Source organism: Sapajus apella, unplaced genomic scaffold (assembly GCF_009761245.1).
Source record: "Sapajus apella isolate SASKATOON/1434 unplaced genomic scaffold, GSC_monkey_1.0 scaffold14, whole genome shotgun sequence".
Taxonomy (NCBI): domain Eukaryota; kingdom Metazoa; phylum Chordata; class Mammalia; order Primates; family Cebidae; genus Sapajus; species Sapajus apella.
Genome location: NW_022436954.1, coordinates 10,313,802 through 10,382,210, shown reverse-complemented (window position 1 = coordinate 10,382,210; position 68,409 = coordinate 10,313,802). Strand labels below are relative to the sequence as shown.

General features: G+C 51.1%; 4 protein-coding genes across 7 annotated transcripts in view; 2 read left to right on the top strand and 2 right to left on the bottom strand.

The window, feature by feature from the left end:
* The window catches only part of PRPF19 (pre-mRNA processing factor 19), a 17,392-nt gene extending 2,034 nt beyond the window's left edge, over nt 1-15,358 (bottom strand). The window contains exons 1-16 of one of the 3 annotated variants that reach the window (XM_032283268.1): nt 15,348-15,358; nt 13,570-13,658; nt 10,985-11,134; nt 10,732-10,808; nt 10,048-10,189; nt 9,891-9,964; nt 9,711-9,773; nt 8,807-8,848; nt 8,602-8,676; nt 8,186-8,261; nt 7,915-8,024; nt 6,475-6,630; nt 6,140-6,209; nt 5,821-5,906; nt 5,376-5,546; nt 5,134-5,239 (exon numbers count right to left, since the gene is read on the bottom strand). In XM_032283268.1, coding sequence (XP_032139159.1) covers nt 5,134-5,239; nt 5,376-5,546; nt 5,821-5,906; nt 6,140-6,209; nt 6,475-6,630; nt 7,915-8,024; nt 8,186-8,261; nt 8,602-8,676; nt 8,807-8,848; nt 9,711-9,773; nt 9,891-9,964; nt 10,048-10,189; nt 10,732-10,808; nt 10,985-11,134; nt 13,570-13,588 — 1,417 coding nt within the window. In that variant the 5' untranslated portion in view covers nt 13,589-13,658; nt 15,348-15,358. Of the gene's footprint in view, nt 1-5,133; nt 5,240-5,375; nt 5,547-5,820; nt 5,907-6,139; nt 6,210-6,474; nt 6,631-7,914; nt 8,025-8,185; nt 8,262-8,601; nt 8,677-8,806; nt 8,849-9,710; nt 9,774-9,890; nt 9,965-10,047; nt 10,190-10,731; nt 10,809-10,984; nt 11,135-12,574; nt 12,663-13,569; nt 13,810-15,347 lie in introns of those variants that run through there. The other 2 variants (XM_032283269.1, XM_032283267.1) reach the window with 2 other exon arrangements.
* Nucleotides 15,359-21,064: 5,706 nt separating this feature from the next.
* On the top strand, nt 21,065-37,070 carry TMEM109 (transmembrane protein 109). Its single transcript, XM_032283266.1, has 4 exons — nt 21,065-21,453; nt 33,352-33,602; nt 34,532-34,634; nt 35,418-37,070. Exons 2-4 carry the CDS (start codon nt 33,360-33,362, stop codon nt 35,807-35,809), a joined length of 738 nt encoding a protein of 245 aa, XP_032139157.1. The 5' UTR covers nt 21,065-21,453; nt 33,352-33,359; the 3' UTR covers nt 35,810-37,070.
* Nucleotides 37,071-37,850: 780 nt separating this feature from the next.
* On the top strand, nt 37,851-51,433 carry TMEM132A (transmembrane protein 132A). Of its 2 annotated transcripts, none has more exons than XM_032283260.1 (11): nt 37,851-38,329; nt 40,845-41,059; nt 41,278-41,496; nt 42,256-42,587; nt 44,138-44,287; nt 45,293-45,488; nt 45,588-45,731; nt 47,822-48,024; nt 48,762-49,038; nt 49,521-49,712; nt 50,132-51,433. In XM_032283260.1, exons 1-11 carry the CDS (start codon nt 38,230-38,232, stop codon nt 51,173-51,175), a joined length of 3,072 nt encoding a protein of 1,023 aa, XP_032139151.1. In that variant the 5' UTR covers nt 37,851-38,229; the 3' UTR covers nt 51,176-51,433. The 2 variants fall into 2 exon arrangements, with proteins under 2 accessions (XP_032139151.1, XP_032139150.1); XM_032283259.1 differs by having other exon boundaries at nt 45,290-45,488.
* Nucleotides 51,350-67,717, bottom strand: SLC15A3 (solute carrier family 15 member 3). Its single transcript, XM_032283265.1, has 8 exons — nt 66,133-67,717; nt 62,193-62,482; nt 59,093-59,240; nt 57,105-57,215; nt 56,210-56,378; nt 54,350-54,508; nt 52,096-52,251; nt 51,350-51,643 (listed from the first exon to the last, which is right to left on the bottom strand). The coding sequence occupies exons 1-8, from the start codon at nt 66,670-66,672 to the stop codon at nt 51,489-51,491; spliced, it is 1,728 nt and encodes a 575-aa protein (XP_032139156.1). The 5' UTR covers nt 66,673-67,717; the 3' UTR covers nt 51,350-51,488.
* Nucleotides 67,718-68,409: the final 692 nt, after the last annotated feature.

Here is a 68,409-nt window from a genome sequence, read left to right as displayed (position 1 = left end):
ATCACAAGAGAGAACATGCCAGACACTGTGCCAGCCAGTCTTTGTCACAGGCTATCGTGTATTATTTATCTAAGGTCTGCTCTGAGACAACTTTTATTACCTGAAAGACTTGGAGTGCATTACCCCTCACACCCGCACAGAAACTGTGTCGACAGCACCCCCAGGAACCCAGGCCCCTACTCCCTTCTGCAGCTCACGATGCTACAGGGTCGTGTCACATGACATGTCAGCAACGGACCGCACAAACGATTGTCCCATAAGATTACAGTGGAGGTGAAAGATTCACTCCACTGGCCAAATTCCTTCTAGATTTAGGATCACACCTGGAGTCAACCAACTCCCCCTCCACCGAGTGATGTTATAACCACCATCATGTCACAGTGCAATGCATTACTCACGTTTGTGGGGATACAGGTATAAACAAATCTACACTGCCAGTTGTACAGAAGTATAACACAGCCGGGGGCGGTGGCTCACACCTGTAATCCCAGCACTTTGGGAGGCTGAGGTGGGTGGATCACGAGGTCAGGAGTTCGAGACCAGCCTGGCCAACATAGTGAAACCCCATCTCTACTAAAAATACAAAAAAAAAAAAAAAAAAAAATTAGCCAAGTGTGGTGGTATGTGCCTGTTGTCCCAGCTACTTGGGAGGCTAAGGCAGGAGAATCGCTTGAACCTGGGAGAGGGAGGCTGCAGTGAGCCGAGACCGTGCCATTGCACTCCAGCCTGGGTGAGAGCGAGACTCCGTCTCAAAAAAAAAAAAAAAAAGTGTTACACAATTAGGTACAGTACAGAATACTTAATAATCACAAATAACTACATTACTGGTTATTGTACAGGCATACCTCAGAGATATTGCTGGTTCAGCTCCAGACCACCAATAAAGCAAATATTGCAATAAGGCAAGGCACACAAATTTTTTTGGTTTGTCAGTACATGTAAGCTATGTTAGCCAGGCACACTGCCTCATGCCTCTAATCCCAGCACTTTGGGAGGCGAAGGTGGGTGGATCGCTTGAGTCAGGAGTTCAAAACCAGACTGGCCAACATGGTGAAACCCCGTCTCTACTAAAAAGACAAACATTAGCCAAGTGTGATGGTGCGCGCCTGTAATCCCAGCTATTTGGGAGGCTGAGGCAGGAGAACAGCTTTAACCCAGGAGGCAGAGGTTGCTGTGAGCCAAGATCGTGTCACTGTACTCTAATCTAAGTGATACAGCAAGACTCCACCTCAAAAAAAAAAAAAAAAAGTTATGTTTATACTATAGTCTATTGAACGTGTAATAACATTATGTCTGGTAAAACAATGTACATACCTAATCAAAAATACTTTATTACTAAAACATGCTAAAAGCCATCAAAGACTTCAGTGAGTTGTAATCTTTTTCCAAGACCCACCGGGGGGGTCTTGCCTTGATGCTGATGGCTACTAACTGACAGGGGTAGTGCTTGCTGAAGGCTGCAGTGGCTGTGGCAATTTCTTAAGACCACAATGAAGTTCGCCACATCATTTGACTCTTCCTTTGACAAAAGAGTTCTCTGATGGCCGTTGTTTGAGAGCATTTTACCCACAGCTGAACTTTCAAAACTGGAATCAATCCTCTCAAACTCTGCACCTGCTTCATCAACTCAGTTTACGTAATATTCTAAACCCTTCTTTATCATTTCAACAATGTCACGGCATCTTCACCAGGAGCAGATTCCGTCAAGAAACCACCTTCTTTCCTCATCCCTAACAGCTCCTCATCCGTTACAGCTTGAACACGAGATTGGAGCAATTCAGTCACATTTTTAGACTCCACCTCTTACTCTAGTTCTCTCACCATTTCCTCCACGTCTGCAGTTACTCCCTCCCCTGAGGTCTTCAATCCCTCAAAGTCATCCATGAGGGCTGAAGGCTTGGAATCAATTTCTTCCAAACTCCTCTTAAGGCTGGTAGTTTAACCTCCTTCCATGAGTCACAAACGCTTTTAAGGGCATGTAGAATGGTGAATCCTTAACAGGTTTTCAATGTACTTTGTCAGATCCATCAAAAGAATCACTACCCATGGCAGCTATAGCTTTACGAAATGTATTTCTTAAATAATAAGATTGGAAAGTCAAAATTACTCCTTGATCCGTAAGCTGACGACTGGATGTGATGTTAACAGGCATGAAACATCTCCATCTGAGCTTTAGGGTAATGAGGTGCACTGTCATATTTTGAAAGGAATCTATTTTTCTCAACAGTACCTCTTAATGGTGGGCTTAAAAAACAGTCAGTAAACCATGCTGTGAACAGATGTGTTGTCATCCAGACTCTGCTGTCCCATTCACAGGCAGAGGCAGAGTAGATTTGGCCCTACATTCTTAAGGGTCCTACAATTTTCTGAACACTAAATGAGCTTTGGCTTCAATGGAAAATCACCAGCTGCATTAGTCCTAACAAGGGAGGCACTCTGTCCCTTGCAGCTTTGAAACCAGGCACTGACTTCTACCTGTGAAAGTTTTAGACGTCACCTTCTTCCAACAGAAGGCTATTTTGTCTACAGTGAAAATCTGTCGTTGAGTGTAGCCGTCATTGATTATCTTAGCTAGGTCTTCCAGATAACTCACTGCAGCTTCCACATCACCATCTGCTGCTTCACCTCGCACTTTTCTGCTATGGAGACGGCTTCTTTCCTTAAACCTCATGAACCAACCTCTGCTGGCTTCAAATTTTTCCTCTGTAGCTTCCTCACCTGTCTCAGCCTTCACAGAATTTAAGAGTTAGGATCTTGCTCTGAATTAGGCTTTGGCTTAAGGGAATGTTGCGGCTGGTCTGGTCTTCTATCCAGACCACTGAAATTATCTCCAGATCAGCAATAAGGATGTTCCACTTTCTTATCATTCGTGTGTTCACTGGAGTAGCACTTTCAATTTCCTTCAATAATTTTCCTTTGCATTCATAATTTGACTAACATTTGGTGTAAGAGGCCTAGTTTTTGGCCTATTTGGCTTTTCACATGCTTCCTCCCTAAGCTTAATCATGTCGTTTAATTTCAAGTAAGAGACATGGGACTCTTTCTTTCACTTGTGCACTTAGAGGCCATAATATGGTTATTAACTGGCCTAGTTTCAATACTGTTGTGTCTAAGGGAACAGGGAGGTCTGAGAGGGAGAGAGATGGGGGAACAGCTGGTGGGTGGAATGGTCAGAACACATACACCATTTCATTTACCAATGAAATTCAACATCTTATATGGGCACAGTTCATGGTGCCCCCCAAACAATTACAATAGCGACATCAAAGATCATTAATAAATCAGAGATCACCATAATGGATACATATCACGAAAAAGTTTGAAATGCTGTTGTGAATTACCAAAATGTGACACACAGACACAAAGGGAACATACACTGTTGTAAAAATGGAACTGACAGACCCACTTGGGGCAGGGCTGCCAAAAACCTTCCATTCACAAAAAACAAAGGATCCACGAAGCAGAATAAAGCTGAGTGCAAAAAGACAAGGTATACCTATACTGCACTTTTTGGTATTATTTTAAGTATACTCTTTCTACTTATAAAAAGTTAACTGTAAAACAGCACCAGGCAGGCCCTTTCAAGAGGTATCTAGGAAGAAGGCATTATCATCAAAGGAGATGACAGATCTATGCGTGTTAGTGGCCCCTGGGACCTTCCAGTGGGACAAGACGTGGAGGTGAAGACAGTGATGTTGGTGATATGGCTGTGCCTCCACTCAAAGCTCATCTTGAATTGTAGTGCCCATAATCTTCACATGTGGGAGGAACCCGGTGAGAAGTAATGGAATCATGGAGGTGGTTACTCCCATGCTGTTCTCATGATAGTGAGTTCTCACGAGATCTGGTTTTATCAAGGGACTTTACCCCCTTTGCTCAGCATTTGCCTCTCCTGCTGCTGCTTTCCCTTCTACCATGATTGTGAGCTTCCTGAGGCCTCCCCAGTCACTGTGAGTCATTAAACCTCTTTCCCTTATAAATTACCCAGTCTCAGGCAGTTCTTCATAACAGTGTGAGAACGGACTAACACAGCTGGTGATCCTGACCCTCCGTAGGCCTAGGCTAATGTGTGTTTGTGTCTTAGTTTTTAACAGGAAAAGATTAAAAAGTAAAATATAAAAATATTAGAAAACAGAAAAAAGGTTATAGAACAAGGATATAAAGAGAGTCAACATTTTTGTACAGCTGTACAATGTTTGCTTTAAGCTAAATGTTGTTACAAAAGAGTCAATTTTTTAAGTTTATAAAGTATAAAAGTTAGCTAAGGCTAATTTATTACTGAAAAAAAGCATTTTATAAATTTAGTAGAACCTAAGTGTACTGTGTTTATAAAGTCTACAGCAGTCAGTGTACGGTAAAGTCCTAGGCCTTCACATTCACTCACCACTCACTCACTGAAAGCCACTTCCAGTCCTGCAAGCTCCATTCATGGCAAGCACCATATACCAGTGTACCACTTTTTAACAATCTCTCATACCATATTTTTACTGAACCTTTTCTACGTTTAGATCTGTTTCGATACACAAATACTTACCATTGTGTTATAACTGTATTCAGTACATTTAATACACTGTACAGGTTTGTAGCCTAGGAGCAATAATAGACTATACTAAGGTTATGGCACTAGCCTTGGTGTGTAGTGGGCTACACCATCTAGATATGTGTAAATACACTCTATAATGGTCGCACATGGCGAAATCGCCTAACAAGATATTTCTCAGAACATATCCCCATTATTAAGCAACGTGACTGTATGATCTTCAATCATCTGACCCTCTGCAAGTCTAATGTTTTGTGGGACTCTTGTGCATATACACAGAATTAAAATGGCTTTCTTCCTGTCACTCTAATGTTCATTTATTTCAGATTCAGTTAGCAAACCTTCAGAGGGAGGAGTTTTCTCTTCCTCCAGCAACCTGCCCAATGCCACAAGGCAAGAAAGTGGCAGAGCTAATACTAGCATTTACTGCCATGCAGTCTCAGTCTGCTTCCTTAGCCATAAAGCTCTGCCTTAGGAGGTAACCAAAAGCTGCTTAGGTAAATTCATGCAAGCCTTAGAGATTCCTAACCCAGTGCGGCTTCCCTCCAGGCCTGGGCACCTAGAGACCCCAGGAGCCCAAGACCAGCCTCTACCTGTAAAGTGAAGAATCTCCGTCCATTGTTTGCAGATGTAGATCTGGACATCCGTGCCCCCAAGGGCCAGGTAGGTCCCACTCTGGTCAAAGATCAGTGACTTTACCTGTCAGAAAAAGAAAGGTCACACGAGGGGAACAGAAACTATGGGGCAATTGCAGATAAGCAGAAGCAATGAGATTAATTCAATAATCAACAAATAAAGAGACATAGTGGGAAGCTGGGGAGGGAGAGGGGCACACCTCGAAGTTGCTATCCAGCTGCAACGTCTTAAAGTTCTTAAGCTTGCGCAGATCCCAGAGCTTAACAGAGGAGTCATCAGCCGCTGTCGCCAGGTAGTAACCATTCTCAGAGAAGGCGATGCTGGTGATGGGGCCCGAGTGGCCAGGAAAGTTGGCCACATTGGTACGTTCCTACAGTGGCGGTGGGTAGTAAAATATGTTACCCATACATCATGAGAGGAAAAAAAATGGGGCTCAGCAAGCTCCTACCTGAGATGTCCGCCACTGTCCTTCCAGGAAGGACAGCCAGCAGGACCCCCCAGACCACACCATCATATCACACATGCATAGCCAGTGTCATTCCACCCTCAGGGCCAGGTGCCATAAGCAACCAATCAGCCCTGCACTGTCACAGATGCTCCCTCTGGCCCAGGGCCTCAGATGGAGGCCTACCATGTTCTCCTACCTTCAAGTCCCAGATCTTGATCTGAGAGTCCATAGTTCCCGTTCCAAAGATGAGTCCGTCAGGGTGGAACTGTGCACAGGTGAGAGCTGTGGAGGAGGGAAGACGGACCTGTGGTTAGAGCCCACCGGGGAGAGACTAAGAGCAGCAAAGGTAGGTTCCTTGTTCTTCACATTCGTCAATGCACCCAGGACAAAGCCTGGCACTAGACAGGTGCTGGCGGTAAATGTATCTTTAGAACAAATAAGCAAATGACTAAATAAAACGTAAAAATAAATGATAAACAGCAAACAAAAAGCTGAGTGCCTACGAGGCAACTTACAGCAGCCAGAGGTCTCATCTGTCACCTTGGTAAGCACACGCCCTGTCTGGATGTCAGAGAAAGCCCAGTACTGGAAAAAAAGAAAAAAAAAAAAAAAGAAAGAAAGAGACAATGGAGTCAGTGAGAAAGTGAGTGGGTCCCAGGCTTTGGTGGCCCTTCAGGAAGGCAGAGCCCCTGGTTTGGCAAACCCTGGCAAGCCTAGCACCTCCCAGCAAAGGAAACATTCTCCTTTCAGGTTCTGGAGAACCAGCTGGGGTGGGAAGATGTTCCTGCAACCCTGGATGTTCAAGCTTGGGGATCAGCAGGCCTCTTCAGGGCACTGGCTGGGACCGCACCTGATCATCGGAGGAGCTCAGGAGATAGTCACCAGTGGCATGAAGGCTGAGGCCGGTCACAGCACTCTCGTGGGCCCGAACCACCTGTACACAAGACGCATTGGGGACCGACCAAATCCTAATAGTGGCATCAGGGGAAGCAGAAAACACCAGGTCCTAAAAGGAAAACAAATATCAGAGAATATCAGAGTCGGAAAAAGGATATAGATCATAACAATCTTATAAAAGGGGGCTGGGGATGCCCACAACTACCAACAACTGCTTCTCCTTTCAGCCCTACGCTCCCTGGAACCACCTACCCACCCAATGGTGCCCAACACAGCCAATGGTAAACGCTATTAAACTGGTAACTCATACAGCATCAGGCCTTGTGTAGGAGACCTCGCCATCTAGTGGTAAAAAGGCTAACTAACTGCAATATAGGGCAATTTTCCCACCCCATTCTCAGGACCAAAGGAAACATGTAGCTAGTACCACTGAGGGACTGAATTTTTTATTCTATTTCATTGAAATTTAAATAGCCACATGTACCTAACCGGTACTGTACTGCATGGCACAGGTCTGAGCAGTACGGGCACTGTAAGGGGCTGCATGGTCGTATTTCAGCACATCCCACATTTACGGATTTCCACGGTAAGTTAATTTTCCAAAAAACTTGGGGCAGGGAGAGAATTTCGTTTCACTTACCAATTTTTTTGTTTAGTTAAGACATTAAAAGCCATAAGGTAAAAATAACGGCCATCTTTTTTAGCAATACAATTTCAGGAGACATAACTATTAACATCCCATAAGCAAGGAAATACTGCTTTGGATTTGAATAAATTCAGTCATGAAAAATTCACCATGTTATTCTTATATTTCTCATTGCCCTAACGTCCAAGGGAGAGCTTGACTGGGAAGCACTAACCAACCACTGTCCTGCAGCCCTAAACCCAAACTGTCTTAGGCTTAAAATTCGAATCCCATAATGTCATTCTTCTGGTCCCATGAGTTACCTTTACTCTGTAAACCAGACGTTCTGTTTACAACCCACACCATTTTCAATAGCCAACATGGTTTTTACCCCTCTTGGAGGATCATGGGAAAGCAGATGTATCTGTCTTCCTCATACCTGTGAGTCAAGACTGTGCTGAGCGTTGTTTTCTGTAGTTTGTATTATGAACACTACAGGATTTTTTCTTTCCCTAATATAAAATATTTAAGTGAATAATATGCTTGTCAAACTACACAGTTCCTTTCTCTCCCTGGTTGAGACACCACTGCTTTAGAAGGTCTCACGCAGAGCAAAGGGCAATCTCCAGAACTCCAAAGTGAAGCCCCTCCAAGTGTCCAGTCTCAGGAGTTGGAGCTCTTTCTCAGCGTCAGTTCACACAGAGACAGCAGGGGCTGGGGGACAAACAACAGCCAAGGAAAGAACCAAGGGTGGCTAGAAGTCCTTACCTGGGAAGGGTGAAACACCACACTGGTGACCTTCTTGGTATGGCCTTTGAGGGTAGCCAGGATTTGTTCAGAACTTTTGTCAAACACAACGACATTTTTATCTGCCCCACCTAGAGGCAACACAAAGAGACCAAATAATGAGTCAGACCCACCCAGGCCCTTTTGCTGAAGGAAATGCTTTTATCCCGTGCCCACCAAGAGGACAACGAGCATGCATCTTCCCCGCCACTCCTCTCCATTTTGGCCTGCTGGGCTAGGCCCAGATTCTCACCCGTGAGGATCTTGTTGGTGTCGGACGGACAGAGGTCCAGGGCCAGGATCCCAGGAATGCTGGCACTGTGCAACCCCTTTGAGAGAGATACACCAAACCCTGTCACAGCCAAATCACAGCAGGCCACAAAGCCATAGACCTCCCCTACTGCCATCCCAGTCACCCACGTTCTCAGGGGAGTTCTATTCCTTACCCATACCTCTTGGCTATCTGCCTGGTGTGGTAATTCCCTTACTGCATCGCTGGGAAACCCACAGCTGGGCAGGAAGAGGAGCCCTGACAACTCAGCAGCCCAGGTGAGAAACAGTGCCAGAAGCCTGGGACGGCTCTCCACTCAGCACTCCCCATGCTGACCCGCTCCTCCAGAAACAAAGCAGGAGGGCTGTCTCCAAGACAGTGGAGACCCAGACACTCACCACGTGGGACGCCACCTGCCGGTATTTGCTGAGCTCTTCTGGCTTCACCAGCTCCTCAGGCACAGTCTTCCCCCTCTGAGAAAATGAAAAAGCCCCCAAAGAAGGGCAGCAATGAATCCAAGATTCAGCCATGCCCCTTTCACCTAAGGGGTCAACTGCCTCCCCCCAGGCCAGCTCCTTCTCTTGGCTTCAGAAGAGAACTCACCTTCTTGCGCTCTGTAGTTAGCACAGTGGCCTTGTCTTGAAGCTGGGGAAGAACAGGCTCAATGTAAGACAAATTATCTTAAAAGGAGAAAAGCACATTGAATGCTGGTCACACCTGTGCTTTCACAAGCATCACCAAGAACTTGTTATCTGCCAACTTCTACATTACAGGTTTACAAGCATTCTCTCTTTTTACTTCCATCTCAGCTTTATGAGGCGGGTGTTGATGACTATTTTACAGCTGAGGAAACTGAGCCTCAGAGAAGCGAAGTCAATTACCCAAGGTCACAGAAGTGATAAATGGCAGAGCAAGAATATAAGCCAGGACTGCAGAGCTCCCATAGGTCTATATGCCTGTAAGACAAGGGCTCAGACACATGCTGATAATTTGAACTGCTGAGAAAAATACCATCAAGCCCTGCAAATGAGAATTCCACCAGACTTGCAATCGGGAGCCCAGCTCTGCCTCTTAAATGTGCCTTTCACCTGTCCCTTAAAATAGAGATTATAATTCCTGTCCTATCGCCCTCATAGAAAAAAAGCAAGAAAACATACAACAAAGTAGTTTACTATCTGCAAAGAATCCCAATAACAATAAGAGCTAAAAGGTGCACTTATCAGTAATTAAATCTTTTAAATTCTCACAAGCCGATACAGTGGATATTATTATATTCTCATATAGAAGCTAGGGAAATGAGACACAGAAGGGTTGACTAAGTAAGCCAAGGTCATAAAGCTTATAAGTGGTGGCATCAAAATACAAACCCAGGCAATCTGGTCCCAGTGTCCATGCTCTGTACCACTCAACCCCCAAAAGGATAGCGATTTTAGTCACGATGGACTCCAGACAGACGGTGAAAAGTAAGTGCCCATCTGCACTCCCACCAGGTGAGAGCAGGACTTACCTTCTGAATAATCTCTGGGGTCATTCCCACCAGCTCACCCAAATCCATTGGCTCACCCGCACCCTAAGGAGAAGAAAGGTGAAGGTGAGGGGCGCAGAGCACCAAAGACACTTGCATAAGGACAGCTCTATGGGCCACTGCACACAAATGGGCTGCTGGTACGGAAAGGGGGACACTCACCACAACACTTGGTTGGGAACTTGGCACAGCCTGGGGCACAATGAGACCAGCCTGTGGTTTCAGGGTAGCCAGAGCTGAGAGAAAAAACGACGTTAGAAATGGGATACCACAAAGCAGAACCAGCCCAGGGTGGGGGATGGCTGGGGAGAGGCTGCACCTTCTCGGGCAGCAGTGACTTCCTTGGTGAGACGGGCAATGACACGGCAGGCGGCATCGTGCTGGTACAGAGCGTGTGACAACTCCTGCCGGGTTGTCTGCAGCTGCTGGCGCAGAGTGAAGCTGTGCAGCATGACTGCATCCTGGAGGAGGCAAGTATCACTGTGAGGGGAAGTGGGGGCAGCAGGGAGCACCTGAGGGGATGCTGCCTTCTATCCCACAGCCTAGCCCAGTACCGGTGACCCAAACAACATCCCAGCAACCATGAATGTGCCGGCAAACGCTCTTGAGCTCCTGCCCCAAGCCAAACACGGGCACAGAGACAGGACTGGGAGTCAGCTCTTTCCCACACCACCTTCCCTAGTTTACTGGAAATCCCAGCTGCCACGCCGTCAGCTTTGTAAAGGGAATAACAACATGGCTGCTGCTGCTTATTGATCACCCTGGCTGTGTCAGGCACTGTGCGCAGGATGTACTCAATCATTCAATTCATATTTCTACAGCACCTACATCGTATTCCTGGTGCTGCTCCCAGTGCCAGGGATACGATGAAGAATAAAACAAGTTCCCGATGTCACACAGTTTACCCTCTGAATAATGCTCCATCCTTCCCACCCCCAAGTCCTAGCCCAGCGATGCACTCTCTTCAAGTGGGGAAGACACCGATTCTCTTGCAGGAACTCACCCACTCATCCTGCAAGGCTTTCAGAATGGCCGGGATGCTGGTGGCTGAGGGAGGCTTGGGCCGGATTGGGTGAGCAACTGCCGAAAGGAAAAGCAGGTATGAAGAGCAGAACCCAGGGGACGCCCCAGCCATCCCGTCTTTTACTTTTAGCCATTAACGGCCCACCGTATCTTCCTCCAGTGCACTCACACCACCTCCCATCCGCTCAGGCTCTGAGCTAAGATGGCCCTAGACTAAAGCAGCCAATAGGCACCTTTGATGTCAATGAGCTGCTCCTCGGAGAGAGGCTGGTTGTTGATGGGGTCGGTGCCATTCTCTGCAATGTACTTCTCAATGAGCCGCCGCTCATAAACATGATTAGAGACAGGGGACACACATGGGTGCTCCGGCACTTCATTAGAGACTGTAGAGAAAAGGCCGGCAGTGAGCTTGGAGTGAGGGCAATCTTGCTGTTAGCCCCAACAAGACTAAGCATCCTCACAATCAACTAGCAGGAAGCAAGACATCTAACCCTCAGTCAGTTCTGTACTGGCCCCAGAATGCTTTCCAGCTATGGAACTAGCTTCTCCATTAGTCTCCTGACAATCAGACAGTCAACAAATAATCATTAACAACTACTATGTGCCAAGCACCTAGAGAACAGCAGTCCATATCCTCACCCATCTCATTTTTGAACAATGATCTACGAGTACAGTTTACTCCATGATCTGGAGATACACATGAAGCTATTCTAATGCCTGCCATCCATTTTAGTCTACAGCTCCAGAGGGATTATCAAAGAAATTATAAAGTCTGAGAGCATAGGAATAACAAACTCAGTTTCTCCTATTCTGTCACAAAACAAAATATTTCTGTGACCTCAGATGTGACCATCTGGGTGTCCTCCAATTCAATTCTGACACTAGGTACCTGGAGATAGCGTCAGCTCAGAAAGGTTGAGGACTTAGTCCCACGAGACTCCCCTGCCCCTTCAGATGCCAACTGCAAGCCCCACGTTGTTTGACCTGTTCTTCTGATCGACCAGCAGTAAATCAGGGTCCCGTGACCCCCTTTTTGGGTTCAATTAATTGGCAACAGTGACTCAACGGCATTGTGGGAAACACTTGTGTTTACCAGTTTATTATAAAGGATATTACAAAGGATACAGATGAAGAGGTGCATAAGATGAGGTATGGGAGAAGGGGCACAGAGCTTCCAACGCCCTCCCTGGGCACCCCACCCTCCAGGAACCTCCACATGTTCTGCTATATAGAAGCTCTTTGAATCCTGTCCTTTCGGATTTTTATGAAAGCTTCATTACAAAGGCATGATTCATTAAATCATTGGTCCTGCTGACCAACTTAACCTCCAGCTCCTCTCCTTACCCAGGTTAAGTGAGGGGTAGGACTGAAAATCCCAACCTTCTAATATCTCCTTGGTCTTTCTAGATGACTAGTCCTCATCCTGAAGCCACTGAGGGTCTGCGAGCTACCAGTCAACTGATTAGCATACAGACAGACATTTATCACCTGGAAGATTCCACGGAGCAAAGTGGCAATCACTAGAATAAAAACATTTACATGGCACAGTACTCTGCCAAGCACAACTCTAAGCATACAGTACAGTAATTCGTTCTCACAACAACCCGAAATAGAGGTATCATTTACACGCTTGCCTGCGTAGTCTGTGCACCCCTTGAGGATAAGGATTACAGCTGGTCTCTCCCTTCCAATACAATGCAGATGCCCCACGGGCACTCGGTAAACATCTAACAAATGAGTGAACCATGCCAGGAAGGACCGTCCTGGGGAACGTAAAAGAGAGCTTCCCCAAGATTGGAAGGAAACAATGAATGTGAAAGTACTTTGCGAGCTGTAATTTCTTCACTGTGAGGGATTCCTTTTCCATCATTTCCCTTCCTTCTTCCCCCTCTTTGGATCAATGTACAGGTTCTGAGAAGAGAAGGAAATGAATAGCAAAAGGGAAGGGAAACGAGTAATCTGATGAAACAACGAAAAGCTAAAGGGACACGTCTGAACGTCATGATAAAATATCAAAGGGAAAGGCAGTGGAAGGTATGGAAAAGGCATGGATTCAGGCAGGGTCCAAGCTCCATGTCAGCTAACTACGTCACCCAGCTCTGCCACTGACTAGCTACGCATCCTTAGATAAGCCCCCGGCCTTCCTGAGCCTTGCGTCCTCATCTGCAAAACCAGGATCTTTATTTCTCCTTCAGGGAATTCTTGTGAGGATAAAATGAGATCACAGACTTGGAAGCGCGTTGTAAACTAATAAGGGCTTTACAAATGTGCGACTGTTTTTATTAGTCATACAGTGTAAGGCCGGGAGCCAGATACCTGGCTGGTAGCCTTGCCTCTGCCTCTAACTCATCATGTGACCTTTGCAAATTGCAAAAGCTCCGATTATCCGAGCCAGACCTCGCAAAACATCCAGTGCAATGCTCCTCAATTTTGCAGATGGGGAAACCGAGGCCCAGAGCCTTAAGCCAATTCACAAAGCCAACGGGAGGCGGACCGTGGAGTTTCCAGACTCCTACATCAAGGCTGTTTCCCCTGCACCAGATCTCTCTGTCCAGGACTGTTTCCACTCTGTAGAACGAGGCGGTTGGCCTCAGCAATGCCTGCGGCAATAAACCTCAGGCATTATATAAACTGCGGAGCACTGCGCAAATGCACCCCGCTCCGAGGGGAGGGCTGCGGCGTTGACAGGCCACCGCTACGCCTCCCGGGCGCCCCATTCCCGCCTCCACCCCGGCCCAGGCGCCGCAGCGGCCCGCACACGCTCCCGCGCCGCTCTCCGGCCTCCGGCGACCTGCGCTCGGCCGCAGCCAGAACTCACTGGAGCAGATCAGGGACATGGCGCCGTCGCCGCGCTCCGAGACGCCACACGCCGGGCTCCGGGACTAGCTTCTGAGCCTCCGCGAGCCACTTCCGGTCCCCCGCTGCTGCCGGGACTGCTCCGCGGCGAGCTGGGAGCCGCCCGCGGAGCGATGCTAGCGTAGCGCTTCACGTGGGAATGTGGACACCCGCGCGCCACAGCCTTTAGCACGTAACGGAAATTGCCCTTTCCCAGAATGCAGCCGGGCAGGAAAAGGCCTGCCGGGAGCACTCGGTTATTTCCGGATTAACTCGGCTCGTTCCGTAAAGCGCCGGCGGAGTGACGGAGACGTCGGGAGAGAGGAGACTCGAAACTACATTTCCCATGATGCAGTGAGAATTTAAAACCAAAGCAATTGGCCAGTACTTGTTTTGACAAGGGTGATTTGGGGCAATTCACATTGAATTCCCTGCCCTTTCTTCTTTGTCAAAAGACAAAATCACAACAAATTTAAAGTTTAGTTTAATTTTTTTTAAGAGACTCTGGCAATGTTGCCCAGGCTGGAACGCAGTAGCTATTCACAGGTGCAATCATAGCGTACTACATCCTGGAACTCCTGGGTTCAAGTGATCCTTTTCCTCAGCCTCCAGAGTAGCTGGGACTACAGGTGCAATTCTGTAGAACTGGGCAGGGCCCCTCACTCTACAATATAATGATTGGTCCAATGAGCTGAACAGGGGAGCTTGGTTTTATAGACAGAAAAGAACTGAGGAAAACAGAACCAGAGACAAAAAAGCGGATTGGTCGTTTGGTCATTTCAAAATTACTTTTCTTGCAAAGGTTAAAGTGGAGGGGACTTCCTTATCATGCCATCTAAAACTAGCCTGTTTGGGAATTTGGCTATTCTCTCTCTCTCCCCCGCCACCTCCCCTTTTTCTCTCTCCTCTCTCTCTCTCTTCCTCCATTTCTCTCTCCTACTCAGAAGATCATAAAGATCCCAGTTTCAGCTTATTGGCGCGGAACTTCAGCAGGACTAACTCTTTTTGGCTTGGTCTGTTGGGCTAGTGCAAGAGCTGAGTCCAAACCAATGGCCTCCTATAAATTTATTTTATATTTCCTACTTCTCTTCCAGCTCAGATAGTGTATGATTCTTTGCAGATGTCTGTAAGATAAGATACTCTCAGGAATCATGCAAACACGTGGTATGGACTATCCATACCAGACAAAAGGGCAGGATGAACAGGATGTGTGAGCAAGAGGGACTTTGACAGATGGGCAGTATTCAGATAGAAGAGACGGAGAATGAAAGACATTCCAGAAGGAGAAACAACATGAGCAAAAGCTTGGAGAGAAAAATAAAAGTTACAGTTACAAAAGGCAGCATGGCACAGGGGCCAAGGGCATGGACTCTGAAACCAGACTGCATTCTCGAATCCTAGCACCACCCAGGTGATTGGCTGTAGGAACTTCTCTATGCCTTAGTTTCCTCATCTGTAAAACAAAGGGAGTGATGACAAGGGTAGAATTAACTCACTGAACTCTTATGAAGAGCTAACATGCAAAAGGGCATCTCATCTCTCTCTCGCACCAACAAAGTAGCTGCTCACTTGTTCCTTGCTTCCAGCCTGGCCTCCTTCTAATCTACTTTCCACAGAGCAGCCAGTGATCCACTTTCAATGAAATATCGATTCATGTTATTCCCCAGGCATTTCATTCATCCAACAAATATTGATTGGGTGTTTCCTATGTGCTAAGCCCTGTTCTGAAAACTGGAGATCGAAAAGGTCAGCAAGAAAGACATAGTTTCTGCTCTCTTGGAGCTTACATTCTACTGGGAGTGGTGGGAACACAGACAATCAACACGTAAAAAGAAAATTCCAGAGTAGTAAGTGCTAGGAATAAAACAAATCAGAGCAAGGTAGACAGAGGTGCTGGGGATTGGAGGGACAGCTGCTTTAGGCAGGGGATTTAGAGAGTGAATCTCTGAGGAGCTGATATTTTTGCTGAGAACTGAATAAGAGCATGAAGCAAAAACGTTTCCCCTCTGCCCTCTAAAGATTTGCTGAAATTAACTGACAATTGACAGAATAACAAGAGAAAAGGCATCAAATGTATTAGTGTGCAAGTGTGCACAGGAGCCATACAAAATATGAGGCTCAAAGAAGGGTCAGGTGGCTGATGCTTACTTAAATGGCACTGGGGAAAGAGGGAGATGGGGAAGTGTAGGCAATTTTGAGGGGTAGTAAATAATTTTGGGGGGAAATCAATGAGCCCCAAGAACAGACAATTTCTTGGGACAAAATTCCTATAAGCTCTGGAGGAGGTGGCAACAAATTGTGGGAAGGTGAGGGGCAGAGTTCCCTTGTGAACAAAGGTTGTCTTAATATGCACATAAAGTCTCCCAGGTAATCTGCTAGAGCTGCCTTCAGAAGAATAGATTAAAAGTCTGTCTAGGTGTAGTGGTGACTTGTTTTTTAGTTTTTATTCTTCTCCAGTTGTTAATCTTTCTGGTTATTTGATGAGATTCCTGTGGAGGGGGATTTGAGACAATTGCATTTCTTTTGAAAGAAATTTTCTCAGTCAGATAAGGGAACTTCTAGAGAGAGCTTCTCCCTGTACTTAGGGTGGGAGTCAGGGAGCAACAGAAGGTTAGAAAGTCCTTGGTTCTGAGGCAGCTTCTAAGACTTTGCAATATCTTTTCATTCAAAAGTGTTTAGCATGCTGTAACCTCAGGACCAGTCCAAAGTGGGCCTACTCTTTTGATAACAGAATGTCATGTTACTTTGTAGGTATGACAGAGCCAAAACTCCAAGTCATGTCAGCAGAGCAGGCACAATAGAAAATGCTTTGACCTCTAACAACACCCAGAACTGATGATTCCTCCCCATGGTACCAAGAAAACCTGGACATGACCAGAACCTAAATGCTAGAACACCCTCAGGAGCAAAGGGTCTGTTGACCAGAAAGACCCAGGGCTAAAATCCACCTCAACATACCCAAGTAGTCAAATTTGAAGTCCTCCAATCAGACCCTGCCAAGCCAAAATTCCTAACACTTTTCCTTGCCCTCTCTATTAGTCTGTTTTCATGCTGCTGATAAAGACATATCCAAGACTGGGCAATTTACAAAGGAAAGAGGTTTAATTGGACTTGCAGTTCCACATGGCTGGAGAAGCCTCAAGATCATCTCAGAAGGTAAGGAAGAGCAAGTCACATCTTACATGGATGGCAGGAGGCAAAAACAAAGAGCTTGTGCAGGGAAACTCCTCTTTCTCAAAACCATCATATCTCACAAGACTTATTCACTATTACAAGAAAGACATGCCCCCATGATTCAATTACCTCCCACCAGGTCCCTCCTACAACATGTGGAAATTCAAGATGAGATTTGGGTGGGGACACAGCCAAACCATATCACCCTCTGCCCCTTAAAACTTGCCCCAGACTCCAAATTAGGGACACAGTTTTCAGCTATCCCTCCAGTCTGTTTGCTGGGCCGCCCTGCAATAAAGCCTTTCTGTTCTCAAAAACTGGTACCATAGTATTGGCTTCTATGTGCATTGGGCAGTCAGCCTATTTGCTCAAAAACAATACTAAAGCACCATACTTTGGGGTATCATTCTCTGAGCCCCAACCAGGGATCATCCCTGAGGCCATCAATGAGGGAGAGAGTTTCCGGCTGAGAAAACTTGTCCCCAAGTCTTGTACCATCTGGCCCATGCTGACCATCAGTCTCAATCTCCAGACACACTGGCCTTTCAGTTCCTCAAATATACCTGCGCTGGCTGGTTTCAGAACTTCTTCCTGGACCACTTTCCTCCGCCCCCTCCCTCTTCTCCCTCCTGTCCCAAACCCTCTAATGTAAACTTCAGTCTCACCTTAAATGTCACTTCCTCTGGAGCCCTTTTCATGGCCCCTGGTTCCTATTTAGTCCACACAGCAAACTGTAATTGTCCTCCAAACCACTTCAAATAACTGTAATCATGTAATGATGTATTTATAAGTATCTGATGTCTGGGTTCTCCACTAGACTGTAAACTTCATGACGGCAGGAACCATAATGTTCTGGTTATTCTTGCTCTCAGAGTGCAAGAGTGCCACGTTGTGCCTGGCACGTAGCAGGAGCTTTAGAATGATTGTTGGTTGGAAGACAGGTTGCCTGACAGGCCCGGTATCTCAAGTACTGTACTTGGATATGTGGTAGGAAATCAAATGGATCCCTTTAGAAGAGGCCTTGAACCCAGGGTGGTTAAACTGGGCTGGCAGCAGAACAGCATGTGTCTTCACATTTGATCTGTGGAGTGATGACCATACTTTCAAGTTTTTTTTTTTTGTTTTTTTTTTGAGACGGAGTTTCGCTCTTGTTACCCAGGCTGGAGTGCAATGGCGCGATCTCGGCTCACCGCAACCTCCGCCTCCTGGGTTCAGGCAATTCTCCTGCCTCAGCCTCCTGAGTAGCTGGGATTACAGGCACACGCCACCATGCCCAGCTAATTTTTTGTATTTTTAGTAGAGACAGGGTTTCACCATGTTGACTAGGATGGTCTCGATCTCTTGACCTCGTGATCCACCCGCCTCTGCCTCCCAAAGTGCTGGGATTACAGGCTTGAGCCACCGCGCCCGGCCGATGACCATACTTTCAGAAGTTTCCTCTGGAAGACACTTACTGGATGGGTTGGAGTGGGACAGACTAGAAGGAGGGAGACTCAGTAGTTAATTGTTGGACCAATCTTTATTGAGGACCCACAGCATGTCAGCCAAGCACAACGCTAGGTACTGGTAATATCACAATGAGCCAAACCAGAGGTGCCCCTCTACCGGGGAGCTTATGGCTGTGACAGCAGAATGCAGGAACAAGGAAGTCCCTTCAAGCCTTTTCAGTTTCATAAGCCAGCCTACAGGGAATAGAAAAAATGCAGGGCGCTTGATTTTGGAGCCACAGGGAGACTGAAGGGAAAAGAGATATATGCACTGGCGTTGGTGAGTCCCTGAGGAGAGAACTCTATGCCTTGTTCCCCCGGACCAAGGCTACTGTTGCTGCCTGGGAAGCATGGGGACACCTTGGCCAAACACCCAGAAGCAGCTCAATTTCCCAGGTGGCTTCAGTGGCAATCTGTGTGGATAAGGCAGGGAGATTAGGCAGGAAGAAGTCGCCAGCTTAAACAACTAACAACTAAAATTAGATGAATTTTTTTTCTTTCTTTTTTTTTTTTGTTTGTTTTTTTGAGACAGTCTCACTCCCTCCGCCATCCATGCTGAAGTGCAGTGCCGTGATCTTGGCTCACTGTAACCTCTGCCTTCTGGGTTCAAGCAATTCCCCTGCCTCAGCCTCCTGAGTAGCTGGGATTACAGAGTGCACCACCACACCCAGCTAGTTTTGTTTTGTATTTTTAGCAGAATTGGGGTTTCATCATTTTGGCCAGGCTGGACTTGAACTCCTTGACCTCAAGTAATCCACCTGCCTCGGCCTTGCAAAGTGCTGGGATTACAGGCGTGAGCCACTGCCTCCGGCCAGGATTAAATGAATTTTCTCCTCCCAACTTTGGCCCTGTGTTCATTTTCCAAAAGGCATGTATAACCTGAAATCCAAGGAGAGGAAGAACCCTAAACTATCTGAGATTGTTTCTACCACTCATATGGAAAAGAGGGTTGAAAACAAATTAATTTGTCATTAAAAACAAAAAAATTACATTTCTTTCCCAGGAAAGTCTGTGCCCTAAGGTTAGTAATCCTACAAATCAGAAAGGATCTCGCAAGCAAATGTAAAATTGCAACTGTGAGAAAAGCTGGGAGGTGAGGTTCAGGATGCTACCAGAGCCTGTTCTAGAAGCAGGGCTCTTCGCTGAGGGGCAGAAAGTGACAAGAGCTCAGATGAAGACAGATGAGTCTGAGGAACATCTGATGGAAAGAAACAGCTGGGTGCGGTGACAGACTGGGAGCCTACAGAGTGTGTAGTCTAGGAGGCAGGCAGAATTGGAAGGCTGAGTGATTGGGGGTGGGAGGGAAGAGTTACGTTTTAGAGGGTTGAGTTTGAGAAACAAGTTTCAGCATCAAAAGGACGCTCTCCTATGATAACTCTTGATGGTGATAAAAACGTTCAGTCAGCAACTTGGATTTTTTTTTTTAATGTTCATGGTAGCTACTTCCTTGAAACTTCACGCCTGTGAAGCGGTATTTTTAGGTCCTTTTTAGTTATTGAACGTCAAACAATGAATGCCCAGAGAAATGAAGCAGTGTGCTCAGGATCACACGACAGGCAAGAGATCGCCTCATTCTGAAGCCCTGCTCTTTCTCTTTCACGGTGCTGCTGAAGCAGGATATTTTCCTGACTCCTTCACAGGACTCACAACAGGGGTGCCCCGTTTACTCAGCCCGCTGCTTTCAACAGGCCGTGGGAGGAAGTATGCAAGCAAACAAAGAGGAAACTGGAGTGCCCAAGTGCTGGAATCAGCCAGGCGTTTTTCGGCACGGGTGGGATCAAACTCCACTCACTCAGATTCACTGCGTTCCACCCTTCATGGAGGGAGCAGGCAGGTAAATGGATGGAGGAGCTGAAGCGCGCCAGAGCAACCTCCGTGCAGGCCCTGTGGCAGCGTCCAAGCGGGGTGCCTGAGACTCCTGAAGCCCAAGAGGGCTTGTTACAGTGCTCTTTGGGCTCTGCCATCCGTGGACACCTTAAGTGTTAACAGCTTAGTGGGCCCACAGTTGACCTTCACCAGCGACGGCAAAGGGCCAGCATGACAACCTTTGTACCCACACTCGTGACTCCCAAGCTCTTGTCCAGCGTCCAGGAAAAATAAAGTTGCACGAACAAATTAAAAGATGGTAAATCCCAGGGATTTCATTGCTGATGAAAGTGGCTTTCAGCCGGAAGGGGAACTGAAAAGGGGGGCGGGGCAGGCGGGTATGCAGTCTTCCCCTGAAGTCCAGCGGTCTGTGGCCAGATTCTTCTCCAAAGTTATGCCTCAAACTGTCCCTCTGAAGACAAGTTGCTTCTCTCTGATGTCCAGCCATGGTCATCCCCTCGTCCAGCTGCTTCTCCTCTCTGCCAGATGAGTCTGGGGTCTTTATAGGCACAGGATGGGGCAAGGCAAAGCCGTGGGTGGTTTAGGAAAAGGCAACATTCAAGTAGAAAAACAGGGATAGAAGTTACTACTTTGGACCGCAGTTTCAGGCTTTTGGGCTTGACGGTGGGGTTTCACCAGGGACCCGCCCTTTTCTACTTAGCATTTATCTGACCCCCTGTCCCTATCACCGCCTTTGTGGCAGAAAAGGAGAGTGGGAGTTGGTTCCTCTCCTCTAAAATTCTAACATTTGGGAGTCTGCTGTGTTCAGGTATGAATTTGCTCTCTGGGGGAGCGCATGCGTTTTCCAAACGCAGTGTGCCTTTAATTGCTCCTTTAATACCTTTCTCTTTTGTGCCTTTTCAGCGCGAAAAGTTTCTAGGAAAACCAGGTACTGGTTAGCAGCCCGGTTAGAACTACATTTCCCACAACGCCCCAAGGAACATTTGTAGCCCGAGAACTACATTACCCCAAATGCCAAGCGGTGGCAAGAACGGGATTAGCTTCCACCCGGAGTTCAAACATCCAGTTTACCCACTCTACAGCCCAGATATAGTCACTTATTTCCCCTTTTAAGCCAGAGACTTCCGTTCCCAGCTGGAACTTCCGATCCCATTCTTCTCTCGGTGGAATGCTTGCGTGGGGAAAAAGAAACGCAATAGATCAGGCGAGGCGCATGCGCTTCCGGCAGCGGCTTCGGCTGGGAGGGAGGCCGGCTAGTCTCCGAGCTCCTCCCGCCTTGTGCATGCGCAGACCGTAAACCAACGCCCCGCGTCGAGGCGCGGGTTTGGTGGCGCGTTTTAGCGAAGTCGCACGTGAAGGATAGCAGTGGCCTGAGAAAGGTGAGTGCGGGCCGAGGCCGGAATGCGGGATAGCACGCAGGAAGGGTGGGCGGCAGCCGCTGTAGGCGGGACCAGGCAGAGCCGCGAGGCCTGGAGGGTCCGAGTGGGGAGGGGTCCGCGCGCCCGGCAGGCGAAACAAACCGGGGACCAGGAACCTCGTTGCTATGCAACCGGGGGCGTCGTTTCTAGGCAACCCGGAAAGCGCACGTTTCCGGGGAGAGGAGGGTTGTAGCAAGGTTCCTAGGTCCGGCGGAGGTGGAGCGGCTCAGTGGCGTGGGTACCAGGCCAGCGCCAAGCCCGAGCCCCCAAGCCCCAACCCACCGCCCAGCCTCCTGCAGCCTCGGCTCGAGCCCCTCGGGGGGGTCCCAAACTCTTGGGTCGCGCCTCATCTCTTGCCAGCGACGCCACCCCGCAGCGCTTGGCAGGGGACGCGACGTTCGAAATAGCACATGCCACTGACACCCTGTCTCCGGGAGGTTGGGCGCTGGGAAGGGCGCGGGGCGGCCAGGAAGCTGCCCCTTTGCTGTCGCCCTGCCCCCAAACAGTTGCTGGGCAGCAGCTGTCAGGGGTTTAGTGGGAGCTGCCCCCAACCTGCCAGGACGCTGACTTCATTCTCTGCAGTGGCGGCTTCGCCCTGTTTAGTACTTTCCTGTAGACTCAGCTGTGCTTCTCGTGTGGCTGCTGTATATTTGGATCTACTATTAAAATAACCTCCCTCCTCACCTCTCCATGACTTTCTCTTTCTACCCTCACGGTTTCTTGGCGGGTCGCTAATATTGATTTAACAAGCATTTATTAGTCATCTTTCCTACTAGGTGCTGGGGGTTCCAAGATGTCAAATTTAACCGGGAGGCGCTCAGTCTAATTGGAAAGATAGGTTGATAAGCTGCGAAATTATGCTAGGATATACAGTCAGTGGTAATAGTTCACAAAGCTCTTGCTGCAGAAATATCTTCACTCATTGCAGCTACTCTTAACCCGGCTTCACTCCCTTTTACGTTTGAGGAGACTGCAACTCAGGAGGTGAAATAACAGGCGTAAAAGTAGTGGCTTCTAGTCTGGCACGCTTGAGCCTGGAATGGAAGTCTGGAGTCCTTTACAGCTGCTGCACTTTTGAAGCTTTGCTTAGAGTAGACTTTTCCCTGAGGTGCTGGCTATGCATCAGAAATTCCTAGGGAGCTTTGCAAAACAAAGGGCTGAGCCCCTCTGGAAGAGTCTGAGTGAGTAGCCCTGGGTGGGGCAGACATCCTCGTTGAACGGACTGCACAGCCGGCTCGGATGGGCAGCCAGAATTGAGAACTGCCGCTCCTTAGGGGCAGCTATCAGCTGCGGCTGGACAGTCAGAGCCGGCAGAGGGCACTTTTTGCCGCCTCTCTTGCTACCTGGTGATTCATAGCATGAAATGAAACTAACAGAAGGAAAGAGAAGAGGAGGAAGGCGCCTTGATGGGGGGGAGGGGGGCGCAAAATGCCCCACCCTACCCTTGCAGCAAACCACAGTAAACATTCGCAGTGGTGCCTTCTCACTAACACAGTAAGTAAAGCTGTTTCCCCAGCGAGGCTGGGCTCTGCAGACCCACCTGAGCCATATTGCAGCTGCCGAGCAGAAGTGACAGGTTTTATCCCCCACCTTCTGCTGTCCTCTCATACCTCTTGGTACAAAACTATGGCCTGTAAGCCCAGAAGGCAGATGATCTCCTGGTATGTGTTCCCTCCGAGGAGCCTGGATGTCCTTCCACTTTGAGCTTGTTGATAAACTTCAGCTCCTTGAGGGCAGGGACTGTGTCTTATCAAAGCAGCACACGGCTATGGGACAAGCAAAAAGGCAAGATTGAGATCCTGGGTACTGGAGTCAAGTCCCAGCTCTGCTGTGTGAGCTTGGATAAGTCACTCAGCCTCTCTAAGCCATACTTTTCTGAGTAAAATGAAGGAGGGTAATAATACCTTAAAAGATAGTTGCTAGAATTAAACGAAGTGATGAAATAACAAGCACTTTGTAAATTGTAAAGCACCACACAAAAATTATTATAACATATATGTATACAATTTTATAACATACATGTATACAATTATTATTATTAGTTGTTATTGAGTGCCTATTATTTGTCTGAGGCCAGGCATTGCAGAAGGTGAAGAAGCTTAAGACATGCTTCCTCCTCTGAGAGGCTGAGACTGTTTCCACGCCTTTAGTCAAATTATTTGATTAGGCCAAAATGAGGAGGCATAATGGCAGTGAGTCCATACTGCCTGAGATTCATCTGGACAAAAATGAGAAGGAAACGTGTTAAATATAATTTGAGGCTGTGCGCGGTGGCTCACGCCTGTAATCCCAGCACTTTGGGAGGCCGAGGGGGGCGGATCATGAGGTCAGGAGTTTGAGACCAGCCTGGCCAATATGGTGACACCCTGTCTCTACTAATACAAAACTTAGCCGGGCATGGTGGCAGGCACCTGTAGTCCCAGCTACTCTGGAGGCTGAGGCAGCAGAATTGCTTGAACCGAGGAGGCGGAGGTTGCAGTGAGCCGAGATCATGCCATTGCACTCCAGCCTGGGCAACAGAGCGAGACTCCGTCTCGGAAAAAAAAAAAAAAAAGAATTTGAAAAAGCAGACCAGCCAGCCACTCTCCGCACTCATTATCTCCACAGGGTATACTACACAGTCCTGTTTGATTTGGTTTCTGGTGCACTTCAGAACATCAGCTGGCATGACGATGCCACCCTCACTGGTAGAGGGCTTATTTCAAGGTCTCCTAGCTCCCTTAACTGGGGCAGGTGGCCACTGGAAGGCTGAGGCTGGCACAGAACAAGGCAGGCTGCTGTGGGAGGAACAGCTCATGGCACCCTAACCTCCTGGGGCGGAGGAGAGGACATTTGATCCCTCCTTGTGGAGGTCCTTGGATAAAGGATCCAACCCAAGATAGCAACCCTGCTCTTTAAGTCCCCAGCATGGTCATGGCCCAGATGGCTCAGGAATGACCAGTGCTTTCCTCATCTCTGACCATGGGCAGGCAGGAACCATCTGGTTCTTGATTTGTGCCAAAGAGAGTAGAAGCCTTTCCCAGCCTGAGGGCCTTCTCATGAATTGCATATTTTTCTGCCTTGCTTGACCCTCCAGACCTCAGGAGGGACTTAGAGCTGCTGTTTCTGGGCCAGAACGTACCCTAAATGTAGTATTTTTAGGACCCTTTCCTAGACTCCTCCTTCCCACTAAACAAGAATGGGGACAGCCTTCTCTTCCGTGTCTTCCATCCTCATGGCTCTGGATTTATGGTCAACTCCCTGAGTGCCTGGGTAATTGCAAAAACTTCCAGAACCTAACTGCTCCTACCTCTAGGGCATGGCTTAGCCTCTGATCATCAGATCTGAATCATGAAAACATCTGGAGCTCCAGGTTCCTTTCTGAGCCTGGAGGAGAACAGGGAATTTGCCGGTGCTGACATTTCTCAAGCACAGTGACAAATAAAAGGTGAACTTGCGTCCTTTTTTCTTGGCCGATCCTTACCGGCTTCGATGAGCTGGTACTTGTGGGGTCTTAACTTGTCTATGGCATTGTGTTACAGTCAAGACCGGAGCAGAGAGCACAAAGTTGTTAGGTAATTTTCACCAGTAATTCACTGAGATGATTGGTAGATGCCAAGTTTATTTTAACTCATGAATAATCTGTTGTGTGACTTTTTTTTAGAGTCTTGCTCTGTCGCCCAGGATAGGGTACAGTGGCATGATCACAGCTCACTGCAGCTGTGACCTCCTGGGCTCAAGTGATCCTTCTGCCTTAGACTCCCAAGTAGCTGGGAGTACAGGCACACACCACCATACCTGGCTAATTTATTTTTTTAAACAATTTTATTTTTTTATTTTTTATTGTACTTTAGGTTCTGGGGTACATGTGCAGATCATGCAGGATTGTTGCATAGGTATGCACATGGCAGTGTGGTTTGCTGCCTCCATCCCCGTCACCTACATCTGGCATTTTGCCCCATGTTATCCCTCCCCAACATATCCCCCTGCTGTCCGTCCCTTGGCCCCCCATAATAGACCCCATGTGTGATGCTCCCCTTCCTGTGTTCATGTGTTCTCATTGTTCAACACCCGCCTATCAGTGAGAACATGCGGTGTTTGATTTTCTGTTCTTGTGTCAGTTTGCTGAGAATTATGCTTTCCACATTCATCCATGTCCCTACAAAGGACACAAAATCACATTTTTTATGGCTGCATAGTATTCCATGGTGTATATGTGGCACATTTTCCTTGTCCAATCTATCGTTGATGGGCATTTGGGTTGGTGCCAGGTCTTTGCTATTGTAAACAGTGCCACTATGAACATACATGTGCATGTGTCTTTATAATAGAATGATTTATAATCCTTTGGGTATATACCCAGTAATGGGATTGCTGGGTCAAATGGAATTTCTATTTCTAGGTCCTTGAGGAATCGCCACTCTGACTTCCACAATGGTTGAACTAGTTTACACTCCCACCAACAGTGTAAAAGTGTTCCTATTTCTCCACATCCTTTCCAGCATCTGTTGTCTCCAGATTTTTTAATGATCGCCATTCTAACTGGTGTGAGGTAGTATCTCGATGTGGTTTTGATTTGCATTTCTCTAATGACCAGTGATGATGAGCATTTTTTTCATATGTTTGTTGGCCTCATATACATCTTCTTTTGAAAAGTGTCTTTTCATATCCTTCTCCCACTTTTGAATGGGCTTGTTTGTTTTTTTTCTTGTAAATCTGTTTTAGTACTTTGTAGATTCTGGATATTAACCCTTTGTCAGATGGGTAGATTGCAAACATTTTTTCCCATTCTGTTGGTTGCCGGTTCACTCTAATGATTGTTTCTTTCGCTGTACAGAAGCTCTGGAGTTTAATTACGTCCCATTTGTCTATTTTGACTTTTGTTGCCAATGCTTTTGGTGTTTTAGTCATGAAGTCCTTGCCTATGCCTATATCCTGAATGGTTTTTCCTAGGTTTTCTTCTAGGGTTTTTATGGTGTTAGGTCTTATGTTTAAGTCTTTAATCCATCTGGAGTTAATTTTAGTGTAAGATGTCAGGAAGGGGTTTCTGCTTTCTGTACACTGCTAGCCAGTTTTCCCAACACCATTTATTAAACAAGGAATCCTTTCCCCATTGCTTGTTTTCGTCAGGTTTGCCAAAAATCAGATGGTTGTAGATGTATGGCGTTGCCTCCAGGGCCTCTGTTCTGTTCCATTGGTCTATATCTCTGTTTTGGTACCAGTACCATGCTGTTTTGATTACTGTAGCCTTGTAGTTTAGCTTGAAATCAGGTAGCGTGATGCCTCCAGCTTTGTTCTTTTTGCTTAGGATTGACTTGGCTATGCAGGCGTTCTTTTGGTTCCATATGAAGTTTCAGGTGGTTTTTTCTAGTTATGTGAAGCAGGTCATTGGTAGCTTGATGGGGATAGCATTGAATCTGTAAATTACTTTGGGCAGTATGGCCATTTTCATGATATTGATTCTTCCTAACCATGAACATGGAATGTTTCTCCATCTGTTTATGTCCTCTCTTATTTCGTTGAGCAGTGGTTTGTAGTTCTCCTTGAAGAGGTCCTTTACATCCTTTGTTAGGTGTATTCCTAGGTGTTTTATTCTTTTTTAGCAATTGTGAATGGCAGTTCATTCTTGATTTGGCTCTCTGTCAGTCTGTTATTGGTGTATAGGAATGCCTGTGATTTCTGCACATTGATTTTGTATCCTGAGACTGCTGAAGTTGCTTATCGGTTTAAGGAGATTTTGGGCTGAGATGATGGGGTCTTCTAAATATACAATCATGTCATCTGCAAATAGAGACAATTTGACTTCCTCTTTTCCTAATTGAATACCCTTTATTTCTTTTTCTTACCTGATTGCTCTGGCTAGAACTTCCAATACTATATTGAATAGGAGTGGTGAGAGAGGGCATCCTTGTCTAGTACCAGATTTCAAAGGGAATGCTTCCAGGTTTTGCCCATTCATTATGATATTGGCTGTGGGTTTGTCGTAAATAGCTTTTATTGTTTTGAGATATTTTCCTTCAATACTTAGTTTATTGAGAGTTTTTAGCATAAAGGGCTGTTGAATTTTGTGAAAGGCCTTCTCTGCATCTATTGAGATAATCATGCGGTTTTTGTCTTTGGTTCTGTTTATGTGGCGAATTACGTTTATATACTTGCGTATGTTGAACCAGCCTTGCATCCCTGGAATGAAGCCTACTTGATTGTGATGGATAAGGTTTTTGATGTGCTATTGCAATCAGTTTGCCAGTATTCTGTTGAAGATTTTTGCATCTATGTTCATCATGGATATTGGCCTGAAGTTTTCTTTTTTTGTTGAATCTCTGCCAGGTTTTGGTATCGGGATGATGTTGGTCTCATAAAATGATTTGGGAAGGATTCTCTCTTTTTGTATTGTTTGGAATAGTTTCAGAAGGAATGGTGCCAGCTCCTCTTTGTACATCTGGTAGAATTCAGTTGTGAACCCGTCTGGACCTGGACTTTTTTTGGGTGGTAGGCTATTAATTGCTGCCTCAACTTCAGCCCTTGTCATTGGTCTATTCAGGGTTTCAGCTTTTTCCTGGTTTAGGCTTGGGAGAGTGCAAGTGTCCAGGAATTTATCCATTTCTTCCAGGTTTACTGGTTTATGTGCATAGAGTTGTTTGTGGTAATCTCTGATTGTAGTTTGTATTTCTGTGGAATCAGTGGTGAAATTCCCTTTATCATTTTTTGTTGCATCTATTTGATTCTTCTCCCTTTTCTTTTTTATTAATCTGGTTAACGGTCTATTTTGATCTTTTCAAAAAACCAGCTCCTGGATTTATTGATTCTTTGAAGGGTTTTTTGTGAGTCTATCTCCCTCAGTTCTGCTCTGGTCTTAGTTATTTCTTGTCTTCTGCTAGCTTTTGAGGTTTTTTGATCTTGCTCTTCTAGCTCTTTCAATTTTAACGGTAGGGTGTTGATTTTAGATCTTTCCTTGCTTCTCATGTGGGCATTTATTGCTATAAATTTTCCTCTAGACACTGCTTTAAATGTATCCCAGAGATTCTGGTATGTTGTGTCTTCATTTTTGTTGGTTTCAAAGAACATTTTTATTTCCACCTTCATTTTATTGTTTATCCAGTCAACGTTCAGGAGCCAGTTGTTCAGTTTCCGTGAAGCTGTGCGGTTCTGAGTTAGTTTCTTAATTCTGAGTTCTAATCTGATTGTACTGTGGTCTGAGAGACTTGCATTTGCTGAGGAGTGATTTACTTACAATTATGTGGTCAATTTTAGAGTGGGTGTAATGTGGTGCTCAGAATAATGTATATTCTGTGGATTTGGGGTGGAGGTTTCTGTAGATGTCTATTGGGTCTGCTTGGTCCAGATCTGATTTCAAGTCCTGGATGTCCTTGTCAATTTTCTGTCTCGTTGATCTGTCTAATATATTGACAGTGGAGTGTTAAAGTCTCCCACTATTATTGTGTGGGAGTCTAAGTCTCTTTGTAGGTCGTTAAGAACTTGCTTTATGTATCTGGGTGCTCCTGTATTGGGTGTGTATATATTTAGGATCATTAGCTCTTCTTGATGCATCGATCCTTTTACCATTATGTAATGCCCTTCTTTGTCTCTTTTGATCTTCGTTGGTTTAAAGTCCATTTTATCAGAGACTAGTATTGCAACTCCTGCTTTTTTTCACTCTCCATTTGCTTGATAAATCTTCCTCTATCCCTTTATTTTGAGCCTATGTGTGTCCTTGCATGTGAGATGTGTTTCCTGAATACAGGACACTGATGGGTCTTGACTTTTTATTCAATTTGCCAGTCTGTGTTGATTGGGGCATTTAGCCCATTTACATTTAAGGTTTATATTGTTATGTGTGAATTTGATCCTGCCATTTTGATGCTAGCTGGATGTTTTGCCCATTAGTTGACACATTTTTTCCATTGTGTCGATGGTCTTTACCATTTGTTATGTTTTTGGAGTGGCTGGTACTGGTTGTTCCTTTCTATGTTTAGTGCTTCTTTCAGGAGCTCTTGTAAGGCAGGCCTGGTGGTGACAAAATCTCTGAGCAATTGCTTGTCCATAAAGGATTTTCTTTCTCCTTCGCTTATGAAGCTTAGTTTGGCTGGATATGAAATTCTAAGTTGAAAGTTCTTTTCTTTAAGTATGTTGAATATGGTCCCCCACTCTCCTCTGGCTTGTAGGGTTTCTACCGTGAGATCCACTGTGAGTCTGATGGGCTTCCCTTTGTGGGTAACCCAACTTTTTCTCTCTGGCTGCCCTTAGCATTTTTTCCTTCATTTCAACCCTGGTGAATCTGACGATTATGTGCCTTGTCGTTGCTCTTCTTGAGGAATATCTTTGTGGTGTTCTCTGTATTTCCTGGACTTGAGTGGTGTCCTGGCTTGCTAGGTTGGGGAAGTTCCCCTGGATAATATCCTGAAGAGTATTTTCCACCTTGGATTCATTCTCGCCATCACATTCAGGTACACATATCAAATGTCGATTAGGTCTTTTCACATAATCCCATATTTCTTGGAGGCTTTGTTCATTTCTTTTCACTCTTTTTTCTCTATTGTTGCCTTCTTGTTTAATTTCATTGAGTTGATCTTCAGTCTCTGATATCCTTTCTCCTGCTTGGTCTATTCGGCTATTGAAACTTGTATATGCTTTGTGAAGTTCTCATGCTGTGTTTTTCAGCTCCATCAAGTCGTTTATATTCTTCTCTAAACTGTTTATTCTAGTTAGCATCGCATCTAACCTTTTTTCTAGGTTCTTAGTTTCTTTGCATTGGGTTGGCACATGTTCTTTTAGCTCTGAGAAGTTTGTTATTACCCACCTTCTGAAGCCTATTTCTGTCAATTCATCAGATTCATTCTCCATCCATCTTTGATCCCTAGCTTGTGAGGAGTTCTGATTCTTTGGAAGAGGAGAGGTATTCTGGTTTTTGGTGTTTTCATCCTTTTTGTGCTGGTTTCTTCCCATCTTAGTGGCTTTATCTACCTGTGGTCTTTGTAGTTGGTGACTTTTGGATGGGGTCTCTGAGTGGATTTCCTTTTTGTTGATGATGAAGTTATTTCTTTCTGTTTCTTAGTTTTCCTTCTAACAGTCAGGCCCCTCTGCTGCAGGACTGCTGGAGGTCCACTCCAAACCCTACTTGCCTTGGGATCACCTGTGGGGTCTGCAGAACAGTAAGGGTTGCTGCCAGTTTCTTCCTCCGTTGTCTTCGTCCCAGAAGGGTACCTGACAGATGTTGGCCTGAGCTCTCCTTTATGAGATGTCTCTTTGGGTATACGGGGGTCAGGGAGCTGCTTTAGGAGACAGTCTGTCCCTTATAGGAGCTCCAGTGTGGTGCTGGGAGCTCCGTTATTCCATGCAGAGCTGCTGAGCAGGTACCTTTAAGTCTGCTGCAGTGGAACTCATAACCGCCTCTTTTCCCAGGTGCTCTGTCCTAGGAAGGTCAGCCTTATTTATAAGTTCCTGTCATGCTGCTACCTTTTTTCTCAGATGCCCTGCCCCACACGGAGTAGCCTAGTCACAGTCTGCCAGCAGAGGTGTTGCTGAGCTGCTGCAGGCTCTGCCCAGCTGCTGGGTGGACTGGTTCAGTGGTCGTCACCCTTCCCTTCACTGAGCAGAACCATCCTGGGTCCTATTGCACTTGCTGCGAAACTCTCAATCCAGAGCATTTCAGAGGGTGGCACCCTCCGAGCCAGATTGCCTGGCTCCCTGTCTCTGCCCCCTCCCTTTCAGTTGAATGAGCAGCTCTGTCTCCTAGGTGTTCCAGGCGCCAGTTGAAATGGCCACCCAGATTTGTGTGAGTTTCTGTGCACCAACCCAGCACCAGCTTTCTGAAACGGCCGTGGTGAAAACTCGTGGCGTTTTTCGGCCTGGGAATATGCTGGTCTGTGGGCAGTGAAAATTTGTTTAGAAATGTGGTGGGCACTCATCCTCTGCATTGCTCTTGCTGGAAACTGCACTCTGGAGCTATTCCTATTCGGCCATCTTGGATCATCTCCCTGGCTAATTTATTTATTCTTTTTTTTTTTTTTCTTTTGGTAGAGACAGGATCTCTCTAGGTTGCCCAGGCTGCTCTCAAACTCCTGGGCTCAAGCAGTCCTCCCACCTCAGCCTCCCAAAGTGTTGGGATTACAGGAGTGAGCCGCCGTGCCTGGCCTTTAGCCTGTATGACTTTCTAAATCACTTCTGAGACTTAGCTGGAGACAATACAGCAGAGTTGCTGTATGTGAGGGGTCCAATGTCAGATGTACCTGGATTCAAATGCTGGTTCCCCCACTCATTACTTAACCTGCCTCAGTTACTTCATCCATAAAATGGGGGATAATAGCAACACCTATGTGATGGCCTGTTGTGGCCATTGAATGAGCTAGGTGGTGCATGGCAGGACCTGGCTGAATGTTAGCTTTTTATTAATCATATTTTTCTTTAAAGGTTGTTCATTATACCTGTGCCTACTGTCATAGTCCATTTTCTGCTTGCTGTAACAGAATACCACTGACTGGGTAGTTTATAATGAACAGAAAGTCATTAGGGTCACAGTTCCGGAGGCTGAGAAGTCTAAGGGCATGGCGCTGGCTTCCGGCAAAGGTCATCATATGGCAGAAGGCACAAGGCAGAAGGCAGAACCCAGCACTTGAGACAGAGAGGAAATCAGGCCAAAGTCATCCTTTTCCTCAGGAGCTCCACTCCTATAATAACTAAGCCACTCCCAAGATAACGGCATTAATCCATTCATGAGGGCTGAGCCCTCGTGACCTAATCAGCTATTGAAGGTCCCACCTTTTAATACCATCATTGTGGCAATTAAATTTCTTTCTTTTTTTTTTTTTGGTGGGGAAGTGGTCAAACTATTTTATTGAGGGGGATGGAGTGGCAAAGAAGTGCTGAGGACCACAAGATCCAACATCCTTGGCTGGGCTGGGAGCTCCCAGGCTCTGCAGGGAGTCCAAGGACAGTTAAACTTGAGCATGAGTTTTGTTCTTCAAACCATAGCACCTACATTGGGGTTGGGGGCGTGCGGTCACTCTGTATCAGTGGTTCTCAACTTTGCACGTGGAGCCACCTAGGGAGCTTTTGCAGGTGTAAGGCTAGGCCACACCCAGACAATGACATCAGAAGCTCCAGGCTTGGACACAGACATCAGTCACTTGTGAAGCTTCCAGGTGATTCTAGTGAGCCGCCATGGTTGAGACCCATGTTATAGCTTGACACCTAATGAAGACGGGATTTGGAAGCAGACGCTTGGGTTCAAATGCTGGCCTTCCTGTGTAGCCCAGTGACCATGGGAAAATGCTGAACTTCTGAGTCTGAGTTTCTTCTCACCTGTACCAGTAGGTGCCAGGAGCATAAAAGCCGCTTCACATGAAGGTCCTGCAGAGAAGATGGCGTATGTGCAGTTATTCTTGTTGGCGCACATAACTGAGCACTTTTCTTTATACCATTATATGGCAGTAATCTTACTTGTGTGCTATTTTTAAGTTGTTTTTTATATCAGCTTTATCTTAAGTAGATTATAAGCTTCTTGGGACAGAACATTTATCGAGTGTCATAATTCTTTTATGCCCATAGCACCTACGATACAGGGACAGGCCCTCAGATTTTTAGAACTGGCACAAACCTTAGAGAGATCTTCTCACCCACTCTAAAGTGTTGAATAATACTTGCCAGTTAATTAACATGCAAGTGGTAAAGAATGTGAAAGAGGAACCTGTGAGTCAGATGGTTGTGCCCAGCTTAAATTGGAAGTCCCAGTCCTTCCTCTGTCAGCTAACAGCGCTTTCTTTCCAGGGTTAGCTTGATGCTTGCTGGGGGCAGGGGTGGAGGAAGATGTTGGGATAATCAGAGCTGGGAGGGTGAGAGTGTGTACCATGGCACTCAGCTCACCATGTGCTCCTCTCCTGGCAGACCCAGTCATGGCAGCCTCAGGCATCCGTTCATCATGGGGAAAGCATCTGTTCAAAGCCATCCTGATTGTCCTCGTGGCCCTCATCCTCCTCCACTCAGCACTGGCCCAGTCCCATCGAGACTTTGCACCACCAGGCCAGCAGAAGAAGAAGAAAGAGGCCCCAGTTGATTTCCTGACCCAGATAGGTCAGTCTGTGCGGGGGACCGCGGATGCCTGGATTGGGCCGGAGACCATGCACGTAGTAGCAGAGGTAAGGAAGGTAGTCCCTGGGTGACTACACACATTGAGGAAAAATCAAAGAGAGGTTGGTATCGGCCACCTTATCTTGGTTCCACATCTTCCCTGGTCCAGAGAGTCCCAAATTCCACAAAAAGTAGCCACACAGTCTTTGCCTTTGAATTCCTCGTTATTTTATTTCTATCCTTGGGCCTTTTAGCCCCATCCCTATCTTTTCCTGACTCCTGCCCTTTCTTTGCCAGAAAGGCTGGGAAATGAGCCATCTTTATAAACCATGTTACTGGGTGACTGTAGAGTCTCACTTTGGTCTAAATCTGACCTCGAATCTTGAAATGGCAAAATACCAAGTCCTCAATCCATTCCTTTACCTCTAGAGGTGGGGTGGGCTTATTGGGAGCCTAAGGCAGGGTTGTCTTTTTTACCTAGTGGCCTCCCAAGCATGGTATCACATACTTTTGATAGGCTGGACTGAAGGGCTGAGACAGTCATTTATTAAATCTGTAATCTAGTCTAGCTGATAGGCTCTTTTTTCACTGAAACATCCTGTCCCTTTACAGATGTTCTCCACGCACCTTCATGACTCCCTGGACAGCTAACAGGGCTCCAGTTTTATAGGGTGACTACTAAAAGTATTTGATTGTCTCTGTCATTCACACAAAGTACACCACATACTACTCCCTCCAGAGTATCCCAGCAGAGCAGTTAAATTAAGTCCCAGATGCCCCGGTTTCCCATTCAGGAAGGGGAGAGATGGCCTGTTGGCCATCCCTGTACACTAGAAGGTGGATGTGGAAGGGACCCCTCAGCCAGGCCCAAGGCCCGTCACCACTGGGTGAGAAACAGGTCGGAGACATTCCCGCAGTCCTTGCCTGGACAACGGTGATCAGGCCTGATGGCGAGGAGCGTTGTTAATTATAATCTCACTCCATGTTGTTTCCACAGTCATCGTCCCAAGTCATGTGGGCCATGTCATCAGCCATTTCTGTGGCCTTCTTTGCTCTGTCTGGGATCGTGGCACAGCTGCTGAATGCCTTGGGGCTTGCTGGTAAGTATTGGAGCACTGGGTAGTCAGCCGGAGCTTTGCCTGTACTTTCCTACTTGTGGGAGTTCATCTTTGTCGGGGTCTAGCCTTTTCCCCAAGCTGCTTTACCCTTCCCAGGTTTCCACAGAGACGTGGCCTAAAAGCAAGCCGAGAACTACTATGGCCAGGCGTGGTGGCCCACACCTATTATCCTAGCACTTTGGGAGGCCAAAGCAGGAGGGCCACTTGAGGCCAGAAGTTTGAGACCAGCCTGGGCAATATAGTGAGACTTTATCTCTATTAAAAAAAAATTAGCCAAGCATGGTAGCGGTGTCTGTGGTCCTGGCTACTTGGCAGCTGAGGTGGGAGGATCGCTTGAACCCAGTGGAGGTTGCAGTGAGCCCAGATTACGCCACTGCACTCCAGCCTGGGTGACAAAGCAAGACCCTGTCCCACCCAGACCCCCCCAAAAAAGAACTACTGCCACCACCACCATGTGCCAGTTGTTCACTTCCTATCAGGCATCGTGCTGAGCTGTAGTATCTCATTTAATTGCCAGCCACAGCCTAGGGAGGCAGTAGAATTGTTCCCATTTAGTAAATGCAGCTCAACAAAAGCAAGTTATCTATTCAAGGTCTCAGCCAGCAAGAATCAGAGCTGAGATTCCAACCCCTATTACTCTAAGTCTGCGGGGACAGCCTGCTCCTTTGCAGTGCGGCCAGTACTTCCCACCCTTTCGGCGCTGGCCCCGCTCTCCCCTCACCACTCCTCCAGGTTGGCTGACTCTGTGACTCTCTTGGCTTCCAGGTGATTACCTCGCCCAGGGCCTGAAGCTCAGCCCTGACCAGGTCCAGACCTTCCTGCTGTGGGGAGCAGGGGCCCTGGTCATCTACTGGCTGGTGTCCCTGCTCCTCGGTTTGGTCTTGGCTTTGCTGGGGCGGATCCTATGGGGCCTGAAGCTTGTCATCTTCCTGGCCGGCTTTGTGGCCCTGGTGAGGTCGGTGCCCGACCCTTCCACCCGGGCTGTGCTGCTCCTGGCCTTGCTGATCCTCTACGCCCTGCTGAGCCGGCTCACTGGCTCCCGGGCCTCTGGGGCCCAACTGGAGGCCAAGGTGCGAGGGTTGGAGCGCCAGGTGGAGGAGCTGCGCTGGCGCCAGAGGCGAGCAGCCAAGGGGGCCCGCAGCGTAGAGGAGGAGTGAGCAGGATGCCCCGCGCACCTCCCGTGTCATACCAAAGAGCTGAGCTGCTTCAGGGCCACACAGCCCTCCTGCCAGCCCCCTGCCCTTTTCTTGCCCTGTCTCCGAACCTTCAGAACCTTGATCCCTGCCCCAGCCCGCCTAGCCAAGAGAAAAAGAGAAAGGCCATTCCCCTTGCCAGTCGTTTTCAGCCCTGTCTTCTGAGGTCCTCTGTCTGGGATTGGCTCTCTTAACCCTTTCTCTGCTCCCAGCCTGCCTCACCAGGGAAGGTTGGAGGGGCCTCCCTTCTGGCTTCTGCATCTGCGCCAGCAAACATCACTGCCATTGGTCTCTCGTGACTGAACTGGCTTCCCTCTGCTGCTGCCTTGGCTCTTGCTCTCCTGTCCTTCTGAAGTTGCTCCCTGGCCCAGTCTCCAGCTCCCTTCTTGTGTTCCTCTTCCTCCTACCCTGTACTCCCACCAAACCATGGTCCTTTAAGGCATGCTCCTGTCCTCTTCAGGGCCCAGCACTGGGGAAGGGCAGGGGTGATGGGACCTGAGGATAAAGTGGGAGGAGAGAAACCGGGTCCCCTGAGACCTGCGGGGGCTGGGGGGAAAGGAGGATGTACCTTGTGTCTGTTATAAGTGCCTTAATCCGAGCCAGCCGGGCCCTCTGCCGTACTGTCTGTAGGAAAGTGCTCTGTGTCTGCTTTGTGTCAAGAAAAGAGCAGTCACTCTTAGAATCTTGATTCCCCGTCAGCCAAAGCCAAAGGTGGCTGCTGCTTTGCAGGCATGTGCCTGCAAGTGGGACCTTGCCAGGCATCATATGCGCTGTGGGGGTTTCAGAGACCCGGAAGGAGGAAGGAGGACCCACCCGCCTTCTTGTCTGCACAACTGCATGTAATTCTCTCCCGTCGCTCCACTCCCTGCAACCAAGAAGGAGCTACTGACCCGTGCCCGCTCTAGCAGCCCAGGAGGAACGCAGGCAGCTCCTCTTCCTTCCAGTGGTCTGCGGAGAGCAGGGTGAGCTGCCAGCTGCCCCTTTCCACCATGGTGCCCCATCTTGGTGGTCAGGAGCCACTTCTTCCTTTGAGGCTCTGGTGGAGGTGGGTGTCCTCCTCTGCCAGGCCTGTCACATGATGTGAAGAGTAAATGCCCAATTCTTACTGTTCAGGTTTGATGTGGAATCACAGCTGCAGTGATATATATTTTTATCAGCGCTTGGTTGGTTTTAAATAAAGTGCACGCTATTTTATTATCTTGTTCTGAATAAAATGTATTTACTCGAAGTCTGGATCGCTTCAGTGTGTCCTCTACTGCTAGACCCATTTCTGTCGTTCATCTCCGCCTCCCGACTTCTCCCTGTGGGGGCAGTGTGAAGCTCGCAGAGGGGAAAGCTGTAAAGGCAGGCTGGAACCAGGTGCCCTTCCCTCTGGCAGGGGGAGGAATGAGGAAGGCATGCTTCCGTTTCAAAACGTAGGAAGGGCTAGCACTGCTGGAAATGTGTGTGCTTGCTGGGGGGAGGGGCACCCCTTCCCTGCGATGTCTTGGGGTGGGTGGGCACCCTGAGAAGACTCGCCTGCCCTCCCCTTCACCATCCAGCTGAGGAGTTTCCTGTGCCAAGGTTCCTAGTAGGCCCACAGGCTGGATCAGTTTTGCAGAGGGCAAAAGGTTTTTCTTGGTAAGCTGCCCAGGCCATGAGAGTATGCAGCTGGGGCCCCTGCTCTGGGCCTCTCCCTAAACTGCCTGGTGGGCAACGCTGGGCCAGGACCCCTGAGGCCCGCCTTCCCTCCTGAGTTTTGAGCAACCTCCGAAGTCCGCTCCCCAGGTGGGGCTGGGCAGGAGACTAGAGCTGCCCGCACCTGGAGCCCTTCCTCCACGGCGGTGGCCCAGGGCTCTGTCAGGGCAGGTTCAGGTGGTTGGCGTCTGGCCCCGTTTGGCCCCCGCCCTTCCCTCCTGTCCCTGCAGCTCCCATCCCATATGTCCCTGAATTCCGGTTCTGATTCAGGTGTCAGATGCCTTCACAGGTGAGCTGCTTGTGGGGGTGAGGCAGAGGAAGTGGCTTTTTCTTCCCTGGTCAGGAGCTTCCGAGAGGGAGCCGCAGAACTCACCGAGTCCCTCCTGGCAGAGGCAGCCACCCTCTGTTGCCTCCAGGCATGTGGCCCTCTTCCCGACCTGGGTCGCCAGAGCGCGCTGGGGTTGGGGATCCGTAGGGCACTAGGACCCGGCGGGGTGGAGGGGGCAGCCCATGTGCGGCGATTCGCTCCCTCCCACCCCGCTGCTCCCGCTCCATTGTCTGGGAACTGCAGCCGCCGGGCGGGTGGCGGCGGCGGCGGCGGGGACCCAGCGAGCCAGGTGGGGCCGGCGCGGAGCGGGCGCGGGAGATGCCGGGCGGGACCGGGCCCACCTGAGCCGCCCGCCTCGTCCCCGCCTTCCGTGGGAAGGATGTGCGCCTGGATGGCCGGGCGCGCGGCGGCGGCCCCTCGGGGGCCCTACGGCCCCTGGCTCTGCCTCCTTGTGGCCCTCGCCCTGGAAGTCGTAAGAGGTCAGCGGTAGGGGAGGGCCGGGCAGGGGGCGTGGGGCGGGGGGCGGCCGGGCCTGGCCCGGCCGAGAGGGCGCGAGTGATGCCCGGGAGCCACGAACCTTCGGATTCTCGGAGTGAACCCTGAGCGGGGTCGCCCCGCAGCGCCCTGAGGGTCGGAGAGCTCTTGCCCTCGGGAACCTGTCCTAGCTGCTTGCCCCTAAGGCTTCCTGCCTGGCACGACTCGGCAACTCCTTTCTGACCCGGGGGCAGCCTGGCGCAGGGGCTTCCCGGTCCTGCACCGTCTGCGAGGGGCCCCTCAGCCCGGCCATCCAACCTGGCGGCCTGGGTCCCGGGCGCACCAGCGTCACCCCTACTCCTTCATCTGTGGTCTGTAGCGCTGCACCCTCCTAGCCTCCTTCCCCCACCACCAACCCACCCCACCTCGGGAGTGGAAAGCAGTCCCTTTGCCTGGGACCTGCGAGATACGCAAGCCCCTCCTTCCCCTTCCCCCAGGGGCTCCCTGACCTTGGCGCCTCCAGGGATGCCTCATCCTTGCCTTCCAGAGCCCTTGGGAAGATTCCTGTCACTGGAGAAAGGGCAGCAACTTCCTGTGCTTCGGGGTGGGGGTCAGACTCCCTTGGCCTGGGCTAGGGAGCCGGCTGTGGCTGCAAGGCAAAGGATGCCACAGAAGACAGAAGGACAGTGAAACATTCTCTGCCCTCCTCCCTATCGACGGAGCCCAGCGCTGGGTGATGGGAGTCCGTGGGAGTTGGGCTAAGAGCATCTTATAATTATGGAGGCAAAGGAGTAGGAGGCGAACCTGAAGCCAGTGGCTGCCCCCAGGAAGCAGTAGTCACCTGTTATGCTTCGGGCAGGGGGTGGGGGGTGGGAGGCAGGGGGCAGGGAGAGCTCTCAGGCATATGCTCCTTGGTGGGGAGGGCCAGGAAGGAGGTTGAAACCAATTCCCCCACCCTTGACCCACAGTCCGGCTGTGGGGCTGAGAGGGAGCTAGCTGTGGTGTTGCTTTCAGCCACCTGCTCCCCACCCCGAGGGACCCGGTGGAAGTCTTAGCAGAGAGAGGAGGAAAACCTTGTCAAATCCATTACACAGCAGGAATAATGCCTCCTCGCTCCAGACAGTGCTCCACAGTTACACAGCCCTCCCCTGTCCAGTGTCATCTAATGCTCCATCCAGTGTCACCTAATGCTCCTGCCCCTTTTACAGATGAGGAAACCAAGGTTTCAAAATGTCAATGACTGACCCAAGTTTCATCCGTTTAAATTCAGGTCTCCAGGCTCCCAGGAAGTCCTCTCTGGGGAGAGCTTCCCAGTTTGGAGGAATTCCAGGATGAGCAAGACAAGGTCCCTGGTTGATAGGAAGATGACTAATTCCAGAGGAGGCACCCAGGGTTGCAAAAGACAGGAGACTAGTGGGAAAGCGCCAAGGAGGGCTTCCTTCAGGAGGCAGTATTCACTCCTGGCCCTGAATGAGGAGGGAAGAGCCCCCGGGCAGAGGAGAGGAAAGGAGAGGCGGTCCAGGCAGTGAAGCCTGCAGGGTGCACCGTTGCAGTGGAGAGTGGGGAGAGAGGCGCAGGTGGAGACGCGGGGTGTCTAGTGGCTGATGCCTGGGATGGACCCCTAGCTCCTCCACCCTCCAGCTGTGGAACCACAGGCAAGCACCGTAACCTCTCCACCTCATTTTCTATGTCCACAAAATGGGATTCATCATAATAGAACCTGGTTCACAGAATTATTACAAAGACTCAAAGAGTTAATACACATACAATATTTAAATCCTCACCCCTGCAGATAGCATTCAAAAAATGCTGACTATTATTAGAGTTCATAGTGCAAACCAATATGGCCTTAGAGGTCTTTTGTCCTGGCGATTGACCATTTTGACCGTCTCCCCAGGCGCATGGTCCCCACCCCACCCCCAGGGCAAGCAAGTGGCTTCACAGACCTCTTCCCCCACCTCCTTCTGCACCCACCCATCCCACACTTGCATTCGGTACCAGTCGGTACAGGGAAGAAGGGAGCAAGCTTGGAAAGATGGTGCAGGTTGCCATAGCAATGATGGGGGAGGCGGGGTAGATGCCCAGCAAGCCTGGCCAAGGATTCAGGGCAGAGAAAACTCACTTCATTGCCATCTTTTACCACATTAGTCCAGTCTGGGAAGAGCTGTCCCCCAGAAATGCCTTGGTATCAGAGGCGAGTAGATGGAGGGGAGGAGTGGGGAAAAGGAGACATCGAGAAGGCTGCATTGGAGAGGAGGCCGAGGTCCGTGGGAAGGAGAAGGAATGGCTGGGAAGCATCCAGTCCTGGACTCAGATCTGAATCCTGGCTTTGCTGCATACTACCTGTGTGAGGTTCTTTAAGCCTCAGTGACCTCATCTGTGAGCTGGTGGTGAGAGGAAAAGGGACATTACAGCCTTTTCCTCCCTCCCCTGCCCACAACCACTGCCCCAGCGTGGCACTCAGGTCAGCCCCTGCCAGCTCTGTAGCCGTCATCATGTCTCCCTCTTATCCCTCCTCAGTGGACTGTGGCCAGGCTCCCCTGGACCCTGTCTACCTGCCGGCAGCCCTGGAGCTCCTAGATGCCCCTGAGCACTTCCGTGTACAGCAGGTGGACCACTACCCACCTGCCAACTCCTCTCTGAGCTCCCGATCTGAGACCTTTCTGCTCCTGCAGCCCTGGCCCAGGGCCCAGCCACTTCTCCGGGCCTCCTACCCGCCTTTTGCCACTCAGCAGGTAAGGAGGGGGCACCAGGGACTCTCGGCCTAACAGGACTCAGGACCTGAGGTCTGCTGGGTATGGCTTGGGAGCCTTCTCCAGCCCCGGCAGTGATCCTCATATTCTAGAAGGGGAAACTGAGTCCCCATAAAGGTTCTCTTCTGCCAAGCTGGGATCCCATCTTCCTAGATCTTCCCCCGAAACCTCTTTTGTTAAGCCCTGTCATTCTCCCTCAGGTGGTCCCCCCTCGAGTCACTGAGCCCCACCAACGGCCAGTCCCATGGGATGTGCGGGCTGTTTCAGTGGAAGCAGCTGTGACGCCAGCGGAGCCCCACGCCCGGGTTCTCTTCCACCTCAAAGGACAGGATTGGCCACCGGGGTCTGGCAGCCTGCCCTGTGCCCGGCTCCATGCCACGCACCCTGCCGGCACTGCTCACCGAGCCTGCCGCTTCCAGGTTAGTGGACAGGCCCCACCTTGGCTGGTCCTGCTGCTGCGTCAGCCAGGTGGTGGTCCCGTGGCACAGAGGAAACCCCCACTCCTGGGATGCGTGGGGGTTGTGGACCACCCAACTCCCCTTCTGCCTCACTAACTTTCAGTGCTGTGAAAAGGTTATTCAGGGTCCGATGGGGAGTTCAGTCCTTGGTGTGTGACTTTGAGCAAGTAACTTAATCTCTCTGAGATTCAGTTTCCTCATCTAAAGAATGGGGTAATAACAATTCCTACCTCATCTGGAATTGGAGTAGGGAATAAATGAGATGAATGTCAGAAAGCTTATGGCAGAGTAATCACTCAGCCAGTGTGTTTGCATAATTATTAGTATTTTACAGTTGCTATTTCCACTGTTCTGGAGTCTAGCACAAGAGTCCGTGGGAGAGGCGTCTCTTGGGCGTTAGGATTCTGAGAAGACTGGATTCTAGGCAGGCTAGTGCTGGGCTTGGTTAGGGTCAGGCACTGGGTTGGCTCACTTTTACTTTGTAGTAAGACCTTTCCCAAGGGCCGAAGAGTGGTCTCCGGATGTGCTCTTAAAACTTAGACCTGGTTCAGGCCCCGGCCATGTCGCCAGTTTACTGTGTCACCCAGGCTGTCTCCGGCCCAAGCTGGCCCTCCCTTTCATGAGTCCCTCCAGCTCTGGGTTTCCTGCCATGGGTGCCGGGAATCCTGTTCCTCCCCGGCCCCCACCCGCATGTCAATTACTGCTGTCGTGTCTTCACAGCCATCCCTGGGCGCCTGCGTGGTGGAGCTAGAGCTTCCCGCGCACTGGTTCTCCCAAGGCTCCAGCACACGGGCCGAGCTGGCCTACACACTTGAGCCTGCGGCCGAGGGCCTGGGGAGCTGTGGCCCCGGTGGGGAGAACGACCCTGGGGAGCAGGCCCTCCCAGTGGGGGGCGTGGAGCTGCGCCCAGCAGATCCCCCGCAGTACCGGGAGGTACCTCTGGACGAGGCTGTGACTCTGCGGGTGCCCGACATGCCAGTGCGGCCCGGCCAGCTCTTTAGTGCCACCCTCCTGCTTCGGCACAACTTCACAGCCAGCCTTCTGACCCTGCGGTGAGCACCGGGCTGTGGGGGTGGGTGAGGGTAGGAATCTCTGCAGGAAGACTAGGGATGGCTTCTGCTCCTCTTGGGATCTTTGCTGGAATCCTTGACCTCTGCAAAACATGTGTGCACCAGATTCCTACCAGGTAAAGAGCTGTGATCGTGCATGGTGGGACCCCATGATGGGCACAGCCCTAGAATTAGAATCAGAAGTAGGAAGCTGCCCTTCTCTCTGGCATCTCCCTGAGATTCCTTTGTCCAGTGGGGCTAACATGGTCCACTTTCGGGGCAACTGCAAGGCTCCAGGGAGGGGAACCCGCATAGGGCTTAGAAACTAGAAAGTGCAGTAACTAGGCGTGGGCTCTTGGTCCAGTGCTCCAGAGAGGGATATTGCCCCAATCATGTTCACCTGCGTTCTCTTCCTCCTAGCCACCCTAGCTGCAGGTCTCTAGTCTTTGGACAGAGCCTGCTCTTCCCCACAGGAAGGCCCTCATTCTTTGCGTCATTTTCTGTAATAAGTTCCCCTAAAGCAGCTCCCACCCAGCTACCCAGTTCACCCGGCAAGGACTTGCAGAGTGTGACTTGCTTTTGGAGTCTAGCACAGGAGTCCGTGGGAGAGGCCTCTCAGGCTTTAGGATTCTGAGAAGAAGCCTGAGTTCTAGGCAGGCTAGTCGTGGACTTGGTCAGGGTAAGGCACTGGGACTGGCTCACTTTGTAATGAGACCTTTCCTGAGGGCTGCAGAGTGGTCTGCGGACAGGCTCTGCAAACTACACCTGGCTTCCAGCCCCTGGCCTGGGTTTGTGTGTGTCCCGTCTCAGTGTTTCCCCGTCTCCCCATCCCCACGCCCTCCTGCGCACTCTTATTAAGGAGATCTTTCCTAGACACTTAGAGCCTGCCAAGCCCTGTGTCTTCACTCTGCAGATCCAAACATGAGCAAGGCCCAGTCCCCATCTGGCAGAAAGGGGCCCGCAGTGGTAGGGAAGGGAGCTGGGTGGGCATGAATTGGATTAGAAGGCACGTGGGTGTGTACGCGCTGAGGGAGGTCCAAAGTGCCGCGGAGGCTTGTGTCGGGGGGTCCGTAAGGGGGAAATTCTTCCCAGCTTTCCAAAGGAAATAGTCTGTGAGTTGTTGGAGGCTTAAAGCATCAGCAGGTAGAGGAAGGTAAAGGGCAGAGCAGGCTGAAGGTCACAGCCTGGGCAGAGGCTTGGAGCCAGGAATGAGTGCTGTGTATGTGGGGAGGAACTTGTGTGTAGCCGAAGCAGAGAGTGCATGGAGAGATGTCACCGCCGAAGGTAAGGCTGGACCAGACCCTGGAGGGCCCCCAAATGCCAGGCTAAGGTTTGACCTTATGGGCAAAGGGAAGTGGTTTCTGGGTGGGGGAGAGCTGTAAGGTGTGAGCTGTAGTGAGGCGGGGTCCTTCTGGGTTGGAAGATGGTGAAGAGGAGATTCAGACTGGAGCCTGGGAGTTCAGGTGGCTTTGGCCCCCTGTCTTCCCCTTCAATCCAGCCCACAGTTCGGCATCCACCTTGCCAAACTGAGCCTACACGCTCTTCTTCCTCAGGATCAAGGTGAAGAAGGGGTTGCATGTGACAGCCGCCCGCCCAGCCCAGCCCACGCTCTGGACTGCCAAGCTCGACCGCTTCAAGGGCTCCAAGCACCATACCACCCTCATCACCTGCCACCGTGCTGGGCCCACAGAGCCAGATTCCAGGTGGGTAGTTTCCCTCCACCCAGGGGCCAAGGGAGGGAGGGCTGGTTATAGAGTGGAGGTGGGCAGATTTGGGGGCTGCCGTGCTGCCTCCAGATCCCCAGGTGAGCAGACCCAAGGACAGACCTTTTCAAGAAAGCAGCACAGGGCACGCATAATCCACTCATTCATTCATCCATCCCGCTACCATTTTCCCAGCCCAGCCATGTGCCAGGCATAGCAAGTGTCTGTGATTCTTATTCTAAGTGATATAACCAATCCTGTCCCCCAGGTATAACCCTCATAGCCACTACCCCCTCCCCCTGCTTCCACCAAATGATCCCTTCTCTGGGACAGTCACATTCCCCCAAAAAGCCCAGCTGCAGTCCTGAATATTTGTGAACCCTTATTCATGCCCTGACTCGGTACCCCTTTTGAATTCTGGTTCTGATGCTTTTGGATGGGCAAAATCTTGGGCAAGCCAGTTAATATTCCCCAACCCGAGCCTCAGTCTCTTCACTTGTGAAATAGGAATCATAATGTATCCCTTTAGTGTTTTCGAAAATAAAATAAGGTACCGCATATCAAGCATGCAGGATAGTTCCCAGCACATAGTTTTTTGTTTGACCAAAGGAAGCTTATCATTCAGAGGGTCAAGTGACTGGTTCTGGGACCTGGAAGTAAATTGTCCTCATGCCACCTCAATGGCTGTGGAAAGCGGAAGTCTGGGTGAAGAGGGTCCAGGCAGGCAGGGAAGCCAACGAGCTTGCCGGGTGGGAGGTGGTTAGTGGCTGCATGGATCTTAGACAGGCCGAGAATGGGTCAGAGCTTGGGGTCTGGAGCGAGGATGCTTGGGTTCAGATCCCAGCCCTGCTACTTTTTACTGCATGTTCTTAAGTGAGCTACATAATGTCTATGCCTCAGTTTCCTCCTGTGTAAAATGAGGATAATCACGAATGCAGGAAGTGCTGAGGCCATGCCTGGCAGCTAGCAAGCACGCACTTGGCTTCTCTCTCTTCTGGCCAGCAGTCCCCTTGAACAGTCTGAGTTCCTATGGGTGGACTTCATGGTGGAGAATAGCACTGGCGGGGGCGTAGCGGTCACTCGCCCCGTCACGTGGCAGCTGGAGTACCCAGGCCAGGCCCCCGAAGCAGAGAAGGACAAAATGGTGTGGGAAATCCTGGTGTCGGAGCGGGACATCAGAGCTCTTATCCCACTGGCCAAGGTAAGGAGACCTCCCTCTCTGCCCGGGAAGGCTGGAGGCCAAGTCCCAGGAGCCCCATAAGCTGAGGGGCCTGGGGCTGAGCCCCTCCTCCACCCCCAGGCTGAGGAGCTGGTGAATACAGCGCCACTGACTGGAGTACCCCAGCATGTCCCCGTGCGCCTTGTCACCGTGGACAGCGGGGGGGCCTTGGTGGAGGTGACAGAGCATGTCGGCTGTGAGTCGGCCAACACACAGGTCCTGCAGGTGAGTGGCAGGTCCCCAGCTCGTGTGACTCTGCATTTGTGTAGGCACAGTTAACACACGTACACCTTTCCTCCTTCCTCATGTGCGCCCCCAAGAGAACAGCTTCTTCTTGAGACCAGAAACCTCATGGGAGGAACCACAGCTTCAACTTCTGCTGTACCAGCTACCTCTCTCCTGAGTGGGAGCTACGTAACCCTAACAGCCCCCCCACAACCTTAGACACTTTCACACTCATTATTGCACTGGCAAACGAGCTGGCCTGAGACAGTTGAGAGCATGTACTTTGGGAGCAGAAGGTTTGAGTTTGAAACACATCTTTGTTGTCAACTAGCTGGGTGATCATGGACTGGTCTCTTAACCTCTCTGAGCCTTGTTACCTAAACTTTAAAATGGGAACATATCTTTGGGTTGTTGTAAAAATTAAAAGCAGGACAGGTTCGGTGGCTCACGCCTGTAATCCCAGCACTTTGGGAGGCCGAGGTGGGCTGTTCACTTGAGGTTGGAAGTTCGAGACCAGCCTGACCAATATGGAGAAACACCGTCTCTACTAAAAATACAAAATTAGCCGGGCATGGTGATGCATGCCTGTAATCCCAGCTACCAGGGAGGCTGAGGCAGGAGAATTGCTTGAACCTGGGAGGCGGATGTTGCAGTGAACCGAGATCGCACCATTGCACTCCAGCCTGGGCAACAAGAGTGAACCAACATATCAAAACAAAACAAAAAAAGAATTAAAAGCACCTTAAGACAGTATTCGGCAGATAGCAGGAGCTGAAACGACATCAGCTACTGCTATTGTAATATGATGTAATAATTATATAATGGTAAAATTTATTATTATTATTTGAGATTGTGAAGCCAAAAAAACAGGAGTAGGGCAATTTTCTCTTGAAGTTCTGGAGGGGAAGCATGGAGCCTGCGTGTTTGCAAATCCCAGCCACCTGAATGGAGGAAGTGCCTTTCCCCGCTTGTGGCGCCCTTTGCTCAAATGCGTGTGGTTCCTGCTGGAGGGCCCTCGGTGGGGAGATCGGCCTTGCCCACCTCTGCCTTCTTGGCTGTAGCTGTTGCCAGGTGGCTCCAGGAGCAGTGTCAAAGGCCAGCACGAATCAGGAGCCAGAGTTATGGCTTCACACCCCTGCTCTGCCGGGGGAAGACAGGTATGCAATGACCAGTTTCCCTGACTGAGCCCCAGGGGAACTCAAAGAATGGCCCCTACAGTAAAATCTTAAATAAAGAACAGTGGCTTCCCCAGCAGTCCTGCGGCAACATGTATTCCAGTGAAACACAGAGCTGAACGCAGTGGGAGCCCGGCCTATGGCCTGAGGTCAGGGCTGCTCTCTTCTGGCCCATGCCTGTCTCTTTTTCTTTCCTTCCTTCCTTTCTTTCTCTCTCTCTTTCTTTCTTTTCTTTTCTTTCCTTTTTAAAATCTATTTATTTATTTTGAGACAGAGTCTTACTCTGTCCCCAGGCTGGAGTCCAATGGTGCAGTCCAGCTCACTGCAGTCACAGCTTCCCGGGCTCAAGAGATCCTCCCACCTCAGCCTCCCCAGTAGCTGGGACTGCAGGCACATGCCACCATACCTGGCTGTTTTATTGTAATTTTTTTTTTCTTTTTTGACATGAGGTCTCACTCTGTTGCCCAGACTGAAGTGCAATGGCATGATTTTGGCTCACTGTGACCTTCGCCACCTGGGTTCAAGTGATTCTCCTGCCTCAGCCTCCCAAGTAGCTGGGATTACAGGCATGTGCCACCTCACCCGGCTAATTTTGTATTTTTAGTTGAGATGGGGTTTCACCATGTTGATCAGGCTGATCTTGAACTTCTGACCTCAGGTGATCCGCCCACCTAGGCCTCCCAAAATGCTGGGATTACAGGCGTGAGCCACCGCGTCTGGCTGATTTACTGTATATTTTGTAGAAAGTGGTTTTGGCCATGTTGCCCAGGCTGGTCTCAAACTCCTGGACTCAATGGATCCATCCACCTCGGCCTCTCAGAGTGCTGGGACTACAGGTGTGAGCCACCCACAGGCTCAGCCTCACACCTGTCTTTAGTGGCTTAGCCCGCCTGCCTGCCTTCTGCTCCCCCACAGGTGTCTGAGGGCTGTGATGCCGTGTTCGTGGCTGGCAAGGAGAGCTGGGGCGCCCGGGGGGTGCGGGTGGACTTCTGGTGGCGCCGGCTCCGGGCCTCGCTGCGGCTGACCGTGTGGGCCCCACTGCTACCGCTGCACATCGAGCTCACCGACGCCACCCTCGAGCAGGTCCGCGGCTGGAGGGTACCTGGCCCTGCCGAAGGGTGAGTGGAGGCCTGAGGAAGCTGGCAGGCCTTGGCGAGTCACACTGGGACGGAGAGGGTGCAGGGGACACAGCCGTGGGCCCAAGCCGGGGTCTGAAAACTGCCCTGTTGCTTGCAGTCCCTTCTGCCCAACTCCACCCTGGACCACCCAACCAGTGACCACTTTCTGTGAAATTGCTGACCTCTGCGTCCCTCTCCTCCTTCCCTGCCTCACTTCTCCCCAGCACCCTCTACTTCCTAATCTCCATCCTTTCCACACTCCTCCCCTGAGAATGTAAGCCCCTTGAAGGCAGGGTCTGTCTATGCTGGTCACTGCTATACTCTCAGAGCCTAAGATGGCACAGAGCTCAGGAAGTGAACATCCTTGGAGAGGGCTCCCCAGAACCCAGGCAAGGCAGCCCAGGCCTCTGGAATCTAGCTTCCAGGCCCTCCAGACAGTAAGCGTGCCCAGGGTCCCCATAAGAGAGTATCTCCCCTGGTGTCCCTTTGGGAGCAAGAGTGGTGTGGTCTGGATCAAGGAACATCGCCAGTCGGGAGTGGACTGGGGCGGCTCACCTGCAGGTGGAAGGGCCTGACCCCAGGAGGGGCAGATGTCTGCGTTTGAGAAACAGGAGCCGCTGGTGATTAGGAGCCTCCGGGGAGGAGCTGGGGGTCTCCAGCAGCTGGGCCCAGGGCAAGCTGGAGCTGCGCAGCGCTGATGTCCTGTCCCTGTCCCCCCCGCCTCTTCCACCCTGCAGGCCTGTGGAACCTGCTTCAGAGGCGGCAGATGAGGCCGAGCGGCGCGCCCGAGGCTGCCACTTGCAGTACCAGCGCGCCGGCGTGCGCTTCCTCGCCCCCTTTGCGGCCCACCCACTGGACGGCAGCCGCCGCCTCACGCACCTGCTCGGCTCAGACTGGCTGCTGGATGTGTCCCACCTCGTGGCGCCGCATGCCCACGTGCTGGACCCGCGTGTAGCCTCACTGGAGGGCGGCCGTGTCCTTGTGGGCCGGGAGCCCGGGGTCACCTCCATTGAGGTAAGCAGCCAGCCACCAGGAGAGCGGACCCCCTAAGAGGGGTGTAGGGGCCCCCAGAATGTTCACAAGCGGGAGTGAAGAGTGTGGAGAGCTCAGGGCGTGTGTGGGGGTGCATGGTCTAGGCTGAGTGCAGTGGGATTGGGGATGGGCTCTGAATGGGGTGGCCACATAAGGGGGGAGCCCTCTAGCTATGAAGGGCTGAGGTGTGGGTAATGTGGAGACCAGATCTTGAGGGAAATGGGAACTGTCCCCTAGATGTGCGATTGGGGTCCAGGTATGCATTAAGGTGCAAAGAGTGGAGGGAGAGAAGCCTGTGCGGGTGCTGGGAGCACCTGGTTCCCTCTGGGTGGGGGCTACCTGTGCGGAAGGCCCCCCCCACCTCCAGAGAGCAGCCTGTGAGGGTATTGGGAGCACTGGTTCCCTCTGGGTGGGGGCTATCTGTGTGGAAGGCCCCCCCACTTCTGGCCCCTTCCCACCCTCAGGTCCGTTCCCCACTGTCAGACTCCATCCTGGGGGAGCAGGCGCTGGCCGTGACGGACGACAAGGTCTCGGTGCTGGAGTTGCGGGTGCAGCCGGTGATGGGCATCTCGCTGACCTTGAGCCGGGGCACGACCCACCCCGGGGAGGTTACAGCCACGTGCTGGGCGCAGTCAGCCCATCCCGCCCCAAAGCAGGTGACAGCTGGGGGGTCGGTGGAATGAGGTCAGCATCTCCAGATGGGGGCTGTGGTAGAGGGGGATGGGAGGAAGGGGACCCTGGCACCTCCACCCCTTACCTTAGGGTTTTCAGAGTGAGGACTGACTTCCCTGTGAGGTAGTGAGCTCTCTGCAGCTGGAGGTGATCAAGCAGAGGCTGGAGTAAGGCAGTGGGAGGTTGGTTAGATGGCTCTGAGGACCCTCCCAGTAACTCAGACCCTGGGGTTGGGTGGCAGACAGGTGATTGACACGCGTCCCCTCTCTCCCTGTGTTGTGTCCATCTGCCTGTATGTTTCTCTCTGGTCTCTCCTCCGTGTGGCCTGTCTCTGTGGGAGTGGTTTCTCTGTGCATGCGTGCGTGCCCTCGCGTGTCTCTGCCTGTGTCTGTGTGCCCCACAGGAGGTGGCCCTCTCCCTGTGGCTGTCCTTCTCTGATCACACTCTGGCCCCGGCTGAGCTCTACGACCGCCGTGACCTGGGACTGTCTGTCTCAGCCGAGGAACCCGCTGCCGTCCTGCCAGCGGAGGAGCAGGGCGCTCAGCTTGGGGTGGTGGTGAGTGGGGCAGGCGCTGAGGGGCTGCCGCTGCATGTGGCTCTGCACCCGCCCGAGTCCTGCCGCCGGGGCCGCCACCGTGTGCCTCTGGCCTCTGGCACTGCCTGGCTGGGGCTGCCCCCTGCCTCCACACCGGCCCCTGCCCTCCCATCCAGCCCTGCTTGGAGCCCCCCAGCCACAGAAGCCACCGTGGGCGGTGAACGGCAGGTGGCAGGCAGTGTCGGGGGCAGCATGGGCGTGAGGGGCAAGTTTGATCAGGCAGAGGAGGAGGCCAGGAAGGAGGAGACTGAAGCCGGGGAGGAGGAGGAGGAGGAAGAGGAGGAGATGGTCCCCGCCCCTCAGCGTGTCACCGACCTAGAGCTGGGCATGTACGCCCTGCTGGGAATCTTCTGTGTGGCCATCTTCATCTTCTTGGTCAATGGTGTGGTATTCGTCCTGCGCTATCAGCGCAAAGAACCTCCTGACAGCGCCACTGGCCCCACCTCCCCCCAACCCCACAACTGGGTCTGGCTGGGCACTGACCAGGAGGAACTGAGCCGCCAGCTGGACCGGCGGTCCTCTGTCCCACCCAAGGCGGAGGGAGGCTGCCCCTGTGAGAGTGGGGGAGGAGGGGAGGCCCCGACCCTGGCCCCGGGCCCTCCTGGGGGCACCACTGGCTCCTTGAGCACCCTGGCCCGAAAGGAGGCTGGGGGACGGCGGAAGCGGGTAGAGTTCGTGACGTTCGCGCCTGCCCCTCCAGCCCAGCCACCTGAGGAGCCCACAGGGGCCCCTGCTGTGCAGTCCATCCTGGTGGCGGGTGAGGAGGACATCCGCTGGGTGTGTGAGGACATGGGGCTGAAGGACCCAGAGGAGCTTCGCAACTACATGGAGAGGATCCGGGGCAGCTCCTGACCCTCTGCAGCCACCTGGTCAGCACCAGCTGGGGCAGCGAGGGTGGAGGTCCCACCGAGCGTCTCGCCTGGCCCCCTGCTCATCCTCTGGCACTTGATCCAAGTCCCCTGCCTGGTGCCCCGCAAGGACTCCCACCCAGGCCTCCTCTGCCCTGCCCCTTGTCATGGACCATGGTTGTGAGGAAGGGCTCTGCCCCTTATTTATGGGAATCATTTCATTCCAATGTTGGGTACAGAATAAACCCAGATGGAAGCCACAGCTGGGTCTGCTTCTGTCTGGTGGAGTGAAGGGAGGGGGCTGGAATGGGGCATGTTCAGCCCCTGTCCCGGCTGAAACCGCTGTGGGAGGCTGGGCCCTGGGTCGCCCTCTCGTAGCGTCCAGCAATCCAGATAAATAGGAGGGCCGTGACGGCCTGAATGCCAGCCAGCAGGAAAAAGTAGAGGTCCATCCGGCAATTGTTGATATTCCCTGGGGAAAGGAGGAGTTGGATTTGAGTCAGGACGGGGATGGGGATCCTCTGTCCTGCACTGTCCCTGCCAGTGTCCCCACACTGGACAGATAACCGCTAATCCCTGACTTCCTGAAGTTCTCCAGGGGTGCCTGCAATTCCTCTTTAGCTATTCAGAGGAGGGTGTGAAATACAAATACCATGAGAAAGGTGACCCTCCAGCCAGAAATGGCAGAGTTCCAGAAGCTGGAAGGAGCCTTGGAGGTCCACTCAGTTCAACAGTTGGGGAAACAAAGGCCCAAGGAGGGAGGCTGCACTGTGGGTGACTGGCCAAGCCGGGGCTAGAACCCCATTCTCCCAAGGCTAGCCCTCTGCTTGATTCTGCCCAGAGTCAAAACACTTAGCAGCTGCCACCTTCTCTCCACGCCTCCCTCCACCCATGTCCCATTCCTGGGGAGGCTCCCCTACTCACCGAAGTCCTTGGGGCAGTGCAGCCAGCCCCCGGGCAAGGACAGCAGTGCCACTAGGCTGGAGCCCAACAGTGAACCCACTCCCGATAGGCAGAAGAAGATGCCCATGATGGCGCCCTGCATGGAGCGCGGGGCCTCTGAGTAGGCAAACTCCAGGCCTGCAGAGAGGGAGCAGAGAGGATCTCAGGGGCTGGTGCAGGCGCAAAGAACAGGCCTGGGCCCCTACCTGCTGCCCCCGACTCTCCCCCCACCAAGCCACCCTCCAGGCTTCCTCTGGATGCCTGTCCACTCAGTGGCAATGACAGCACCTAAGTGTCAATGCCGGCTTCCCCTCTGCCCTGCTTACCTGGCTCCTGGCTGACCCCCCATACCTGGGTGCTCCACTAGCTCTGTCTCCCCTCCTCCTCTTCCTGCTGGGTCTCTCCTTTCAGTGACAACACCATCTTTACCTCCTCTCTCTCCCCTCCCTCTCTGCCCACCTTCGACATCATCAAATCATTTTGATACAACCTCTGAAATCTATTCTAAATTGATTCTAAGTGTATGTCCTTCTCTCTGTTCCCTCTGCCCTGGAGGTCCAACCCCCCAGCCCTGGTCATTTCCCGCAATTTTTTTTTTTTTTTTTTTTTTTTTTTTTTTTTTTTTTGAGATGGAGTCTTGCTCTGTTACCAGGCTGGAGTACAGTGGTGCAATCTCGGTTCATTGCAACCTCCGCCTCCTGGGTTCAAATGATTCCCTTGCCTCACCTCCCGAGTAGCTGGGATTACAGGCAGGCACCACCACGCCTGGCTATTTTTTTTTTTTTTTTTGTATTTTAGCAGAGACGGGGTTTCACTGTGTTGGCCAGGATGGTCTTGAACTCCTGACCTTGTGATCCTCCCGCCTCGACCTCCCAAAGTGCTGGGATTGCAGGCGTGAGCCACCACACCTGGCCCTGCAAATGCTTTTTGAACTCCCCTGACTTCTGACCTCCTCACACAGCCAGGATCATCTGTCTAAAGCCTCTCTGATGGGGTCCTTTCGGGGCCAAAACCCCGTGGAAGCATGGGGTGCTGTTGCCTTCAGGAGAGATTCCGAAGTGCGGGGCTCAGCCCACAAAGCTCTTGGAGACCTCCACTCCCTACACCTCCCAGGCCTCTCAAGCCCTATCCTCCACGCTTCCCAAGGGCTTGGATCTTTGCTTATTTATGCTGTTCCCTCTGCCTGTAAGACCCCTCCTCCTACCTGCTCGCCTGCCCGCCTCCCTCCATGCTTCAGGGCACCCACCGCACTCTGCCCTGACTTCGGCAGCACTCCACTGGTTCACTATTTGCACGACTCTCTCCCCACCATCTGAGTAAGCGCCCAGGGTCAGTTTTCTCTTTATGTCTGACCCAGCCTAGCCCTGGGCCTGCAGCTGAGGACGCCCTTGCTCCTTTGCTGACTGAAGGGTCTGCCCAGCCTTGCAGCTCTAGTTCCCAGCCCGAGGAAGGGGGTTGGGAGGGTGGGGAGGGGAGGACATAGAAATGCATTATTAAGGCCAGGCAGGATGGCTCACGCCTATAATCCCAGCACTTTGGGGGGCTAAGGCGGGCAGATCATGAGGTCAGGAGATCGAGACCATCCTGGCCAACATGCTGAAACCACATCTTTACTAAAATACAAAAAAACCCAGCTGGGCGTGGTGGCACAAGCCTGTAGTCCCAGCTGCTCAGAAGGCTGAGGCAGGGGAATCACTTGAACCCGGGAGGTGGAGATTGCAGTAAGCCGAGATCACACTACTGCACTCCAGCCTGGCGAGAGAGCAAGACTCCGTCTAAAAAGAACAAAAAAGAAATGCCTCATTATGCCCCAGAGTACTGTGTGCTATGATAGAGAGATGAACACGGGGTGGGAAGGGAGGACACTTTCTGCCCAAGGACCTTGGTATTTAGGCTCAGAACTGAAGGGGAAATACGAGTTCACCTTCAATCTAAGGTAGAGGCGACAGCAACTTCAAAGACACAGAGTGTGGAAAGCCCGGCCCTAGGGGACCGTGTGGAAAGCTGGTGTGGGAAGTGCCTTGCTCGCCTCCCAATCCCAGTGTCTGTCATACTGGCTGACTTGAAGCAGGTGCCAATAACAGATCCCCATTGGGTGAATGCCATCCTGGTTGGAAAACACCACCTTCCCCCATGCTTCCTCCATGGAGGCTGCACCCCTGTAGCCCAAGACTTGGAGGTGCCAGCAGGCAGAGCCCCTCATTGGTGCAGGAGCAGGGGAGGGTATCCGGGGTACCTGGGATGCTGGCAAAAATCTCGCTGACCCCAATGAGCAGGTACTGAGGGATCTGCCACCAGACGGACAGTGGTGCCGCGTTGTACAGGACCTCCCCAATCTGCTGGGACACTGTCTCGTTGTGGTGGATGTAGTGTAAGCGCTCCATCTCCAGGACTCCTGGTGGAGGAGCAGAGGGGTATTACAGTCAGGCCCACCCCAGGCAGCTTAGCCCACAGCAGAGCTTGTACATAGTCTTGGGGAGGTTAAGTAGCCAAAGATTGACTGAGAAGCAGCAGGTAAGGTAAAGAATACTGGACTGGGAGGGGGGTGTGGGTAGAGGAGGGGCCAAGATTTGACCAACTTCTCCCTTTTTGTCTTGGCTGCTAGGAAGCTCAGAGCTGAGTTTTGCATTCTATAACGGTAACAACTCTCATTAACGGAGAACCTGTTATGAGCTAGGCATTTGGTATGCGTCCCTCCTGGTAAAGAAAGTGAAACAGATTAAGAAACGAGCCCACAGTCGCACAGCCGTAAGTAGTCAGGGCTGGATTGAGCCCTGGTATGTCTGGTTTCAAAGCTGACCTACTTTCCATCATATCACATGACTTCTCTACTGCAACGTCAAGTATTTCTGTAGCATTTCTAACCTGGTTTTCAAGTTTAACTATGTTATCTCCTTCTCCTGCATTGCTTGGGAGATAGCTGTGCTCTAGTGGAATGAATAATAAACACAGAGTTAGAGGCCTTGGGTTCCTAGCCTGGATAGCTGTGTGACTTTGGGCAAATTACTTAACCTCTCTGAACTCAGTTCCCTTATGCAAAAAGCAGGAATAACATTCCCAGAATTATTGTGAGGATAAAATAGGACAAAGGATATAGCTGGGGAAAAAATCTAGTTTGCTTTTCACACTTTCAATACAATATCGTTTATGGAGGTTTCATTTCTCCAGCTCATACTTGTGATCCAGGCGCGCAGCTGAGTGCTTTGCAGACTTCATCTCCTTTAAATCCTCACAACACCCCCATCAGGCTGAGTTCCATGAGAGCAGAGCCCTGCTCAGGGTCTGAATGACACCTATCCCCATGGAGTCTCACTCTGCCACCGAGGCTGCAGTGCAGCGGCACAATCCTCGGCTCACTGCAACCTCTGCCTCCCGGGTTCAAGTGATTCTCCTGCCTCAGCCTCCCGAGTAGCCTGGGATTACAGGCGCATGCCACTGCACCCATCTAATTTTTGTATTTTTAATAGAGGTGGGGTTTCACTATGTTGGCGAAGCTGGTCTTGAACTCCTGACCTCAAGCTATCTGCCCGCCTCAGCCTCCCAAAGACCTATCCCCATTTTAAAGATGCAGCTCAGAGACTGAGTAACTTCAGGGTCATAAAGCTATTAAGTAAAAAGGGTTCAGGTTTGTGCAAAAGGGTGAAAGACTTCTTTAGCTGAACACCCCCCACTCACCCCCCCACTTTGCAGCAAATGGCTTCAGATCCTTTTGAAATGGAGGAAGAAAGAGGATTTTTTTTTAAGTCTTCATTTGCCACTAAGTGCAAAATTCATTCAACACTTTTATTGAGGGCTCTCATGCATGATTCACAGTAGTGAAAAAGAAAAAAAAGTCTCTGCCTTCAAGGAGCGTGTAATTCACTGGGGAAAATATCTGTTCCTCTCTTGGCCTGAGTTTCCTCTTCTGTCAAAATGAGGGGAGGCTGGATTAGTTAGGAGGGTCTCTTTCAGCCTGCATTTCTGGGAAGCCAACACTGACGCCCACTGGGAGAGGCTGATCTTGCCTAGGCTACCACTTCAGCACCAGCCCGCGGTGGCGCCAGCCCCCGCAAGCCCAGACCAAGTCCAGCCCCCTGCCCCACACCCCTCCACACACCTGCCACAATGACGGAGGCGAAACCAAAGAACATCCCCAGCGCCATCTTCTGCAGAGCAGAGGGTAGCAGCTTGCACCGCAGCAGTAGACGGTCGATCAAGTGGTCCTTCAGGGGGACCAGAATCAGCACCACCACGACGTTGGCCAGGAGGAGCCAGGCTTCTGGGATCTGGGCAGGAAGAAGTCACGAGAGGCAGGCTAGCAGAGTGGAAGGAGCCCGCTGCAGTCGGGAGATCTGGACTCTAGACTGGCCCGAGGTGACCCTCTCTCCGGAACTCAGGCTCCTCAGCTGTGTAACCAGGGAGTGGGATTATAAAGAGATGGCAAATAGGTTCCTCTTGTATTCTAACTTTTATCAATTGGTAGTGGTGGATTGTGGAACATTCATGTGCTCAGCATAAAAAAAAAGTCATGATTGACTAGTGATGTCTGCCATGGGCAAGGAAATGGAGTACGATTGCAGATTTCTCATTTATCTGCCAGCTCTGAAGATCATTCATTTCATGAGTCTCTGACATGCCAAGGAACTGGTTTAGAAAGTTCTGGGAAAGGCAGAGATCTAGGTATCTAAGAGTCCCAGGGAAAGAGGGGACAAGGAAGAGCTGAAAAGGGGCCTGAGTGTGCTTGATCTTAGGGTGAAAATCAGGCCAAGAGGCCTGCTTCAGAGCAGCAGCATGGGGGTGTGCAGCTGGCCTGAATTCTTTCGAGCAATGAGCATCTTGGCAGGATGCCTGTGCCGTGGCACAAGTCCACCGTCCTCCAGGTGCTTTTCCTGTATACTGAGGTTGCCTTGCAGCCAGGAAAGAAGAGTGTGATGGTAGTTTCATCCTCCTCTTCTCAGAGGAAGCCGCTACCTGGGCTGAACTGGGTGCTGAACACATGCTTTATCTCTCACCGTGTAGTTGCCGCCCTGGGCTCTCAGGGCCGTGGAGATGTTGGCTGGGTTGGCCGGGAAAATGTTTGGGATGTGGAGGTGAAGACCCTGCAGGACGTAGGTGGACTGCATCTGCCAAGAGAGACAGGGGTGAGGCTAGAGCAGAACCGACTGTGCCCCTCCCAGCTCCCAGGTGGCATTCCTCAGCAATAGCACAGGGCAGCTGGACAGCTGTCCCCTCTCCCAGTCTCAGGGAAAAAGTCACCTTTCCACCCTCATTTCTCCGAGGTAGCTGGGCTGGGCAGGGAGCATTCTGTGCCCTGCTCTCAGGCCTGTGAGCAAAGCGCAGCCTTATCCCAGAGCCCAGGCACAGCTGGTCTGATTCGTATTTGGGTCCCCAGGGCCCGGCAGAGAGTAAGCATGGATAAATATTTGTGGCAACGGGAAAGATAATGGCTGCCCGCACAGGGAGTTCTCATCTGACACTGGAGCCAAGCTGAGTCCCACAGGTTGACACAAGAACTGCATAGACACGGACTTGCCAGAGTGGCTCTGGACACGGCTGCAGGAGCAGGGCCCAGGGGCCACCTCCCGTACCAAGCATTGCCCGTTTAGTTGCCATATAAATGGAGTGGGATTCAGGAGACTCCCACAAGAAGGGCGGGGGCAGGAGAGGGCATATGGGCTGCTCTGGGCAGCAGCCATTTATTTGCCAACTGGTATGGAAGGAGGTCAGTATCTGACTGGAATGACTGAGAATCAGCCATGGATACCACCCCCAACCACACGTCCCTGACTCATCATAAGCATACTCTGTGCACCCCTAAGTAGCAGGCTGGGAGTGCCAACAAATGTTCCTATGAAGGTGGTATGGACGGCAATGACCTTATGACCTGGGGGCTAGCATTAAGCTGCTGCCCACCCTCCTAACAATCTCACACACACACACACACACACACACACACACACACACACACACCACTAACCTCCCCACTGGGGCGTAATATGATGAGTGGGAGGCAATAGTTCTTAACCCTGAGTATCAGTATCATTTGAAAAGTTTCTTTGTTTTTCTTTTCCTTTTTTTTTTTTTTTTTGAGACAGTTTCACTCTTGTTGCCCAGGTTGGAGTGCAATGACACGGATCTCGGCTCACTACACACTGCCTCCCAGGTTCAAGTGATTCTCCCGCCTCAGCCTCCCGAGTAGCTTGGATTACAGGCATGCGCCACCATGCCCAGCTAATTTTTTGTATTTTTAGTAGAGATGAGGCTTCTCCATGTTGGTCAGGCTGGTCTTGGACTCCCGACCTCAGGTGATCCACCTGCCTCGGGCTCCCAAAGTGCTGGGATTACAGGCATGAGCCACCGCGCCCAGCCTGACACAGTGTCTAGTCTTCTTAAACTAGAGACTTCCCCAGCAATTCTGATTCAGTAGCCTGAGGTTGGACTTGGAATCCGTTTTTAAAACAGAGAGCATGTTTTTAAAAGCTCTGCAGGTGATTCTGAAGCATAGCCAGTTTGCGGAACCACTGCTGGAAAGTACTCCACACACAGAGCTTGCCCTGACCTGCCTGCCGTGGGGCCTCGGGCAACCAACACACCCTCTCTGGGCCTCAGGTACCAAGCCAGATGATCTGAATGCGGCAGAGCTGGAAAAGCCTCTCGTTTAAGCCACCTGTTGCACACATGAGGAAACAGGCCCAGAGAGATGCAGTAAGTTATTCAAGGACCTAGCCTGGCACAAAGCCATCCGAGTACTTCAACTCCCGCAGGTGGCATAGAGGAGGAAGGCGTCTCCAGGGTTCCTCTTACTGTGCCACCCGAGGGAACTGGATTGCTGAGATGGCTCTGCGCCAGGCCCTATGCTAGCTGGTACAGGGCAGCAACTTGCTTTATTCCCCGGCTTTCCCCCTTTCCACATGCCCTGCGCCTCTGTGATGAGAACTGAGGCCATCTAGGTGGTGACGGGGGAGCCAGGCCCCCAGAGAAAAAGGGCAGGGCTGCTCACCTGGAAGTAGACCATCCAGTAAGGCACCAGGGTCACCATGACGGGCAAGATCTTCAGCAGGACCTGGAAGTTGGCGATGTCCTCTTGCGGGGAAGGTCCAGGCTGGGGAGACCTCTGGTCAGGCCATAGTCGGGCACCTTGAGGGTCTCTGTGGGACCCCAGGGTAGTAGATAAAACAGCAGCCAAGGCTGGGTGCGGTGGCTCACGCCTGTAATCCTAGCACTTTGGGAGGCTGAGGCGGGTGGATCGCCTGAGGTCAGGAATTTGAGACCAGCCTGGCCAATATGGTGAAGCCCTGTCTCTACTAAAAATACAAAAATTAGCCGGGCGTGGTGGCAGCGCCTGTAATTCCAGCTACTCAGGGGGCTAAGACAGGAGAATTGCTTGAACTCGGGAGATGGAGGTTGCAGTGAGCCAAGATCACACCACTACACTCCAGCCTGGGCAACAGAGCGAGACTCCATCTCAAAAAACAAACAAACAAACAAACAGAAACAGCAGCCATAATCTTCCCCACCACCTCAGCCACGTCTTCACTTCCATCATCGTCCCCTAACTGAATCCTCCTTCCAGTATTAGGACGTCTCTGAAATCAGTGCCCTCCTCCTCTCTGCCCTGCTGTTAGCACCACTTCACCATCATCACCACCATTGCCAAAGCCAGCATCCTTACTGTCATCACCTTTAGTAAGGTGACTGCTGTCAGCAAAGCCATCCTCTCCACGGAGTCTCCATTCCCATCACCATCACTCTTTTTCAATGTTGGCACTGCCACTGCCAATATTATCCTATCCTCTCTTTTGTTGCAAAGGTGCCTCGCCAAGACTCATCCCACTCTAGATTTGTGGCCCCTCTGGGTCCTGAGGGAGGTAAGACCAGAGACCGTGGCAAAAGGAGTCAGAAGGGATTTTTTGGCTCATAGCATCAACTTGCTATGGGAACCAGGGGAGTCCCAGTCCAAGCCTGACTCAGAGAGAGACGGTGTCACAGACTGGATGCACCAAAATTTCCCCCCCTTGCTGTCCCAAGTCCATCCACCTCAACAGTCGACGTGACAACCCTCTACCTCTATGACAAGGGCTAGAGAGAGGAGCAGTAGGGGTAGAGGGGACATCGGCAGGCGACAGGATTGATCAATCCCTGCTGCAACCTCCACCCTTTGCCCTTTGTCCTGGGAGCTTTCTGACCTCCTTTTGTCCAAGAGCCTTGCATTGTCCTTTGAGACTCCAAAAGGGATAATACTTGTGTGGTCATCTCTAAAGACAGACACCGTCAACTCCACCCTTTTCAGCGCGTGCTGCCATTCTGCCACCAACAGGTGGAGTTTATTTTCCCTGCCGTTGTTTCCCTGCTGGCTTTGCGGCGGTTTTGACCTCTTAGAAAGAAGCAGAAGTGGTGGTCTGGGACTTCAGTGCCTCTTAAGGGCCTTAAGAAGACCCATAACTTCTGCTTTCTTCCGCCACCGAACATTCATTCTTGGAATGCTCCCTCCTCTTGCAGCCCTCACAAGGTGATGTGAGAAACTCGAGCCACATGGTAAGACCACATGAAGGGGAACCAAGGTACTCTGGCCAACAGCCAAAGCTGAGCTCTCAGCCAACAGCCCACATTGACCGGCAGCCGTGTGAGTGGGCTCAGATGTTCCAGCCCTTTCCACGTCCCAGATGACTGCATCCCCAGTGCCGTCATGAGGACCAGAACTGCCAGACTGGGCCCAGTCACTCACAGAACTGGGAGAGGAGGTAAAAAGGTCATTGAAGTCACTAAGCTCTGGTGTGGTTTGTTAGGCAGTGACAGATCATTAAAACCACCACACTTCTTTGCTCCCAACAACTATACTTACAAACCTCAAGCAATAACGTGCCAGATTGTGGAAAGCATTTTCTTCACCTTTTTCATCTAGATCCTACTAACAGGAGCTGTAACTGGCTGCAAGGTCTGGAGGCAGATTTGCTTAGCATAAACAGACAATTAATTTAGGAAGGTGAGGGGCAAAAGGAAGTCACTCAGAACTTTCCTCCCTTGGATGTCAGCTAATGGGGGAGCAAGTCTGGCCGATTTCCTAAGACGCTGTGATAGGTAGTAACAGGGTAATGTGGAATTATTCATATTATATCCCAACGACCTTCACCGGAACCATCATCCCCATCAGCCCCTCCTTTAATGCCACTGTCACCCCCATGGCCAATGTTTGTGCCTTTAATGTAGATACCAACGCCGTCATCCTCATCCTTGTTACCATCAGCACTGTTGAGACCATGATCATACTCACAGTTTTTCTTTTATTTCTGCTCTGTCACCCAGGCCGGAGTGTAGTGGCACCATCATAGCTCACTCCAGCCTCAACCTCCTGGACTCGACTGATCCTTCTATGTCAGCCTCCCCAGTAGCTGGGACCACAGGCACATGCCATCACACGCCATTAATTTTTGTTTTTTTGAGATGGTGTTTTGCTCTTATTGCCCAGGCTGGAGTGCAATGGCACAATCTCAGATCACCACAGCCTCTGCCTCCTAGGTTCAAGCGATTCTCCTGCCTCCATCTCCTGAATAGCTGTGTTTATAGGCATGTGCCACCATGCCCGACTAATTTTGTATTTTTAGTAGAGACGTGGTTTCTCCATGTTGGTCAGGCTGGTCTTGAACTCCTGACCTCAGGTGATCCTCCCGCCTTGGCCTCCCAAAGTGCTGGGATTACAGGTGTGAGCCACTGCGCCCAACTAATTTTTGTTTTGTTTTGTTTTGTTTGTAGAAATGGGGTTTTGCTATGTTGCCCAGGCTGGTCTCAAACTCCTGGAATCAAGGTAGCCACCAGCCTTGGCTTTCCAAAGTGCTGGAATTAGAGGCATAGCCACTGTGCCCAGCCCCATTTTCACACATTCTATATGTAGATGGCCTCCAATAATACCACCACTGGCACCACAACCTTGACCTTCATCCTCAGTCACAATGGACAGTTCTAGCCCACTGGGGAGCAGATCATCATAAAAACCTATCACTGTAGCTGAACCAGAACATCTGGCACCTGGGCCATGCCTCCCCAGGAGTAGTCCAGCACTCCTCCAGGCTTGGAGGCTCCCTGCACCCAGAGTCCCTCCTTACCTGGCCAAGTGTCGTTGCCGCAGCCGGGGACAGCAGTTTTGGAGAGCGAGCTTAAGCATGGAGGACACTTGGCTGCCCATGGGGGGCTTGGTGATGAAGATGGGGGTGGCAAAGAGGAAGATGAAAAATGCCAGGCCCACACAGCCCACGGGGATGCTGTAGCCCAGCAGGAAACTGATGTTCTGCTGAATAAAAGCCACCACCAGCAGTGACAGCACAGCACCCAGGTTGATGCTCCAGTAAAACCAGTTGAAGAAGCGGCGGGTGGCGTCGCGGCCGAGATCCATCACCTGCCAGTCAGGAAGGGACGACTGTGAGGGCCCAAGGGGTCGGGGACACTCTCCATACCCATACCCCTCCCTCCTACAGAGACACTTCTTGGGTCAGTGGGTGGTGGGTGTTCTGACACTTTCCTAGTCTCTGATCACTAAATAGACGCTGGAAAAATATTTGCTGAATGAATGAATGAAGCGACTCTTGGGAGTCACTTGCTAAAGATCAGGACATTTGGCCTAGCTGCTTTTGCATACCCATGACACACCTTGCTTTTTTATTGTCGCAGAGAAGCCCATACAACAGATGTCTCAGATGCCACTTGTTCATTTCTGGTTGATTTATCCCTTTGTCTTTGACTGAGCAACCTACACCATTCATTACTTTTATAATCAGAAAAAAAAGCCAGCGAAGATATCCGTTTTGTTGCACATTATTAAAAATAATGTATGCACATTATCGAAAGAACAGAAGTGTGAGTGAGGATTTCCTCTGCAGTTTGGAAAGGCAAGCAGAGAAGCCTACTGTGACCCATCCTTTCACCCAACTTTCATCCCTCTGATATATGGCAGAGGTGGTCCAAGGCACAGCCCCAAGAGCGAGTTCCACGCTGATGAAAAAACATTTTTTTTCAGGCCTCCCAGCAAGGGCAGATGGGCTGAAAATCTTTACCCAGGATTTAGATCAATCAGCAACAGCCAGGCCCCAGGCCCCTTCTGGTCCGTTAGCTCCGGTCAGGGGCACTGGCTGCCCCCAAATCTCTCAGACCCAGGTGCCAGATCCTGACTCAGCAGGTCTGGGGCAGGACCTGGGCATCTGCATTTTAAAAAGCAGTGAGGACTGGTGGCCATTTTAATGGAGAGAATAAATGCTTCTCTAGATTGCTAAACCAGCCACCTTTTGATGCCGCTGCAAACCTCAGGATTCATTACTGCCTTCCACCTAGAGATTTCTAGCTCCACTAGCTAAGGAGATTTTGTCAAACTTTACTTTCTGTAGTTGCATTGGGGAAAAGATAAGTTTTTTTTTTCTTCCTTTTTCAAATGTAAAATCATAGTCCATACAGATGCACTTAAAACTGCATTCCATTGGAGATTCTGAAGGGTCCTTCTGGCAATGGGGAGGGAAGGGCATGCCGGCTCACTGATAATTCTTGCTGTAGACTTTCAAGCAGAAAAATTGAATAGGACCCATTAGAAGCAGCCACTTGTACTTATTAATTGTAAGTAAATGAATATGTCTATTGTAACTAAGGGGGAAGACCAGGCAGCCCATTCAGGATATAAATGAGTTCTTTTAGAATGAGCAGACACTTTGTCGAGAGTGATGGATGATGGTCCTTTCTGAAATAAGCAAGTGTGTGAAACATGCAGCTCCTGGGGTATAGCTGTTGCCAGATGGTACCAGTCCCACCCACCCCCACATCCCCCATCTGACTGCCCCCCTGAATCCTGCAGCAGCTTCCTCCCTGTTGTGAAACATCCACTCTTGTTAACCCATACGCTGTCTACACTGCAGCCAGAGTCATTTTTGAAGAGCTCATATCCAGTGATGTCCATTCCTGCCTCATACCATTTCGGTGCTTCCGCACTGCCCTGGGGTCAGATCCTGACTTCACAAGGCAGCCCCACAGCCGGCCCTTGCTCTACCCAAAGCTCGTGCCCAGCCAAGGGGAGAATGTACAGCAGCTGCTGCCACTGTTGGTGCCATGAGAGGCTCTGCTCAGTGGCCTGGCCTCCAGAAGACCAGTTTTGCCACAGGGGGCACTGGATGGGTGAGGCTCTCTGGAGGTCAATAGAGTCAAGGACAGGTTAAGGGTACTGGGTTGGGGGTGTTAGTGGCATATCAATGAAAGAAGAGGATTAAGGGAAGATGAGAGATTCCCACTGACAAATATTGGGGTTCTCTAGGTCTGAAGGAATGTCAACAAGTAAGAAATAGCCAGGGTTGGCCAGGCGCAGTGGCTCATGCCTATAATCCCAGCATTTTGGGAGGCTGAGACAGGTGGATCACCTGAGGTCAGAAGTTCAAGACCAGCCTGGCCAAATGGTGAAGCCCTGTCTCTATACTAAAAAAAATACAAAAATTAGCCAGGTGTGGTGGCAGGCGCTTGTAATTCCAGCTACTTGGGAGGCTGAGGCAGGGAGAATTGCTTGAACTGGGAGGTGCAGTTTGCAGTGAGCTGAGATGGCAGCACTGCACTCCAGCTTGGGCAACAGAGCAAGACTCCAACACACAAAAAAAGAAAAAAAGACCAGGGCTGTTCTGGGGCACAAAGTCCTCATCAAAGGACCCTAAACAAGCTGGACAAGTGACTCCTTGTCAAGGACACTGAAAACTGCTGGGTGCTGAATTGTGGGTTCCAATGGGACGAAATGATCCTCTCGAAAAAGTCCCTTTTATGAGTATAACATATGCAATCAAAGAACATTTAAAAAACTGAGACAATTAAGAAAAAAGCGCAGTGAGTCCAGTGTCCTGACCATACTACTGTGACAGTCCTTCTCATTTCCTTTCGTGGACACCTCGTCTTTCCACGCGGCTGCTCTCCTATCTGTATGCAGACCTTTTGCTCATTCCAACTATATGTGGTTATTTTAATAATATTACATTTTAGTCTTAATTATTGCCTAATATCTCACTGGGCACAGCTATCAAAATAGAGCCGTGTTGTTGGCATTTACTCATTTATTGAGCAGATATGTATTACATTTATTCTATATGCCATGCTCTGTCCAAAGGGGAACAGAGGGAGGCTCAGAAGTCGAGCTGTTTGCCCATGTGCCTCCAGCTAGTGAAGGGCAGAGCTGGGATCTCAGCAAGCCGGCCTGACAACCTCCAGCTCTGCTAGTGGGAAGAGGCTGGCTGGCTCCTGCCCTGCGCTCACATCCCCATAACACACCGAGACGGGGCTCATGGTGGGACCCGGAGTCCAGCTGCCCTTACTCGGCTCCTCCACCTGCTCTCCAGGTTACCTTGAACAAGTTGATTAATGCCATGAAACCTCTCAGCGTCTTTCTCTGTAAAACGGGCATAATAATTCCTATCTCCTGGGTAGTGAAGAGGATTAAATGAGTTAAGCAGTGAAAGTGCTTAGCATAGGGACTACAAGTAGCTCAAAGAAGACCAACCAGCCTGGCACAGTGGCTCACCCCTGTAATCCCAGCAGTTTGGGAGGCGGAGGCGGGTGGATCACCTGAGGTCAGGAGTTCGAGATCAACATGGTGACACCCATCTTTAAAAAAAAAAAATACTGAAAGTACACTTCATTTATGGTAGGAGGAAGAAAGAAAAAAAAAATACAAAAATTAGCCAAGCGTGGTGGCGGGCACCTGTAGTCCCAGCTACTCAGGAGGCAGAGGCGGGGGAAATCGCTTGAACCCGGGAAGGCGGATGTTGCAGTGAGCTGAGATGGCGCCATTCACTGCCGCCTGAGCGACAGAGGGAAACTCCGTCTCAAAAAAAAAAAAAAAAAAAATTAAGAAAAACCAGCCATGGTTGTTCCCACTGCTGTTGCCATGTTCTGCAAGGGCTAGCACCCCCCTTCCTTCAGGAAACGAGGCGCAGGCACGGGAAGTGGTGTGTGCCGGGTCACGCTGGGGGCCAGCCCTTCTTCCCCCGACACCCGCGGGAGTCGGCCGGGGCAGGCCTCTCGCCACCCACTCACCTGGTCGGCCCCGAAGGAGGTGAGGTTGCTCCGGACGGAGCTGGCGGCCAGGCCGAGGAGCAGCAGCCCCGCGTAGAGGACCGGCGCGCAGTAGAGGCTGGGCGAGGCGCGCGGGCAGCCGGGCGAGGGGCAGGCGGGCCCCAGCGGCGACGCGGGCATCTCTCCGCAGAAGGAGCTGCGGCCGTCGGGGAAGGCGGTGGCGGGCAGCAGGCCCGAGGCGACCAGGTAGAGCAGCAGGCTGAGCGCCACCGCGCGGTAGCGGCCCAGGTACACGTCGGCCAGCCAGCCGCCCACGGGCGCCAGCAGGTAGGAGGCGCCCAGGAACACCAGCGCGGCGCGCGACGCCTGCTCGCCGGTCCAGTTGAAGTTGGTGCTGTTGAGGTAGAGCACGAGGTTGGCGGCGACGCCGAAGAAGGCGGCGCGCTCCAGCATCTCCACCAGGAGCACCGCGGCGCCCGCCGCCCGCCGCCACCGTCGAGGGCCCCGCGTGCCACGAGGCAGCAGCGGCCGACGCTCCCCCAGGGCGCGCGGCGCGGGCATCCTGGCTCCGTGCCGGGCCCCCCGCGGCTCTCCTCTGCTCTCCCACACCCAACGGGCTGGCCCTCCTCTCTCACCGCTCGTGTCCCCTCTCCCTTTCTTGCCCTACCCTTCTAGTCCTTCTCTGCTCACTACCCGGACTCTACCACCTTCTCCCTAATCCTCAACCCCCCCCCCCACCCCAACCCTTCCTCTCTGTGCTCCCCCTCCTCTGCTTCACACTGCCACCCTCCCTGCTCCACCTCGAAGCCCCTCCGCCTCCTCTTTCCCCCGGCCTCCCCGTCTGTCGCCCCTTCCTGTTGTCCCCTCTCCTTAGGACAGCTGGCCTGCCCTGGGGGTGGGGTAGGGGCTCCCTCTGCCCCAGTGACCCTGCTGCCCCTGCCGTCTTCTCTACCTCTCCCTGTCCCCCTAACCCCCACTGCCTCCACTCCCCTCCCAGGCCCCTCCAGCCCTCCCTCCAGGCTCAGCCTCTGTCTCTCTGCTTCTTGAGAAACTCTGGGCTGCCCCGGCTTCCCCTTTCACTGGCCCTATCCGCAGTCGCCGGCCTGCATCACATGGCGCAGTTGGGTGTTTAGGAGAAGTGAAAGCCTGGGTCCCAGAGCTCCTGCCGGGTCAGCTTTCTAAAAACCTCCCTCCTCCTCTACCTCTGCCTGTTACTCCAAACCCCCTCTGCCGGCCTCCCTAGAGCCAGGAGGAATTTTTTCTTTCAGTTTCACTTCTCGCCAGGATCCCGCTGTGGCTTCATCCTCTACCAATCAAACTCCAAGGCGCCGTGGGTAGAAAGAAGTGGAAAGGCGGCCTGCGTCATTTGGACGTGCTCAGCCACTTCACAGATGCAGAGACTGAGACCCAGTGGGGGTTAGGGCAGGAAGGTGGAGGAAGACTGGTTGCTGGTAACTGAACTAGGGGTCAAGCCCTGCCCAGGCTCCTGAGTGACAGGGAAATTCACTATGCAATTCGGATTGCGCAGAGGCTACTATGAGGAAGGAAGTGGGGCACTTTCAGCAAGCCTGCGGGCTATAGAGGACCGCAAGTGAGACGGATTGAGAGGGACACCGACCTCAAGCTGAATCAGAGTCAGCCTTAGCACTCCTACGAGCCAGCCCCACCCTGACCTAGGAGGCCAGGGGGATCTGGCCTCTGCCCTCCTCTGACCTCAGCTCAGCCCCATGTTCACTGGAGTCCGGCCAGCCAACCTTCCAGGTTCCCCTCCCATGCTAAGCTCCTTCCTGCCTCAGGGCCTTTCTCTTTGCTGACCCCTCTGCCAGAACTGCTCTCCCTCTAGATCCTTGCATGGTTGGCTGCTTCTGTTTATTAAGGTTTCAGTAGATATGTCTCCTTCGTAGGGACCTTCCCTGGTTTTCCCGTATAAGTGGTTGCCTACTGGATTCTCCGCATCCTCTGTCACATTGTCTTGTTTTACTGTCTTCAGAGCACCAGCAGAATAGGCCCTCCGTCAGATCAGAGACCTTTCCTAACTTTTCACTGTTTTATTCTCAATTGCTGCCCAGTACTTGCCAAATAGGTGCTCAGTAAGTATTGGCTGAATAAATGAATGGAAAGAGTGTCCCCAGGCAATGTTTGTAAGAATGATATCAGGAAGGCTAAAAGCTGAAATAAATGGAGTCTCGCAAAAGCTATAGATTCCAGCAAAAAAAAAAAAAAAGCGCCATAGATATCAGCAAAAAAGTGAGTTTTGTTGCCCAGGCTTGAGTGCAGTGGCGTAATCTCGGCTCACTG

Bases quoted from the DNA above. Each gene is read 5' to 3' on its own strand.
- TMEM109 (XM_032283266.1), top strand. From the start codon at position 33,360: ATGGCAGCCTCAGGCATCCGTTCATCATGGGGAAAGCATCTGTTCAAA. The intron at 33,603-34,531 runs GTAAGGAAGGTA...TTGTTTCCACAG, and splicing joins CCATGCACGTAGTAGCAGAG to TCATCGTCCCAAGTCATGTG. The intron at 34,635-35,417 runs GTAAGTATTGGA...CTTGGCTTCCAG, and splicing joins GAATGCCTTGGGGCTTGCTG to GTGATTACCTCGCCCAGGGC.
- TMEM132A (XM_032283259.1), top strand. From the start codon at position 38,230: ATGTGCGCCTGGATGGCCGGGCGCGCGGCGGCGGCCCCTCGGGGGCCC. The intron at 38,330-40,844 runs GTCAGCGGTAGG...ATCCCTCCTCAG, and splicing joins CGCCCTGGAAGTCGTAAGAG to TGGACTGTGGCCAGGCTCCC. The intron at 41,497-42,255 runs GTTAGTGGACAG...GTGTCTTCACAG, and splicing joins ACCGAGCCTGCCGCTTCCAG to CCATCCCTGGGCGCCTGCGT.
- SLC15A3 (XM_032283265.1), bottom strand. From the start codon at position 66,672: ATGCCCGCGCCGCGCGCCCTGGGGGAGCGTCGGCCGCTGCTGCCTCGT. The intron at 62,483-66,132 runs GTGAGTGGGTGG...CCTGACTGGCAG, and splicing joins CCTCCTTCGGGGCCGACCAG to GTGATGGATCTCGGCCGCGA. The intron at 56,379-57,104 runs GTGAGAGATAAA...CTTCCTGCCCAG, and splicing joins CCCAGGGCGGCAACTACACG to ATCCCAGAAGCCTGGCTCCT.